The following is a 72089-nucleotide window of genomic DNA, read 5'->3' on the forward strand; positions in this document are numbered from 1 at the left end:
CTTAAGACACTCTGCACTCACTACACACACACACACACACACACACTTTCTCACACTCACAACCCCCACCCCAGACAGACAGACACACACAGACAGACAAAGACCCACATGCACACATATATTTTGTGGGGTGAATTTGTACTTGCAGAGTTACATTGCACTTTGCTGTAAAACAGCATACATTCATGTAGAACTCTGGGCTCAAAAATTGCATGAATTGATGTAAAACTCTGTTATCTCACTTTTTAGATTAGAATCAATCTAAACATCAGGGCATAGAGAGAGAACACAGGGGGCTAACACCTTCAACATATTGTCCAGCTATCACCATTGTTAACAGCTAACCCGCGAATGCAATTTTTAAAAGAAGGTTTTGTGATTTACACATGGAAGACGTGAAACTATCACTGTATTCTAACAGATGAAAGGCTTAACAGACAATCAATTTTTCAATGTATAATTTCAGTAACATCACACTGCAAAGTTTTGCTACAAATTCTGTGTTATGATCGAGCCCTCCACTATCACCTGATGAAGGAGCGTCGCTCTGAAAGCTAGTGTGCTTCCAATTAAACCTGTTGGACTATAACGTGGTGTTGTGTGATTTTGAACTTTATATCTTGGGTAATAGATCGGTCAAATCTGAATGCCTACTCTTGTATCTCTTTCTTCTTAAGTGATTTGCATTACTAGATGTGCACTTTCATGCTTATAAATTGAAGATGATTTAAAATATTTATTGTAGTACCGAGGAGGCTCCTACAGAATGAGGATTTATGAGAGGCCTGACTTTGGAGGACAGATGATGGAATTCATGGATGACTGTCCATCTGTCTACGATCGTTTCCGTTACCGTGACATCCACTCCTGCCATGTGATGGATGGTTACTGGATCTTCTATGAACATCCCAACTACAGAGGGCGACAGTACTTCATGAGACCCGGTGAATACAGGAGATACAGTGACTGGGGAGGCTACAACTCAACTGTTGGGTCTTTCAGGCGCATGAGGGATTTCTAAATGGCATTCAAAATCTGGCTATCTTGCTGAAATACTCCTCAGTGTAACTGAAATATCTTGAAGTATAAATAAAGCAAAATTGATGAGACAAATACATTGCATATGTCATTCATTAAGCTGTACAATAACAAAGATTATAAGTAGCACTTGGTTTGAATACATGTAGAACATATACCGGCATATACATTTCACCATAAATATGGTCATTACCCTTCCTGGTGTCATAACTTCAGTTAAATATGATTGATTCAAGTCATCACAATGCTTTAGCCGTCAAATTTTTGATTGAGTATTTGCAAATCGAAAACGATCAAATGCCACAATAATGACAAGCAACCAGCATACATTGAACAATCAAAAGCCCCAATTTGAAGTCACTGTTCATAAAACAATAATTTTCAAAGAAGTAAAACATTAATAATTCTAATGTTATTCCAGACCTTCAATCTCTATTTTTTTTGCAGTCAAAAATAATAGGAGAATCTATATTACATGGTAATCATATCAGAAAATTGCTGAAGAATGCTTAAATAATCAAACATCAGTATGGCTTCAAAGGCATTCTAATCCCCTTTCATCAATGCCATATTAAACAATGCCTGGCCTTTCAGATGTTTGAGACCCAATATAAGACCATAAGACATAGGAGTGGAAGTAAGGCCATTCGGCCCATCGAGTCCACTCCGCCATTCAATCATGGCTGATGGGCATTTCAACTCCACTTACCCGCATTCTCCCCCTAGCCCTTAATTCCTCGTGTCATCAAGAATTTATCAATCTCTGCCTTGAAGACATTTAGCGTCCCGGCCTCCACTGCACTCCGCGGCAATGAATTCCACAGGCCCACCACTCTCTGGCTGAAGAAATGTCTCCGCATTTCTGTTCTGAATTGACCCCCTCTAATTTTAAGGCTGTGTCCACAGGTCCTAGTCTCCTCGCCTAACGGAAAAAATTTCCTAGCGTCCACCCTTCCCAAGCCATGTATTATCTTGTAAGTTTCTATTAAGTCTCCCCTTAATCTTCTAAACTCCAATGAATACAATCCCAGGATCCTCAGCCGTTCCTCATATGTTAGACCTACCATTCCAGGGATCATCTGTGTGAATCTCCGCTGGACACGTTCCAGTGCCATGTCCTTCCTGAGGTGTGGGGACCAAAACTGGACACAGTACTCCAAATGGGGCCTAACCAGAGATTTATAAAGTCTCAGTAGCACAACGGTGCTTTTATATTCCAACCCTCTTGAGATAAGTGACAACATTGCATTCGCTTTCTTAATCACGACTCAACCTGCATGTTTACCTTTAGAGAATCCTCGACTAACACTCCCAGATCCCTTTGTACTTTGGCTTTACGAATTTTCTCACCGTTTAGAAAGTAGTCTACGCTTTTATTCTTTTTGCCAAAGTGCAAGACCTCGCATTTGCTCACGATGAATTCCATCAGCCATTTCCTGGACCACTCTCCCAAACTATCTAGATCCATCTGTAGCCTCCCCACTTCCTCAGTACTACCTGCCTGTCCACCTAACTTCATATCATCTGCAAACTTCACGAGAATGCCACCAGTCCCTTCATCCAGATCATTAATATATAATGTGAACAGCTGTGGCCCCAACATTGAACCCCGCGGGATACCACTTGTCACCAGCTGCCATTCCGAAAAAGAACCTTTTATCCCAACTCTCTGCCTTCTGTTAGACAGCCAATCCTCAATCCATCCCAGTAGCTCACCTCAAACACCATGGGCCCTCACATTGCTCAGCAGCCTCCTGTGTGGCACCTTATCAAAGGCCTTTTGGCAGTCTAGATAGACCACATCCACTGGGTTTCCCTGGTCTAACCTACTCGTCACCTCTTCAAAGAATTCCAACAGGTTTGTCAGACACGACCTCCCCTTATTAAATCCATGTTGACTTGTTCTAATCAGACTCTGCTCTTCTAAGAATTTAGAAACCTCATCCTTAATGATGGATTCTAGAATTTTACCAACAACCGAGGTTAGGCTAATTGGCCTATAGTTTTCCATCTTTTGTCTTGATCCTTTCTTGAACAAGGGGGTTACAACAGCGATCTTCCAATCATCCGGGACTTTCCCTGACTCCAGTGACTCTTGAAAGATGTCAACCAATGCCTCCGCTATTTCCTCAGCCATCTCTCTCAGAACTCTAGGATGTATCCCATCGGGGCCAGGAGATTTATCAATTTTAAGACCTTTTAGCATTTCTAGCACTATCTCTTTTCTAATGGCAACCATACTCAACTCAGCCCCCTGACTCCCTTTAATTGTTGGGATATTACTCATGTCTTCCACTGTGAAAACTGACGCAAACTGCTTGTTAAGTTCTCCTGCTATTTCCTTATCTCCCATCACTAGGCTTCCAGCATCAGTTTGAAGTGGCCCAATGTCTACTTTTGCCTGTCGTTTGTTTCTTATGTACTGGAAGAAACTTTTACTATCATTTCTAATATTACTGGCTAGCCTACCTTCATATTTGATCCTCTCATTTCTTATTACACTCTTTGTTATCCTCTGTTTGGTTTTGTATCCTTCCCAATCTTCTGATTTCCCACTGTTCTTAGCTACTTTATAGGATCTCTCTTTTTCTTTAATACATTTCCTGACTTCCTTTGTCAGCCATGGTTGTCTAATCCCTCCCCGGATAATCTTTCTTTTCTTGGAGATGAACCTCTGTACAGTGTCCTCAATTATACCCACAAACTCCTGCCATTTTTGCTCTACTGTCTTCCCCACTATGCTCTGCTTCGAGTCTATTTTTTGTCAGTTCCTCTCTCGTGCCCTCATAATTACCTTTACTTAACTGTAACACCATTACATCCGATTTTGCCTTCTCTCTTTCAAACTGCAGACTGAACTCTACCATATTATGATCACTGCATTTTCCTTGTACTTTATCATCAGATCATTTTGGGACATCTCTAATCAAACTATCTACAGAGAGAAGTCTTTCTTCTGCAGTTACCAGAACAAGTCCAAGATTCTGCAAATAATGTATATTCTGGTTACTACAACTTGCGACTACTGGCTTTTGCTCTGATTTTGGTGATTGTTCATGGTTTATAGACTTTTTCCTGGAGTTCACAGCCCCCAAAATTCTCCTGAAATCATACCCCAATGTATCAAATATTTGAAACAACAAGGCACCTCTAAGGTCAGACACCAATGCGGGCAGGAAAACAGGCCCAAAAGTTGCATTAATACCAGATCCAACATACCAATGAATTCTGACCTCAACATACCACTGATATCAGAGCCTAATGCATCCCGGATATCAAACCTGATTTCGTTATGGAACCTAGACACCATTTTTTTCATGATGTCAGACCATGATGTACCACGGTTTTCAGACCTCAAACTGTCCCCATAAGACACAGGTTCTGCAGACACTTTAAAATCCTAAAGTCGATAAGTCCTCATTCAAAAAAAGATGTTGCTAATACAAAATCGATGGAAATATGACTGACAAGGACCTCTCTGTGGAGAGAGAAACAGGTGTTGGGCAGAATTTGCACATCTGAATAACGTGGGCAAGGCCGAAAGAGTTGGGAGACTACGGCAAGAATTAGAAAGTGAAATTCACAACTTTCAAATTACATTCTAACTCTCTCCTTAAAGTTTCTACAACCAGATTAGAGTTTCAGTAGTAACTGGTGAAGTCTCTTTGTGCATGTATTAATCATAACATCACAAGGCAATAAGGCATTGGAGTAGAAACAGGCCTTTCAACCCAAAGACAGTCTGCGCCACCATTTAATGAAGTCTCAGTTGATCTGATAATCCTAAAATCCACTTTCCGGCTTCACACCCATAACCTTTTCTTCTCTTACTTAAAGAAGATCTATCTATCCCAGCTTTGAATATACTTAACAAAGCAACCTCCACAACCCTCTGCAGTAAAGAACTACATAAATTCACCACCCACTGAGAAAAGAAATCCCCCTTGTCTCTACCTGAACTGGGTGACCACTGACACTGAGATTATGTTCTCTGGCTCTGGACTCACCCATAAGGGGATATAATTTCTCAGCATCTACCCTGTACCAACCCCTTAAGACAAGCCCCTTCAGAATCTCATACATTTCAATAAGGCCACCTCCCATTCTTTTAAACTCCAATAACAGGCCCAAACTGTTCAATGTCTCCTTATGAGAAAGTTCCTCTGTATCTGTGATCAATTTTGAGAACCTCCTCTGAATTGTCTCCAATCTAAAATATCTTTCCTCAGAGAAAGGAATAAAATACATTCACAATGTTCTAGGCATGGCCTAACTAGTGCCTTTTACAGTTTTAGCAAAACCTCCCATTTTTATACTCCACTCCCCTTAAAATTAATGCCCACCGTTCATTTGCATCCCCAATTGCACTCTGAACTTGGATGCTAGCATTCAGCTCTTCATACATGAGCACCTCCAAATCCCTCTGTGTCACAACTTTCTGCCTTCTTTCCACAGTGAAGTAATATTCAGCTCCTATATTCTTCCTGACAAAGGGCAGAACCTCACATTTCACCAGACTACATTCCATCTGCCAAGCCTTTGCACACTCACATTAACCTGTCTATATCCCTCTATGGACTCTTTGTTTCATGTTCACCACTTACCCTCCAACTATTTTTTGTGTCATCCACAAACTTAGCGTTAGCACATTTATTTCCCCCATCCAAGTCATTAATACATATTGAAAGTAATTGTGGCCCCAAAACATGTGGTGCCTCTCATTGTCCCTGTTGCTGCACAGACCTCCGAGTTTAGATGATGCCAGTTCCCAAAATGAAACTCATAGGGAATACCTGTAGGCTGTAGCTCACCAGCATCTTCTCCAGGCTTCCAATTTTCCCAAGCACCTTTGGGTACTGGCCATGATCTGGGACCACTTGCACACCTTCTATTCATGGATGCTGGCACTGATAAAGTACCAGCCTCACCACAGCATCAGGACATATCTCAGACATGCTTACTATAGAGTTTGGAACTTTAACATGGCAATTTGGAACTCACTGAACTTTGCACTGCAATGCTACTGCCAGTCTGCTTTCCGCACAAGGATATACACCTACCTCATGCACTGGACTGCAGTGTATCTCAGGGCTTTTAGCTCACTTCCTTTTCACACTCACTTCGCAATAACTAGAATGCTGACAGCATCTCTGCCATGTCTTGCGTAGCCTTTTTGCACTTTGCCATTTCATTCGAAACTTACCTGCTCGCAGTAGTTCTGTCTTGCTTTGCTATTTAGCATAGACAGAAAGCCAGACAACTTATCACGTTTCTCAGCACCAACCAATCAAAGGGGACAGACCTGTCACTGTACAGTCACAGTACATGAGCTGAAAATGTGTTGCTGGTTAAAGCACAGCAGGTCAGGCAGCATCCAAGGAACAGGAAATTCGACATTTCGGGCCGGAGCCCTTCATCAGGAATGAGGAGAGGGTGCCAGGCAGGCTAAGATAAAAGGTGGGGAGGAGGGACTTGGGGGAGGGGCGATGGAGATGTTATAGGTGGAAGGAGGTCAAGGTGAGGGTGATAGGCCGGAGTGGGGTGGGGGCGGAGAGGTCAGGAAGAGGATTGCAGGTTAGGAGGGCGGTGCTGAGTTCAAGGGAATCGACTGAGACAAGATGGGGGGAGGGGAAATGAGGAAATTGGAGAAATCTGAGTTCATCCCTTGTGGTTGGAGGGTTCCCAGGCGGAAATACATGCCAGTAAACACACTCCAAACAGACAATCCTTTCTAAAAGTCTCAGGGGAGTAGTCCTCACTTCTGTCAAAGAGCCTCAGGTCAGTCAGGGATACAGCCAAGTCAGTCGTGGACCTCATCCAATCTCAGTCCAGGGGGTTGGTTTAGTTCAGTTACATGCTCAGTGCAATCAGGGTCTGGAGATCTGTGACCTAATGGTCCACAAATTAGGTCTCGATCAATCTTCAGATCAAGTTCTGGGGATTAATTCTGGCAGTAAGTTAGTTAGCGGATTGCACAGTAATCACTCAGGGGCTGGTCCATGCTCAGGACAGGCCTTCCAGGTGAGCAAGTAGGAAACACAGAGGGCAGAGAGTGTTGGTGGTTTGGAGGGATGTGGTAGGTGAGAGCCAATACTTGTGGAAGGCAGAAAGAGGCAGCAATGCAACAGCAAAGATGCAATTGCAGAGCAGCAAGAAGAGTTTCCTCGAAGCAGATCTGAGTTTCCTTTTGACAGAGATTACAGCTATAGACCGCCTTGGGCAGGATCTAATATTTATTTATCTCAGTGCAGGTTGTGCAGAGTGGTTTTGGAGGTCTAGTAAATATTCTTGTTGAATTTTATCAAGTGTACCTTATTAATTACTGACCCCACCCCTGTGTTGACCCTCCTTGTCTGATTCCAGTTCCATCTTATCACACACCATTCCCAAACAACCCTCCAGAGCTGGCTCATCCCAGAATTTGCCAGTACCCTTGGCACCCACATCAGGTGTAAAAAGCCGTTGTGCACCTGAAGGTGGAAATGTCAGTCTGGCATGGTGCCCAATGTCCCAGGGAGGTCCTTCGGAGCAAGCAGTGAGCTGAAGCCCCCACGTCCCACTCTGACTTCCATGTCAAGAATTCTCAATCTCCCACTTGCTTGGCACATTTGGGATAATTGGAATGTGATTGTTAATGATTCAAATTGTGACATTATTGACACTTCTAACAAGCAATAATCCCCCAGAATTGGCAGTTTGCTACCACTCAGTGAGAAACTCACCTGGCTGTTAGCTAGAAATGTGAAAGATATGGCAAGGCAAAGGAGCAGCTTTCCAAAAGATTGTGATTTCAAATAAACCCATTGGAACATAACCTGGTGTCGTGTGACTTCTGACCCAGGAGATAGCAGCTGCCTGATGGGCTGAAAGGCCCTGCTCTTGTTCCTTTGTTCTTACAGTTTGCCCTCATTTCTCTATCAGGTCTAATGCTGTTATAAAGCAATTGCTGAACCGATTGTCAGAAACTGATTTACAGTCACAGTTGTCCAAAGAGTATTCAAACCAGACTATCAGAGATGCATTGGATTTCATTCTTAGTTTCTCCCTAAAGCCCAAACCCACTCCACCAGAGTACAAGGGAAATGAGGAGCAAGCAAATTAAAAAAAAATCCATGACACATCATTGTCTTTCAGGTATGTATTTGTAACTCATGTCAGGTGTTTTGTTTCTGTTATCGCTGATTTTTACTCCTAAATCATTAGAATAACAAAGGTACAGTCCATTGCTGCATTTCTGTTCAGCGTATAAATACCAAGCTGTGTGGGACAGTGAGGGATTCAGTTACGAAGCTAACTGTGAGCTCAAAATGGGAAAGGCAAGATGATCTTTTTCAGTTTTTGCGTTGTATAGTCATGCATGTCATTTTTAAATCATTCATTAAATATCTGCATTTTCTAAATGAATGACTGAAATTGATGTTTCTTCCCTCACAGATCATCTTTTACGAGGACAGGAACTTCCAGGGACGGCACTATGGGTGCAGCAGTGACTGTGCCGATCTGTCCCCTTACTTCAGCCGCTGTAACTCCATCCGTGTTGAGAGTGACTGGTGGGTGCTGTATGAGAAACCCAATTACATGGGATACCAGTATGTTCTGACCAGGAGAGAGTATCCTGACTACCAGCGCTGGATGGGATTCAATGACTGTGTCAGGTCATGTCGCTCCTTCCCATGGGTAAGTTACAATTCTGCGATTATTGAATCTTGTGCCAATAATATCTGAAAAATACCCAACAGAGTCTTGCAGAAATATTTATAATATCTATAACCACAGGTGAGGTGCCTGGAGGACTGGAGGGTGGCTAATGTTATGCCTTTATTTAAGAAAGGCTGTAAAGAGAAACTTGGGAAGCTGTGAGCCTGACGTCGGTGGTGTGTAATTTATTGGAGGTGATTCTGAAAGGTAGGATTTACATAGTTTGCAGAAGCAAGGACTGATTAGGGATGTTCAGCATGGTTTTGTGTGAGGGAAATCATGTCTCACAAACTTGATAGTTTTTTTGAGGAAATCACCAAAAGATTAGAAAAGCCTTTGACAAGTTCCGCTTGGTATTCTATTTAGTTAGATCATGTAGGATTCAGGGTGAACTTGCCAATTGATTGCAAAATTGCTTGATGGTAGGAGACAGAGGGTGATGGTGGGGCTTGTTTTTTTGGGTTAATTGTCTGTGACCAATGGTGTTCCACAGGCATCAGTGCTGGGTACACTTTTGTTTGTCATTTATATAAATGATTTAGATGAGAAAAAAGGAAGCATAGCTCCTAAGTTTGCAGATGACACCAAAATTGTTGGTATAGAGTACACTGAAGAAGATTATTTAAGATTAAAAAGAGATCTTGATCAATTAGGTCAATGAGTTGTGGAGTGATGGATGGAGTTTAATTTGGATAATTAATTTGCATTTTGATATTACAAATAAGTGCAAGACTTATACAATTATGGGCAAATGTGAGGACTGCAGATGCTGGAGATCAGAGCTGAAAATGTGTTGCTGGAAAAGCGCAGCAGGTCAGGCAGCATCCAAGGAACAGAAGAATCGACGTTTCGGGCATGAGCTCTTCTTCAGGAAGGGCTCATGCCCGAAATATCAATTCTCCTGCCCCTTGGATGCTGCCTGACCTTATACAATTATGGTAGGGTAATATTATAGAACAGAGAGATCCTTAAGGTCCATGATTCTTTGAAAATTGCATCACAGGTGGACAGGGTGGTTAAGAAGGCATTAAACATGCTTGCCTTCATTGCTCAGATCTTGAGTATCAGAGTTGGGACATAATGTTGAGATTGTACAGGACATGGGTGTGGGCTCTTCTTTGCACAGTTCTGGTCATCCTGCTGTAGGAAGGAAATTATCTAATTGGAGAGGGTTCACATAAAATTTACCAGGATGTTGCTGGAGCTGGAGAGTTTCAGTTATAAAAATAGACTGGATAAGGTTGCATTTTTTCATTGGAATGTTGGAGGTTGAGGGGTGACCTTATAGAGGTTTATAAAATCATGAGGGGCATAGACAAGGTGAATAGAAAGGGTATTTTCCCTTGGGTGGGAGAGTGCAGATAAGGAGGTATATTTTTATAGTGAGAAGAGAAAGTTTTACAAAGGACATTAGGAGTAATGTTTTTACACAGAGAGTGATTCGTGTGTGGAATGAACTGCCAGAGGATGTGATGGATGCAGATACAGTTACAACATTTAAAAAACATTTGGATTAGTATGTAAGTAGAATGGGTTTGGAGGGACACAAGTAAATGGAACTAGTTTAGATTGGGAATATGGTCAGCATGAACTAGTTGGACCATTACGTCTGTTTCCATGTTGTAAGACTCTATGACTCGAACAGAGCATATACATATTCTCTTCATTGGGTGATTTGTGTATAAAAATAATTGGGTGCTTTATGTGTTCAGTATGAATAATTCACAAGGAATGAAGCACTGTAGTTAGCTATAGGGCCCATAGATAACTCCCAATAATAATAATAAAAACTTCCTGTTCTTTCTGCAAACATGTGACTGGCTGCCCATGCAGTTATAATAATGAAGGCATACAGTTAGATTTTCTGCACCACAGTGCTAAACTTTAGGAAAGAGAATAATGTGCACACCATCCATAAACCATTTGATTTAGGTTGTTGCTCGATAATTGGACAATGCATTTGGTTACATCACTACTGTATAAGGAGTGACTTATTTGTTTTGTGCTATGATGTTCCGTTACAATGTAATGATGGGCAAATAACTGTTATTTTAAATGATGTGAATCTAAGTAAGATGATCAGTTGAGAGCAAAAGGAAGGTCAGTGAGTAGATATTTTCAATCTTCAAGTGTTACTCCAAACAATAGCCTTCAGCGAGGTAACAGGGTCTCTACGCTACCAATGAAGTATAAATCGTCAAATACTTACCTGGTCACATCCAGTCTGATGTGCTCAACAGAAGGAATTCAGGACATTTACCCACAGACCCATTGTCGTGAAAATCTTCACAGCTTCTGTCTTTAGCTGTTCAGAACTAAGGAAAATCTTTCAACTTCCCACTAAGATATTTAACCCCAGATTCACTATTGTAACAAGGCTATTGAAACTCAAAAGCTATCCACAGAGTTTGTTTTAATATCAAGCTCCTTGTGGTGATGGATGGAGGGAGTGTGGAAAGGAATCTGGATGGGGGGTGTATGTAAAGGAATCTGGATGGGGGAGTGGATCTTTTGAACTTCAATCTAACAGGAGGATGATGCATACTTCCATCAATCAGTCCAGAGAATAAAAATGACGACAAATTAGTTTAGTTATGTAATGAAAGTAGATTAAATAGACCAGATTTTTTCAAAAAATTCACTATTTACAATATAATGATGGTACTGATGGTAATATGGTTGTAATTCATTGCAGTAGAACTTTTGATACAGGCATTGCTGCTCACATTGCTGCTTGATCCTTTTCATTTATAAAATAAACTGATGGTCAATTATAACTTTTCATCTTGCTTTCTTTTCTACATATAAATATTTTTATATATGTAGCATATCACCAAGTACATATATTCCTCACTGTATGATCTTATTTTTATTCTAGTACCGAGGAGGCTCCTACAGAATGAGGATTTACGAGAGGCCTGGCTTTGGAGGACAGATGATGGAATTCATGGATGACTGTCCATCTGTCTACGATCGTTTCCGTTACCGTGACATCCACTCCTGCCATGTGATGGACGGTTACTGGATCTTCTATGAACATCCCAACTACAGAGGGCGACAGTACTTCATGAGACCCGGTGAATACAGGAGATACAGTGACTGGGGAGGCTACAGCTCAACTATCGGGTCTTTCAGGCGAATGAGGGATTTCTAAATTGTTGTTAAAAAGAATAAAATTGTTCTGGTGAAATGTTCTGAAATATAATAAAATACATTTTTGTTGATGCATTTTGATATCGTTGTTCATTTTCACATCTCTTGGAAACAAAACATTTTATTTGAGGTACTGTGTCTGTCTCATGCACAGCATTTTAGCTGATGATAATGATATAATGAATGTCATTAAATTTAAAATCTACATAACTTCTGGACATGAGACAGGTAATGATATACTTGATGAGCTTCTTCTTAGCAAATAATGGAAAACAGCTCCTTTCAATTTTTGACAGAATCTCTGCACTGTTTCTTTAACACTCCGTAGTTATTCACAGTCCAAAGCTCCACATAGCATGTTTTATTGATTTAAGTAAATATAAAATCATAGTCACTATTGGTCAGACTGGTATCTAAATCTTGTGTATAAGTCTTATCCTTTCATCTTTCCCATTTAATTTTTGATCATGACAAGTCCAGTTGATGATCCTTCTCCATCTTGTTCTGTCAGTCGATCATTCTTCTCTCAATCCCACTGCATTTACATTTTTCAGGCTACAACCGTCCATCAAGTCTTTGCACTTACTCTTCTCCTTATTTCTTGCAGGTGTACCTTCTTCACTTGTCTCACCATAACTTCCTGCTCCACATCCGACGACCACAAAATCTCATTATATTCTCAGCTATTTCCTTCGGATGCTCTCACAATCTTTACAGTCTCTCTACTGTATTGGTTCTTGATCTTATCCTTCTTTATCATTCCTCACATCTCTCTCTGTATTCACCTCTCTCCTTGAGTTTTTGCATTATATAATAAATCATTTGTTTTCTAATCATTCCTTTCAATAGTACTTTCTCACTGCATCAATCTCCTCAGTACTTCTTCCAATCACTGCATCCAATGAGCTAACCCATTGCTTACTTTCCAATCCCATGCTTTTATCCGATACCAGAAACTTGAAACCAAATTTGGTTTGCAACATAATACCAAAACAGCTGTACTACTTCAAGTATGGACTTTACAAATAGTTATTATTTTCAAAGCGCCCTTGTGAGAATTTTCATTTGTCTTCATGCTAAAGCTCAATTCTATGATTTCTTTTCTGATAGAATAGTTTGGTAATTACTATTTTTCATGAAGTTTAGTAAAATGAATCTGGCCTATTTCAGACAATCAGAATTGACCCACTTTTATGCATTGGCTGTGATTGATGTGATTTATGATTCGTTTTGTATGGATCACCATCCTAGACTATTAATGCTTCTCTCAGTGGCAATCGGGACATTTCTTTAAGTGCAGACCCAGACAGCCTGAATGCCCTGGAGAATGAGCAGGTTAGGGGTCTCACCTATAATGGAATTACCCACCTAACTGGTGATCTAATCCAGGAATATCACCTCAAGTATATCTTTGATATAGACTTTGTATGAGAAGCTTATTTAATTGTTACTATATACCAACATTGCAAATGGAAATGTCAGAGTTCAACATTCCTTTAAATAAAGTAAAATACTCTTCTAATTTCCCTTCATGTACTTTCGCTGATAATCTTTAAAGGCTTCCACTTCATTATCTTTGAGTTTTCTTTGAGTTAACTTATCTAAATTTTGTATGACTGAAGATCTTTAAGAGATGTTCTTTTGTCTTCTCTGCTCCAAATAAATTAGTCCCAGGTTCTTTTGTCATTCTTCATATCGAAAACCATAATATTAAACTTTCCACTGTTTTGACATCTTTTTTAAAGTAAGACAGACAAAAGTGAATACAACTTTCTGTCTGCAAACCTACCATACAGTGAGTATTCCAGACTTATTTACCTCTTTGTTTCCATACTTTGAGCTTGGATTTATAATACCTGGAATATCGCACCATCCTTTAACCATTTGTTGACCTGATACATTCCTGCTGCTGTTCTCCTTTGAAAGCTTGAGAGGAGACAATTGCTTGTATTTTGTGGTGGTAATGACAGTGAAACTGTGAGCAACTTCTTGGGCCTGCACAGTTAAAAGTAGAAATCCAGAAGGTGCTGCAAGTGATGCTCTGCCTCCTCAGCATCTGTGTTGGTGATATCACCAAGAATGCAACCAAGTAGGAATATTGATCTGATGAGAAGGCTTACTCTGACAGTATTTGTTTAATAGTAAAAGTAAGTGAAAATGTTACAACTTGTGTCATGAGGAGTAATTGCTCTTTTTACCAACACACTGTTTTCAAAGCAACTGCTAACAATTCTCACTGGCCTGGATGAATACTTATTGATTGTCAAATTTCTACATTATGCTAGAATATCCACACATCTTTAAAATACTCTACTTCTTTAAAGTTTGTTTATAGCATTTTAATTCTACCTTATTACCATGGATAAGTCTGAATCATTCATTTTGCTCTTTGTAGACAATAAAACTAAAAGTGAAAATATTCAGTGCTTTCTTTTTACTTTCTGGTTTGCTATCTGTCAGAATACTTCAAAGTGACTGACTGGTTACCCTGTTTGATACCATCGTTGCTGATGGAGAACCCTACTGCCCCATCATTAATGTCATACTTGTTGGAAAGAAGAAATTTAGATGACCAAGATCACTAAAGTTGGGTAGCTTTCTTCGAGCTCAGCAATGAGTGGAATTGTTTTGCTGCTGGCAGTGAGTCTGATCCATTGCAACCATTAATTTAAATGTTATAATGAACCGTCACCAGTGTTCCATGGTTGCTGTGTTCCGCATTGCAATTACAGTGACTGAGATATCACCGACTGAATGAGATTCCAAATTTCACTGAATATATGCATTACCTGGAACAACACACAGTGATCATAGGAAGCATTGCTTGAACATTTAGATGTACAGCGTTGGCTACTGGTTTGGAAGTAGAAATAAAATGACAAAGACTTGTTTGTCTTTGTCACCTGCCCCAATAGCCTCCAATGCACCTATTCCCTCAGTCACCGCTGTAGACATCAGATCAGCCTTCTTGAGAGTGAACCTAAGGAAAGGGACTGCTCCAGATGGAGACTCCAGCCATGCACTCAGACCCATTGCGAACAAGCTGGTGGGAATATTTGCTTACATCTTTAACCTCTCCTTGCTACAACCTGAAGTCCTCATCTGCTTCAAGAATGCTACCATTATCCTGGTACCAAAGAAAACACGTGTCATGCGCCTCAATGATTACCATCCAGTGGTTCTGCCCTCCGTAATCGTGAAGTATCTTGAGAGGTTAGTCATGACTCACACCAACTCCAGCCTCCCTGCCTGCCTCGATTCCCTGTAATTTCCCAAATGAGACAACAAATCCACAGCAGATGCCATCTCCCTGGCCCTACACTCCTTCGTGGAACATCTGGACAATAAGGTTACCTACATCAGGCTTCTACTTATCGACTACACCTCCACCTTTAACACAATAATTGCAACCAAACTCATCTCCAAACTCTGAGACCCTGGTCTCTGCTCTGCCCTCTGCTACTGAATCCTTGACCTCCTGACCCACAGACCGTATTCAGTGAGGATAGAAACAGAACCTTCTCCACAATAATCCTCTAACACTAGCGCCCTGCAAGGATGTATACTCAGCATCCTACAATACTCCCTGTACACTCATGACTTTAAGTTCACTGATAACCCCACCATTGTAGCTGGATATCAAACAATGAGGGGATGGAATACAAGAAAGAGATAGAGTGCTTGGTGGCATGGTGTGAAGATAACAATCTCTCCCTCAACATCAGCAAAACTAAAGAACTGATCATCGACTTCAGGAAGCAAGAAGTAAGGCATGCCCTTATCTACATTAATGGTGCTGAGGTGAGGATGGTTCAGAGTGTCAAGCTCCTCGGAGTGATGATCACCAATAATTTGCCATGAACCACCCATGTAGTTATGATGGTCAAGAAGACACAACAAGGCCTCTTCCTCCTCAGGAGGCTAAGGAAATAAGGACTCTCACCAACATTTACAAATGCACCATAGAAAGCATTCTCTCTAGGTGCAATACATAGCTTAGTACAGCAACTGCTCTGCCCAGGACTATAAGAAAGTACAGACAGTTGTGAACACAGCCCAGTCTAACATGCAAGCCAACCTCCCATTGATTGACTCAATCAACACTTTTCTGTGCCTCAGAAAGGCAGCCAACATCATCAAAGACCTGTAGCATCCTGATTATAATCTCTACCAACCTCTTGTCAGGCATAAGATACACGTACAAATAGGTTCAAAAACAGTTTCTCCCCCGGCCTCTCAAATTTCAAACCAACATTGATCTTGCTTTTTGCGCACCTTCCTTGCAGCTGTAACTTTGTATTCCTCGCTCTGTTCTATCGCCTCTGATTGTTGTATGTTATGATCTACCTGTAGTACCTGCAAAACAATACTTTCACTGTACCTAGGTACATGTGACAATAATAAATCAAATCAAATTAAAAAGCATTGCTTGCAATACTGGAATTTTGGACTGAAGTTCTTTCTTACTGAAATGGAGATTCTGATTGCCAATGATAAGTAAATGATCTTAAAAGATTGGTCCCATCATACTTCCTCTCCCAAAATATTTTATCCGAGATTTTTATCTATTAAATTTTATAAAACATATATATTGCGGTGTTGAGAATTTGGTTCACATGGAAATTGTTGGTAAGTTTTTCTCAAGTTGAAAGATAGATTAAAAGTCAAACTCTGAAATGGGACTTTCAAGCAGGATGCTAGTTAAGACCATAAGACATAGGAGTGGAAGAAAGGCCATTCGGCCCATCGAGTCCATTCCACCATTCAATCATGGCTGATGGGCATTTCAACTCCACTTACCTGCTAGCTACCCTAACTAGCCTAAACTAACTAGCCTAATTAGCCAGAAACTGCCCAACAGTAGCAGTGTGGGACAATATTTGCCACCCTGCCAACCCAACCCACAATAGGCTCACAAAAGCAAAAGCAAACTGTACCAAAACAACCCAAATGCCTCAGCCAGGGACCAAGCAGGCTGACAAGTGAAACTAGACAGCACTGGCAGACAAAAGAATGCACTTCAAGCTCCTACTAACAATGATAGAGTACCACAGCTGTCCCAAAGCCCCAAGGGCAGTTTCACAACCCAGCAATCCACACAAAGAACAGGTCAGACAGAGAGGCACCAGCCAAGAGCATTGCTCCCAGGACAGGACAATGGGAGCAGCTCACCACTTCAGAATAGACATTAACACCTACCTGAGAAGAGAAATGGAAGCTCCGAACCCCTCGGTACTGTCAGGATGTTGCTTTGTGCAGAGAATTAGGACCTTCCTCCGATTACTGCTTTCCGATTAACATCATTGTCACTAGATTACTCCATTTCCAGATACATTCTTGATACATTGTATTTTACACATTTCTAATTAGCCTCATTGTACAGGATTATTCCAAAAACTGGCATCTTCCCCAGCTCTAGGAAGAGAAATTCTGATCTACCTGTACAGATTGTCAGTTCTGTGTGCTCGGTGGAGCAGGACGAGACGTGCTCACGTTTCTTCTTCCAGAAGGTGCACAAAGAGAGCTCTGTGCTCAGCAGCCTGAAGGAAGAAGACGGCTCGATAACGTCATCTCAGGCTGACGTCATGAGGATCAGTAAATCCTTCTATGCCAGTCTGTATGACGCGAAGCCGACCGACAGCGCGGCCTCCCAGTCGTTCCTGTCGTCTATCACGGAGGTCTTAGACGACAGAACACGCGAGAGGCTGGACCAGCCGCTATCTCTGGACGAGCTGACCAAGGCCCTCGAGTCCTTCGAAAAGAATAAAACTCCCGGAAGCGTCGGCTTACCGGTCGAGCTCTATTCCGCTCTGTGGGACTTGATTGGCCAGGACCTGCTGGGAGGTGTATGTCAGTATGCTTCAGGCGGGTACCATGATCGAATCCATGAGGAAAGGCATCATCCCCCTCATCTACAAGCGGAAGGGGGAGAGGGAGGAACTCAAAAATTGGAGACCGATCACACTGTTGAATGCGGACTACAAAATCCTGTCAAAGGTAATCGCCAACCGGGTCAGGTCTGCTCTGGGGTCGGTGATTCACCCCGACCAAACCTGTGCTGTGCCGGGCAGGAAGATCGCTGAGAGTCTCGCACTCCTCAGAGATACGATCGCCTACGTGCAGGACAGAGGGTTGGACGCCTGCCTGATCAGCCTGGACCAGGAGAAAGCCTTTGACAGGATATCACACATGTATATGAGAGATGTTCTCTCCAAAATGGGCTTTGGGGAGGGAATCTGCAATTGGATCAGACTGCTCTACACCAACATCGTCAGTGCAGTCTCCATCAATGGGTGGGAATCAGATAGCTTCCCAGTCAGATCTGGAGTCAGGCAGGGCTGCCCTCTCTCTCCTGCCTTGTTTGTGTGCTGCATAGAGCCATTTGCCGAGTCCATCAGGAAGGATGCGAGCCTGAGAGGGGTGACTATTCCGGGCAGCGGGGGCCTGCAGGTTAAGGCCTCCTTGTACATGGATGACGTCGCTGTTTTCTGCTCGGATCCGTTGTCCGTGCGCAGACTCATGTGCATTTGTGACCAGTTCGAACGGGCCTCGGGGGCCAAGGTAAACCGAGGCAAGAGCGAGGCCATGCTCTTCGAGAACTGGGCCGACCAATCCTCGATCCCCTTCACCGTCAGGACCGACCACCTGAAGGTGCTGGGTATTTGGTTCGGGGGGGCTGGGGCATGCGCCAAGTCTTGGGAGGAGCGTATCAGTAAAGTGAGGCAGAAACTGGGCAGATGGAGGCTACGGTCGCTCTCCATCACGGGAAAAAACCTGGTCATCAGGTGTGAGGCACTGTCATTGCTGTTGTACGTGGCACAGGTCTGGCCTATTCCCAGAACCTGCGCCGCTGCAGTCACCCGGGCCATCTTCCAGTCCATATGGAGTTCAAAGATGGACCGGGTCCGAAGGGACTCGCTATACAAAGATCTGGGCAACGGGGGAAAAAATATACCCAATGCCACCCTCACCCTGATGGCCACCTTTGTGTGTGGCTGCATCTAGCTGTGCGTGGATCCCCGGTACACAAACATCAAGTGTCACTACGTACTGAGCTTCTACCTGTCCCCGGTGTTGCGAAGGATGGGCCTGGCCTCGCTGCCGCGGAATGCTCCGAGTAGTTGGACCGCTCCGTACCACCTGTCCTTCGTGGAGAAATTTTTGAAGAAAAACACCTTTGACCACAAGTCCATCAGGAAGTGGTCAGCACGTAGCATCCTTGAGACCCTTCGGGAAAAGGAGAGGGTGGATCCTGTCGAGTGGTTCCCTGAGCAGACTGTCAAAGCAATTTGGCAGAACGCCTCATCGCCAGAACTTTCCAACAAGCACCAAGACATGGTTTGGCTGGTGGTGAGAAGGGGTCTACCGGTGAGACCATTTATGCACGCCCGGACTTTCAGCCACACCGCACGCTGCCCTCGAAGTGGCTGCGGGGGGGACGAGACTGTCACACACCTCCTTCTGGAATGTGCCTATGCAAAGGAAGTCTGGAGAGGAATGCAGTGGTATTTGTCGAGGTTCATCCCGAGCAGCGCCGTGATGTGGGACTCCATGCTCTACGGCCTGTTCCCCGGGACGCACACTGAGACAAACATCAACTGCGCCTGGAGGATCATCAACTCGGTGAAGGACGCTCTCTGGGTGGTCCGAAACCTATTGATCTTCCAGCTGAAGGAGTTGACCCCGACTGAGTGTTGCAGACTGGCACATTCCAAGGTCCAGGACTACGTGTTGAGGGACGTGCTGAAGCTCGGGGCAGCTGCCGCCAAGGCACGGTGGGGAAAGACCACCGTTTAACATCTGCCTGTCTAAAGAAGATCAGGGGGCCCCTGCAGTCATTTGGGCTCTGCTGACGCCTCAGCTCAATATGTGAGTGAGAAATGCACAGATCTGTAGTTAATAATGAAAATTCTGAGCTGTGTATGTAAATGTTGACATATGTATGGCATTACCAAATGTACAGTGTATTAAATATTTTATGAATATTTTATGAATAAAGTATATTTTTGAAATAAAAAAAAAGTTCTGTGTCAGCCTCGTCAATTTCTCTTCCAGCCATATCGCTTGTAATAAACAGCATGCCAATTTCACCCGACCTGGTTTGGGTGGTCTCTACTGGACAAATTTCTCTGATAAGCAGATATCTGTCAATTAGCTGTAAGGTAGTTGCCTTGAATAGGATTTATTTTTTGTAGCAGGGAGCAGAATTAGATTTGCATCTTGCGGGAATGAGTCATTAGTAATCTATAAAAGTTAACATTTTAAAATTGCACACAGTAAAATGACACATGGAGAGGAAGTGATCCCTGATTGTGAGAGAATTTGGTACACATAGAAATTTCTGTTAAGGTTTGCTTAAGTAAAAATTTAATTTAAGAGCAATACTCTGAAATGGAAGCTTAGAACTGCGAGCTAGTTAAGTAATCTAGTTAGACAGGAAATGCCTGGCAGTTTCAAGCAGTTCTTAAGGACCATTTCTTTAGTTGACACCAGTTTGGAAAGTTCAGCTCCACTTTGGTTACTGAACTTGCTCTGACCAATCCTTTGTCCCTTGGCTGGAATGTTTGGATTTTCACTCTCACTCTTGATACAGGGCTTCACTGCAGTTCCTTATACACCACAGCTTTAATCCACATAAGAGACAGACTCTTCCAGTTCATCTGATTCTGCCCAAATTGTCCAGAGCAGATGCAAATGAAAAGTCAACTCAGCACTAACAACCACTGCCCAGTGGAAAGGGCTAAAGATTTACTGAATTTGTTGCGCACAATGTTGAGTCTGGGAGTTGGTACAGTGCCTATATTTGAAAGCTGAGGTGACGCCTCTTAAATTTACATTGAGTTTAATTAGAACAGTGTAGGATGTCACAACAGAGAAATCAGTGTGGGAGAGGGGCAGAGAAGGAAAAACAGCAGGAGCTCATAAGTGAAATGTTCTGCGAAGTGATCAGCCAATCAGTATTTGTTCTCAAGCATACAGAAGAGAATGTCTGACAGACAGTAGATATTGACCAGTTATTAAGGAAGCATTTGCAGAACATTTGGACAATCATAATCTAATCAAGCAAAGTCCACATGGCTTAGAGTCATAGAGTCATAGAGATGTACAGCATAGAAACAGACCCTTCGGTCCAACCCGTCCATGCCGACCAGATATCTCAACCCAAACTAGTCCCACCTGGCAGCACTCGGGCCATATCCCTCCAAACCCTTCCTATTCATATACCCATACAAATGCCTCTTAAATGCTGCAATTGTACCAGCCTCCACCACATCCTCTGGCAGCTCATTCCACACATGTACCACCCTCTGCGTGAAAACGTTGTCCCTAAGGTCTCTTTTATATCTTTCCCCTCTCACCCTAAACTTAGGCCCTCTAGTTCTGGACTCCCCAACCCCAGGAAAAAGACTTTGCCTATTTATCCTATCCATGCCCCTCATAATTTGTAAACCTCTATAAGGTCACCCCTCAGCCTCTGACACTCCAGGGAAAACAGCCCCAGCCTCTCCATGTAGCTCAGATCCTCCAACCCTGGCACCATCCTTGTAAATCTTTTCTGAACCCTTTCAAGTTTCACAACATCTTTCCGACAGGAAGGAGACCAGAATTGCACGCAATATTCTGACAGTGGCCTAACCAATGTCCTGTACAGCCACAACATGACCTCCCAACTCCTGTACTCAATACTCTGACCAATAAAGGAAAGCATACCAAACGCCTTCTTCACTATCCTATCTACCTGTGACTCTACTTTCAAGGAGCTATGAACCTGGACTCCAAGGTCTCTTTGTTCAGCAACACTCCCGAGAACCTTACCATTAAGTGTATAAGTCCTGCTAAGATTTGCTTTCCCAAAATGCAGCACCTCACTGTTATCTGAATTAAACTCCATCTGCCACTTCTCAGCCCATTGGCCCATCTGGTCCAGATCCTGTTGTAATCTGAGTTAAAAATCACACAGATAGTCAACTGATGAAGGAGCATCCCTCCGTAAGCTAGTGTGCTTCCAATTAAATCTGTTGGACTATAACCTGGTGTTATGTGATTTTTAACTTTGTACACCTTCACCCTTTGTACAACCCCAGTTCAACACCGGCATCTCCAAATCGTTGTAATCTGAGGTAATCCTCTTCGGTGTCCACTACACCTCCAATTTTGATGTCATCTGCAAACTTACTAACTGTACCTCTTATGCTCGCATCCAAATCATTTATGTAAATGACAAAAAGTAGAGGGCCCAGCACCGATCCTTGTGGCACTCCAATGGTCACAGGCCTCCAGTCTGAAAAACAACCCTCCACCACCACCACTCTCTGTCTTCTACCTTTGAGGCAGTTCTGTATCCAAATGGCTAGTTCTTCCTGTATTCCATGAGATCTAACCTTGCTAATCAATCTCCCATGGGGAACCTTGTTGAATGCCTTACTGAAGTCCATATAGATCATATCTACTGCTCTCCCCTCATCAATCTTCTTTGTTACTTCATTAAAAAACTCAATCAAGTTTGTGAGACATGATTTCCCACGCACAAAGCCATGTTGACTATCCTGAATCAGTCCTTGTCTTTCGAAATATATGTACATCCTGTCCCTCAGGATTCCCTCCAACAACTTGGCCACCACCGAGGTCAGGCTCACTGGTCTATAGTTCCCTGGCTTGTCTTTACCGTCCTTCTTAAACAGTGGCACCACGTTTGCCAACCTCCAGTCTTCCGGCACCTCACCTGTGACTATCGATGATACAAATATCTCAGCAAGAGGCCCAGCAATCTCTTTTCTAGCTTCCCACAGAGTTCTCGGGTACACCTAATCAGGTCCTGGGGATTTATTCACCTTTAATCATTTCAAGACATCCAGCACTTCCTCCTCTGTAATCTGGACATTTTGCAAGATGTCACCATCTATTTCCCTACAGTCTATATCTTCCATATCCTTTTCCACAGTATGAAAGAAATTGTCTTTGAGTACTGTATTAGAGCTTTTCAAGAAAGTCTCAAGAATGGATAGATGGAAACCAGTAGATGCATCATATGTGGACATTCAGAAGATACATCACAAAAGGTTCAGTCAGAAATCAAGGTAGTTATTTAGCATGGATGGAGAATATGCAAAAAACAGAAAGTTGGGGATAAGGAGCTCTTTATCAGGCCAGTGATATGTGACCAGTAGGGTTCCACAAGGATAAGTGCTGAGACGACAACCGTTATAATATATATTAGTGTCTTGCAGGAAGAAGCAATTCCAAATCGGCCACAATTAGCTCTAACAGTTTTTCACAGATGCACAATAGAAAGTATCCTTTCCAATGCATCACAGTTTGGTACGGCAACAGCTCTGCCCAAGACCACAAGAAATTATAGGTAGGTGTGAACAGTATCATGCAAACCAGTCTTCCATCCACTGACTCTGTCTACACGTCCTGCTGCCTTGGGAAAGCAGCCAATATAATCAAAGATCCCGCCCACCCCGGTTCTACTTTATTGTACCCTCTTCTGATAAGTAGAAGACACAAAAATTTGAAAACACATACCAACAGATTCAAAAACAGTTTCTTCCCTGCTGTCTATCAAACTTTTGAATGGACCTTTCATATATTAAAGTTGTCCTCTCTGTGCACATTCTCTGCAGCTTTAACACTGTATTCTGCGTTTTGTTCTATTACTCTTTACTTTTCACTATATCTTGATACATTGTGACAATAATAAATCAAATCAAATCAAATCATCTTCACAGATGACAGGAAAATAGATGGAAAGCTGTTTTCAAGAGGGATATAAACAGTTCATTGATAGATATTGATATTTTAAGAAACTGGACTAAAAAAGTTTGCAAATGGTATATAATGCGGGAAAATGTGAAATTGTTCATCTTGGAAGGAAGAGCAAAGTAACAAGATATTGTTTAAATGGAGAAAACTTGCAGAATATTGCAAGGCAAAGGCACTTGGGGATACATGTGCATGAAACCCAGAAAGCTAGCACACAGGGGCAAGAGGTAGGCAGAAAGGCTATTAAAATGTTGGCCATTACTTCAAGGGAGTTGAAGTATAAGAATAGGGAAGTCATACTGCAGTTGTAAGACCATTTGGTGTACCGTGAGCAGTTTTGATCCCCTAATTTGAGGAAAGATATTATTATATTGTTGCAGGCAATTCAGAGAATGTAAACCAGGATAATCCATGGTGTAGAAGGATTGTCTAATGAGCAAAGGTGAAACAGGTTACAACTCTACTCTGCGGAATTTAGAAGAATGAATAGTGATCTCATTGAGACATATTGAATTCTTGAGGGGCTTGACAGGGTAAATGCTGAGAGGATCTAGGACCAGAGGGTGAAATCTCATATTGAACAGGGGTCAATTTAAGACTGAGATGAGGAAGAATTTCTTCTCTCAAAGGTGTGAGTATTTGGAATTCCTTGCCACAGAAAGCTGTGCAGCAGAGTGCTTGTGTATATTTAAGACTGAGGTAGATTCGTGATCATTAGGGGAATTAAAGGCAATGGGGAAACACAAGGAAGTTGGTGTGAGGAATGTCAGGTCAGCCATGAAGCCATTGAATGGCAGAGTAGGCAGAGAAGCAGACCAGACCACTCTCTTCGAGTAAAAAATGAGGTCTGCAGATGCTGGAGATCACAGCTGCAAATGTGTTGCTGGTCAAAGCACAGCAGGCCAGGCAGCATCTCAGGAATAGAGAATTCGACGTTTCGAGCATAAGCCCTTCATTCTTTGGCCTTATGGTCTATATTGAATGCATATTTCCACGTTAAAGAGAATTGCAGTTCAACCTGGAAGGACATTATGCGTGTGGGATGGTGGGAAAGGATAAGACACACCACAAGTTTTACATTTGATGTACTTGCACAGAAGAGTGCTATGGGAGGGAGACAGGATGTTGGGCCTGATAGAGGAATGGGGCCAGGGTGCTTTGAAGGAAATTGACCCCATAGAAAGGAGGGAAGATGTGTTTGTTGCTGGCATTACACTGGTAGAAATAATGGAGACTGCTTGGTCAAATGGGAAGGTTGGTGGGATGGAAGATAAGGGCAATGGAGTTGGGTTTCAATTTCAACCGATGGAACTAGGAAAGTGTGTGGCACTGGGATTTACAGCAGTTTGGTAACAAGAGAGGGGAAAAAAGATAATTACTTTGAATTTATGAATTTTAAAAGCATTAAGGGATATAGGGAGAAATTGGGAAGATGGCATTGAGATAGATGATCAGCCATGATCATAGTGAATATTGGAGCAGGCTTGATGGACCAAATGGTTTACTCTTGCTTCGAGCTTTTTTTTGTTCCGATGTATCCTGCAAAATGCTTTGAGCACTTCTCCATAAAACTCTTACAATTTCTGAATTCTAAACATTTCTAATATAGCTATATAACACTGATTTTCTACCATGTATCATGGAACCAGGTTTTAATGGATAGTTTAGTCCCCATTTTAGTCAGTTCAGCAGGGGGTGACGCTGTCACATTGCAAATACAACTGCTTCAGAATTGTGACTGTTCCGAAGGTTCAGCAGAACCGGGGCACAGAAAGCAGGGAATGATCTCGTTCACTGTTCTTCTTTGTAAAGTAACAATGAAATTATGTGTCGGCAAAGAGAGAGAATCAATGGCACCTCATTTGTCTTTGAAGTTGTTCTCTTTATATTGTGTATGACGTGTTTTGTTGCACTTTTGCTGAATTTCAGTTCTGAATCATTAGAATGGTAAATGTACTGCAGCATATAAATATCAACTGGCTCCCCAGGGCTACAATCAGTCAGTTCCTAAGCTAACTGTGGGCTCAAAATGAGAAAGGTAAGAATTTTGAATTTATTGCATTATAATCCATTTTTGCTACTTCCTACATTAACATTTTATTAATTGAGCATATACCTTCCCACAGATCATCTTTTACGAGGACAGAAGCTTCCAGGGACGGCACTATGAGTGCAGCAGTGACTGTGCCGACCTGTCCCCTTACTTCAGCCGCTGTAACTCCATCCGTGTTGAGAGTGACTGGTGGGTGCTGTATGAGAAACCCAATTACATGGGATACCAGTATGTTCTGACCAGGGGAGAGTATCCTGACTACCAGCGCTGGATGGGATACAATGACTGTGTCAGGTCATGTCGCTCTTACCCACAGGCAAGTTATATTTCTGTGATTGGTGAATCTTGCGCCAATAGTCGTGGAAAATACCCAATAACATCAAGAACAGGCATGTACATGTTCTCTTCATTAGGTATATCACTAAACCTATATGCAATTAATAATTGGGTGGTTTCTATGTTCAGCACTAATAATGCACCCTAGAACTCTGTGGGAAGCTGGGGAAGTGATTGTTAGGAATCTTACTGAGATATTTGTATCATCAATAGACCCAGGTGAGGTGCTGGAATATTGGAGGTTGGCTAATGTGATGCCACTATTTAAGAAAGATGGTAAGGACAAGCCAGGGAACTATAGACCAGCGAACCTGACATCAGTGGTGGGCAAGTTGTTGGAGGGAATCCTGGCTCAAAGGTAGAATACAGAGGGTGGTGGTGGAAGGTTGATTTTCAGACTGGAGGCCTCTGATCAGTGGAGTGCCACAAGGATTGGTGCTGAGTCTTCTACCTTTCATCATTTATATAAATGATTTGGATGTGAGCATAAGAGGTAGAGTTAATAAGTTTGCAGCTGACACCAAAATTGGAGGTGTAGTGGACAGCGAAGAAGGTTACCTCAGGTTACAACGGGATCTTGATCAGATGGGCCGAAGAGCTGAGAAGTGGCAGATGGAGTTTAATTCAGATAACTGCAAGGTGCTGTATTTTGGGAAAGCAAATCTTAGCAGGACTTATACACTTAATGGTAAGGTCCTAGGGAGTGTTGCTGAACAAAGAGACCTTGGAGTGAAGATTCATAGCTCTTTGAAAGTGGAATTGCAGGTAGATAGGATAGTGAAGAAGGCATTTGGTATGCTTTCCTTTATTGATCAGAGCACTGAGTACAGGAGTTGGGACGTATGTTGCGGCTGTACGATATTGGTTTGGCCACTGTTGGAATATTGTGTGCAGTTCTAGTCTCCTTCCTATCAGAAGGATGTCATGATATGTGGAAGGGTTCAGAGAGGACTTGCAAGGATGTTGCCAGGGTTGGAGGTTTTGAGCTGTAGAGAGTGGTTGAATAGGCTGGGGCTGTTTTCCCTGGAGCATTGGAGGCTGAGGGGTGACCTTATAGAGTTTTCCAAAATTATGAGGGGCATGGATAGGGTAAATAAACAAGGTCTTTTCCCTGGGGACTAGAGGGTATAGGTTTAGCGTGAGAGGGGAAAGATATAAAAGAGGCCTGAGGGGCAACTTTTTCACGCAGAGGGTGGTACGTGTATGGAATGAGCTGCCAGAGGAAATAGTAGAGGCTAGTATGATTGCAATATTTAAAAGGCATTTGGATGGTAATATGAATAGGAAGGGTTTGAAGGGATATGGGCTGGGTGCTGGCGGGTGGGACTAGAGTGGGTTGGGATATCTGGTCGGCATGGACAGGTTGGACTGAACGGTCTGATTCTGTGCTGTACATCTCTATGACTCTGTGACTCTAACAGGGCTAGAAATTGACTTCCATGCTCATTGCTGAGATTGTTAACACATTGTGAAAACATCTGTATAATTCAATTGCCTGTGTTTCTATTGTGACCTTGTCTTACTTAGCGTTATGTATTCAAGGATTTGCAATTGTTGAAATATTTCAAAATAGCTTTACTTGTAAATTGGAAGCTTAACTCTTGTAACTTTGGTTTGGGCTCTTTAGCAGCTGAAGGTGTGATATTTGTTGAGTGGTATGTGTACTTGTTGAATGGAGTTTTGTGGAAACAGAGCGTCACATCAGTTGGAAATAGTAATTGATCTGCTTCACATGCTGGGAGGGGATGCCTGTGTGAATGTCCTTCTTAACATCAAGGTGTCTCCAACATGAGCTGAAGAACATTTGGTTCTTTAGTATTGCCTTCGATGGTATTACGGATCCAAGATCCACACCCTGAAAAAGAATTATTCGATTGTATAATTTAATTGCATGTATGGATCAAACATTCAGAAGTAAGGACTGTATTATTAGATTGCAGTGTTCTAAGTAATACATTCATCTGCTGATATGTGGATGGCTTGGTTAGAATCAGTGCTCCTAATGTCATATGTATTTCATGCTATTTACAGCCTAGAAACAGGCCATTTAGCCCAAAAAGCCTCATGGTCTGTTTATAATCCTCAGGAGCCTTACTCCTGACCTTCATCATCTACCAACATCAATATATCTTTCTGTTCCAATCTCCCTCATGCATATATCTAACATCTTCTTCAATGCATCCATGCTAACACCTCAATGACTCCTTAAGGCAATGATTTCCATATTTTAACCACCCTCTCAGTAAAGGTGTCAATCCTGAATTCACTGTTGATTTTGCTAGTGGCTGGTTAGTTCAGTTGTCTCAATGGCTAGTACAGGGTTTAGTTATTACTTCAGGGGAGATAAACTTGCAAATGTCTCCACAATCTGTGTCACAGAAAGTCACACAGCTGTCTTTGGGCAGAATATATGTGAATGAATCTTATATTTGTGGTCTGTAGTTTTGTGGTTATGTTTTACATTCCCCTACGTGAATTCTGAAGGGTCACGTTCACAATGAGAAAAGCATCCAACTCCACAGATTTTAAGGAAATAACTGTCTATTAAATCCTCTAAAATTCGCCAAAAACTATTTAAAAATATTTGCATTCTCAGCTGCTCCTTGGTTGAAAGTATTTGGATCAGAATCCCTTGCTTCTAGAATTTGTTATCATTCTAGAATAGGAGTTGACTACAAATTTGAAGAAAATGGCAACCTGATCCTCTTTCTATTGCAGTACCGAGGAGGCTCCTACAGAATGAGGATTTATGAGAGGCCTGACTTTGGAGGACAGATGATGGAATTCATGGATGACTGTCCATCTGTCTACGATCGTTTCCGTTACCGTGACATCCACTCCTGCCATGTGATGGACGGTTACTGGACCTTCTATGAACATCCCAACTACAGAGGGCGACAGTACTTTATGAGACCCGGTGAATACAGGAGATACAGTGACTGGGGAGGCTACAGCTCAACTATCGGGTCTTTCAGGCGAATGAGGGATTTCTAAATTGTCACAGAAACATTTGATTTTTTCTGTTTAAATCACTTCCAAACCTCAATAAAATAGCTTCTATTTGATCATCAACAATTGTATGGGCTTTGACACTTGGATTCTGGTGAAAAGGTTACAACATTAATGGACATCTCCTCCTCTACAATGGACTTTAATGAATTATCTACAAAGCAATTCTAATTAAAAAACATTGGCAAATAATGCTTTAATTTTACAGAAGATAGTATAGACCAGTTTAATTTATGATGTTTACTCTTAAAAAAAGTTGAATGTTTCGATTCCACATCACTTCTGTAGATTAATGGAAAAGTAGAATAAAATTAGTTGAAAGGTCACGGTTGTAATGGTAAAAATGAAAATCCACACAAAACAAGATATTGTGCCAGCCAGACAATCCTTAGAAGCTAGAGATTAAGAAAAGATCAGTTATTTGCATACCCAGCCTTTCTTGTCTCTTGTCATAGGGTATTAGAAATATGAGAGAAGAATGTTTCCTGATGTAGGAGCAGGACACTATTATAGTATGATGTCTTCTGTACCTTCCACAAGCTCAGATCAGACTTCTGGGCTGCTTTATTTATCAATAAACAATAAGGTTGCAGAACTCTATTCTCTGAGCTGTATAATCCCAACCTTGTAGCACAGTCCTATCACATGACTACTGAAGTCATGGTTAGGTAACATCTTACCTCAGAGGCTCATCTACATAGATACAATTTAAGTTTCTGTTCTCCACACATAGAAATGATCAGGCAGCCATAGGATACCTTTGAAATTACAGCTTTTAAAGGTTATTTTCTAGAACAGGTTCTATCTTAAAATTACAACATTAAAAGACATCTGATTGGGTATATGAATAGGAAGGGTTTGAGGAATATGGGCCAAGTGCTGGCATACACAGGATTAGATTAATTTAGGATATCTGGTCGGCATAGATGAGTTGGACGGAAAGATCTGTTCCATGCCGTACATCTCTATGACTCTATGTCTCTCGTTAAAAAATCACGCAACACCCAGGTGATAGTCTAACAGGTTTATTTGGAAGGATGAGGCCACTCCTTCATCAGCTGGTTCTGGAGGTTAAGGTCATGCTCACTGTGCCACTGTCTATGACTCTATACACAGTTGGGTCTGCCATGACATGCATTGTTTCAACACAAATTGGCGATAGAGGAATTTTGACCACTTTCTGTAGAATACGAATTTTACTTACCTGTATTGGCTATATTGTGATTCCAGCCCCCTTAAATAAAATGGTGCTGCTATTACACGATTTTCTTATAACGCAGGGTTGCACAGTCACAGACCATCCACATTATAGCAGAAGCGACTGTAGAGCTGCAAAGTTTAAGCGTTGCATCCAGTTGAGGATATCAGACTCAGTATTGGGATTAGTTGAATTGCACTGCATTGAGCCTCAACTTTATTGTCGGCAACATCCCCAAATCCAAGGTCTCAAATAACAGAACTTTTGGTTCTATATAAAATGGCACAATCTGCTCACCTCACATTCCATCAGTTAGAAATAGATTAACAGCAATAGTACAATTATGCAGAAGTTAATTTGCAATTAATCAACAATTTTAAGTGACTGTACCTAATATTAGCAGCAGTGCTTGAAATAATACTTATGAGAAATGCCCCTTTCAGGTTCATCTTATCTTGAGACATTTGCTGAACTGATTAATTTATCATGTTCAGTGTCTCTACTAGGCAGCCTGATATTCTAGCTCCTGGACAATTATTTTGTTTACTTTCTTTCTAATGATGGCCCTCAGTTGATGTCAAACACAAAAACTCAAAACCCATTAGCTTAATCATATCTCCAAATGTATTAACGTCAGAGCTGTTTATCTAAGGAACAACACTCATTAATGATCTCTTCTGGTGTTGCTGGAAATATGAAATCAGTGCTTGTTGAAAGTTGTGAATATTGTGACAGAAGTTATCCTGATAGAATTTCAATCTGGAACTTCAGCTAGCCTACGGCCATATTAGTCTGAAAACGCCCGATCTCATCTGATCGCGGAAGCTAAGCAGACTCAGACCTGGTTAATGCTTGGATGGAAGACCGCCTGGGAATACCAGGTGCATTGGCTTGCTGCCTCACAGCGCCAGATACCCGGGTTCACTTTCCACCTCAGGCTATGTGGAGTCTGCACATTCTCCCCGTGTCTGTGTGGGTTTTCTCCAGGTGCTCCAGTTTCCTCCCACAGTCCAAAAATGTGCAGGCCAGGTGAATTGGCCATGCTAAGTTGCCCGTAGAGTAAGGGAATGGGTCTGGGTGGGTCGGTGTGGACTTGTTGGGCCGAAGGGCCTGTTTCCACACTGTAAGTAATCTAATCTAATCAAAGATCTTTGGTTACTTGTTCATCTGTAACACCCTGCAATCATAATGGCTTAGCAACTGTTGCTCAAGCTTGATATAAATGAGGAAGTTATCAAATCTGCTTAATGGAAAAGGATATTTGGCATGGAATCATTGAGTGAAAGTCCTCCAAGGCAAACTTTGGGATACACAAATACACAGACTCACCGAGCAGAGGCTGGAAGCCAAGTTCAGTACCCATGAGGATGGCCTCAACTGGGACCTTAGGTTCATGTCACACTGCAGGTGACCTCACTACACTACAGACTTTCTCACACACATACACACTCTTACACTTGATTGCACTCTCTCAGACACACACACTCACACTCATGCTCTCACAGGCGTATGCTCCACGTTCACACACTCTATCAAGCACACATACACACACACGTACTCACACACTCTCTCCCACACACATGCACTCACCCTCACATGCATATACTACATTACACACACATATTCATGGGGTGAATTTGCATTCACAGATATATTCTATTTTGTTCAAAAAGCATACAGTCTGTACGCAATCAGTCCATGTGACTTTTTAGAAATTCCTACTTTGGAAATAGAACCAATCTGAGTCAAGGCTGGGATACAGTCCGACTCTAGCCTCACAACTTAAATAGAGTCAAAAAGTCATAGAGATGTACAGCACGGAAACTGACCCTTCAATCCAACTCATCCACGCTGACTAGATATCCCAACCCATACTAGGCCCACCTGCCAGCACCCGGCCCATAACCCTCCAAACCCTTCTTATTCACATACTGTCGAAGAAATTTGCCCAGTAGGTTAGAGATTACAAAACACAGCTCAAAGTGAAATTGACAGCTTATTGCAAGCAATATCGCTGGAGGAGAAAACAGACCAACTGACTTTTTTTTTAATTTCAAAAATATAGCTTATTCATAAAATATTTTGATGGTCTGTACAGTTGGTCATGCCATACATACATTAACATTCAAATTCTTTACATACAGAGATCAGAAGTTATCATTTGTATATACGTACGTTTATCAATCATATATCCATATATTTAGCTGAGACTGCGTGGGTCCCCTATTCTCCTTAGGCAGGCAGATGTTACACAATGGTCTTTCCCCACCAGGCCTTGGCGGCAGCTGCCCCAAGCTTCAGCGCATCCCTCAACACGTAGTCCCGGACCTTAGAATGTGCCAGTCTGCAACACTCAGTCAGGGTCAACTCCTTCAGCTGTAAGATCATCGGGTTTCGGACCACCCAGAGAGCGTCCTTCGCTGAGTTGATGATCCTCCAGGCGCAGTTGATGTCCATCTCCCGGGGAACAGGCTGTAGAGCACGGAGTCCCACGTCACAGCGCTGCTCAGGACGAAACTCGACAAACATCACTGCATTCCTCTCCAGACTTCTTCTGCATGGGCACATTCCAGAAGGAGGTGTGTGACAGTCTCGTCCCCTCCGCAGCTGCTTTGAGGGCAGCGTGCGGTGCAGCTGAGAGTCCGGGTGTGCATAAAGGGTCTCACAGGCAGAGCCCTTCTCACCACCAGCCAAGCCATGTCTTGGTGCTTGTTACAAAGTTCTGGCGATGAGGCATTCTGCCAAATGACTTTGACAGTCTGCTAAGGGAACTGCTCGATAGGATCCGCCCTCTCCTTTTCCCAAAGAGTCTCAAGGATGCTACGTGCTGAACACTTCCTGATGGACTTGTGGTCAAAGGTGAAAAATGTGTTGCTGGAAAAGCGCAGTAGGTCAGGCAGCATCCAAGGAGCAGGAGAATCGACATTTAAGGCATAAGCCCTTCTTCGGGCTTATGCCCGAAACATCGATTCTCCTGCTCCTTGGATGCTGCCTGACTGCTGCGCTTTTCCAGCAACACATTTTTCAGCTCTGATCTCCAGCATCTGCAGTCCTCACTTTCTCCTCGTTGTGGTCAAAGATGTTTTTCTTCATAAACTTCTCCATGAAGGACACGTGATACAGAATGGTCCAACTAATCGGAGCGTTCCGCAGCAGCGAGGCCAGGCTCATCCTTCGCAACACTGGGGACAGGTAGAACCTCAGTATGTAGTGACACTTGGTGTTTGCGTACCGGGGATCCACGCACAGCTTGTTTCAGCCACACACAAAGGTGGCCATCAGGGTGAGGGTGGCATTGGGTGCATTTCTTTCCCCCATTGCCCAGATCTTTATACATTGAGTCCCTTCGGACCCGGTCCATCTTTGATCTCCATATAAATTGGAAGATGGCCCTGGTGACTGCAGTGGCACAAGTTCTGGGAATAGGCCAGACCTGTGCCATGTATAACAGCAGTGACAGTGCCTCACACCTGATTACCAGGTTTTTTCTTGCGATGGAGAGCGACCGTAGCTTCCATCTGCCCAGTTTCTGCCTCACTTTGCTGATATGCTCCTCCCAAGACTTGGCGCACACCCCAGCCCACCCCAGCACCTTCAGGTGGCCGGTCCTGACAGTGAAGGGGATCGAGGATTGGTCGGCTCAGTTCCCGAAGAGCATGGCCTCGCTCTTGCCTCAGTTTGCCTTGGCCCCCGAGGCCCGTTCGAACTGGTCACATATGCACATGAGTCTGTGCACAGACAGCGGATCCGAGCAGAAAATGGTGACGCCATCCATGTACAGGGAGGCCTTAACCTGCAGGCCCCCGCTGCCAGGAATAGTCACCCCTCTCAGGCTCGCATCCTTCCTGATGGACTCGGCAAATGGCTCTATGCAGCACACAAACAAGGCAGGAGAGAGAGGGCAGCCCTGCCTGACTCCAGATCTGACTGGGATGCTATCTGATTCCCCCCCATTGATTGAGACTGCACTGAATGTTGGTGTAGAGCAGTCTGATCCAATTGCAGATTCCCTCCCCAAAGCCCATTTTGGAGAGGACATCTCTCATATACCTGTGTGATGTCCTGTCAAAGGCTTTCTCCTGGTCCGCTGATCAAGCAGGTGTCCAACCCTCTGTCCTGCATGTATTCGATCGTATCCCTGAGGAGTGTGGGACTCTCAGCGATCATCCTGCCCAGTACAGCACAGGTTTGGTCAAAACAGACCAACTGACTTTTTTTATTTCAAAAATATACTTTATTCATAAAATATGCATAGAATAATTTGATACACTGTACATTAAGTAATGCCATTCATTTTCCACATTTACATACACAGCTCCGAATTATCATTATTACATACAGATCAGTGCATTTCTCACTCATATATTGAGCTAAGGCGTCAGCAAAGCCCAAATGACTGCATGGGCCCCCTGCTTTTCTTTCGACAGGCAGATGTTAAACGGTGGTCTTTCCCCACCGCGCCTTGACGGCAGCTGCCCCAAGCTTCAGCGAGTCCCTCAACACGTAGTCCAGGACCTTGGAATGTGCCAGTCTGCAACACTCAGTCGGGGTCAACTCCTTCAGCTGGAAGATCAACAGGTTTCGGACCACCCAGAGAGCGTCCTTCACCGAGTTGATGATCCTCCAGGCGCAGTTGATGTTCGTCTCGGTGTGCGTCCCGGGGAACAGGCCGTAGAGCACTGAGTCCCGCGTCACGGCGCTGCTCGGGACGAACCTCGACAAATACCACTGCATTCCTCTCCAGACTTCCTCTGCATAGGCACATTCAGAAGGAGGTGTGTGACAGTCTCGTCCCCCCCGCAGCCGCTTCGAGGGCAGCGTGCGGTGCGGCTGAGAGTCCGGGCGTGCATAAATGATCTCACAGGTAGAGCCCTTCTCACCACCAGCCAAGCCATGTCTTGGTGCTTGTTGGAAAGTTCTGGCGATGAGGCATTCTGCCAAATTGCTTTGACAGTCTGCTCAGGGAACCACTCAATAGGATCCGCCCTCTCCTTTTCCCGAAGGGTCTCGAGGACGCTACGTGCTGACCACTTCCTGATGGACTTGTGGTCAAAGGTGTTTTTCTTCAAAAATTTCTCCACGAAGGACAGGTGGTACGGAACGGTCCAACTACTCGGAGCGTTCCGCGGCAGCGAGGCCAGGCCCATCCTTCGCAACACCGGGGACAGGTAGAACCTCAGTACGTAGTGACACTTGGTGTTTGCGTACCGGGGATCCACGCACAGCTTGATGCAGCCACACACAAAGGTGGCCATCAGGGTGAGGGTGGCATTGGGTGTGTTTTTTCCCCCGTTGCCCAGATCTTTGTATAGTGAGTCCCTTCGGACCCGGTCCATCTTTGAACTCCATATGAACTGGAAGATGGCCCGGGTGACTGCAGCGGCGCAGGTTCTGGGAATAGGCCAGACCTGTGCCACGTACAACAGCAATGACAGTGCCTCACACCTGATGACCAGGTTTTTTCCCGCGATGGAGAGCGACCGTAGCCTCCATCTGCCCAGTTTCTGCCTTACTTTACTGATACGCTCCTCCCAAGTCTTGGCGCACGCCCCAGACCCCCCGAACCAAATACCCAGCACCTTCAGGTGGTCGGTCCTGACGGTGAAGGGGATCGAGGATTGGTCGGCCCAGTTCCCGAAGAGCATGGCCTCGCTCTTGCCTCGGTTTACCTTGGCCCCCGAGGCCCGTTCGAACTGGTCACAAATGCACATGAGTCTGTGCACGGACAGCGGATCCGAGCAGAAGACGGCGACGTCATCCATGTACAGGGAGGCCTTAACCTGCAGGCCCCCGCTGCCCGGAATAGTCACCCCTCTCAGGCTCGCATCCTTCCTGATGGACTCGGCAAATGGCTCTATGCAGCACACAAACAAGGCAGGAGAGAGAGGGCAGCCCTGTCTGACTCCAGATCTGACTGGGAAGCTATCTGATTCCCACCCATTGATTGAGACTGCACTGACGATGTTGGTGTAGAGCAGTCTGATCCAATTGCAGATTCCCTCCCCAAAGCCCATTTTGGAGAGAACATCTCTCATATACCTGTGTGATATCCTGTCAAAGGCTTTCTCCTGGTCCAGGCTGATCAGGCAGGCGTCCAACCCTCTGTCCTGCACGTAGGCGATCGTATCTCTGAGGAGTGCGAGACTCTCAGCGACCAACTGACTTTTTTTTATTTCAAAATATACTTTATTCGTAAATATTCATAAATAATTTGATACACTGTACATTGGGTAATGCCATACATATGTTCACATTAACATACACAGTTTAGAATTTTCCTTTTTACATGCAAGTCTGTGCATTTCTCACTCCTATGCCCTTATATTGGGCTGAGGCGTCAGCAGAGCCCAAATGACTGCATGGGCCCCCTGATCTTCTTTAGACAGGCAGATGTTAAACGGTGGTCTTTCCCCACCGCGCCTTGGCGGCAGCTGCCCCAAGCTTCAGCGCGTCCCTCAACACGTAGTCTTGGACCTTGGAATGTGCCAGTCTGCAACACTCAGTCGGGGTCAACTCCTTCAGCTGGAAGATCAACAGGTTTCGGACCACCCAGAGAGCGTCCTTCACCGAGTTGATGATCCTCCAGGCGCAGTTGATATTCGTCTCGGTGTGCGTCCCGGGGAACAGGCCGTAGAGCACGGAGTCCCGTGTCACGGCGCTGCTCGGGACGAACCTCGACAAATACCACTGCATCCCTCTCCAGACTTCCTCTGCATAGGCACATTCCAGAAGGAGGTGTGTGACAGTCTCGTCCCCCCCGCAGCCACTTCGAGGGCAGCGTGCGGTGCGGCAGAGAGTCCGGGCGTGCATAAACGATCTCACAGGTAGAGCCCTTCTCACCACCAGCCAAGCCATGTCTTGGTGCTTGTTAGAAAGTTCTGGCGATGAGGCATTCTGCCAAATTGCTTTGACAGTCTGCTCGGGGAACCACTCAACAGGATCCGCCCTCTCCTTTTCCCGAAGGGTCTCGAGGACGCTACGTGCTGACCACTTTCTGAAGAAAAAAACACCTCAGCGACCAACTGACACAGAACTGACAGTCTGCACAGAGATCAGATTTCCCCTCTCAGAGTTGAGGATGAGACCAGTTTTATAGTAATGCTGCACAATGACACTGATTAAGAAATGGGAAACTACAATGTTTCTGGAAATGGAGTAATTTTGTTGCAAGGATGTTAATTGGAAAATAGTTTATGGGATGAATGTCCTGTTCTTTCACACAATGCAACATCCTGACAGAATCATGGTTCCATTCATCTTCACAGGTAGGTGTTAAAGTCTTTTCTGAAGTGGTGAGGTGCTTCCATTGTCCTGCGGTGCCTGTCTGTCTGTCTTGCTCTTTGTGTGGCCTTTGTGTTGCTGGGTTATGAAACTGCCCTGAGGGCTTTGAGCGTGCCCATGAGAGCTTGAAAGTGTATTCCATTGTCTGCGTGCCGTCTGACCCAGTTCGTGAGCTGCTCGGGAATTCTGGGTGCCTTGGTACAATTTGGCCAATTTGCTTTTGTGGGCCTATTGTGGGTTAGCAAATCTTTTCCCACATATACCCATCCAGATGCCTTTTAAATATTGCAATTGTGCTAGCCTTCACCACTTCCTCTAGCTGCCCATTCCACGCACACACCACCCTCTGCATGAAAAAGATGCGCCCTAGGTCTCTTTTATATCTTTCCCCTTTCATGCTAAACCTCTGGTTCTGGACTCTCCCACACCAGAGAAAAGGCGGTGTCTATTTACCCTATCCATGTCCCACATGATTTTATAAACCTCTATAAGGTAATCTGAGGTAACCTCCTTTGCTGTCCACTACACCTCCAATTTTGGTGTCAACTGAAAACCTATTAGCTATACCTCTTAAGGTCACATCCAAATCATCTATATAATGATGAAAAGTAGTGGATCCAGCACTGATCCTTGTGACACTCCACTAATCACAGTCCTCTAGTCTGAAAATAGCCCTCCATCACCACCCTCTGTCTTCTATCTTTAAGCCAGTTCTATATCCAAATGGCTAGTTCTCCCTGTATTCCACATGATCTATGGATTGTCTGAGCTGAGATGTCAACTTTCTTTTATACTGATAAAACCTTAGGTTGTCTCGGGACTGTGACTTGAAAGAAGTTCTGGGATTTGCACATTAATCAATCAAAGCCTCCATCCCCATTCCAAGTGAATAAAGACTTAACAGCAATCAAGGTTGTTCAATACATCACGCCAGTTGTATGACACTTTGATCTTTTACATAAATTCTGTGTCTCATGATCCTGCCCCACTAGCTGCCTGACGAAGAAGCAGTGCTCCGAAAGCTTGTACTTTCAAATAAAGCTGTTAGACTATAACTTGGTGTTGTGTGATTTTTAACTTTGTCCACCCTAGCCCAACACCAGCACAACAACCACATCATATTTAATGGATGATCAACTGAAACCAAATCTGTGATTTGTAAGTTGGACATGGCTCACCTCATTCTATCTTCATAAAGTTGGGGATGTACACATTGAAAAGGCATGAATATCTGATCGTGATCAGACTAGAGTATTATTACATTAAAAGCAAAATACTGCAGATGCTGGAAATCTGAGATAATTACAAAAAATGATGAAAAAACTCAGCAGGTCTGGCAGTATCTGCAGAGAGAGAAATAGGGTTAATGTTTTCTTGCATGACGTTTCAGAGCTGAACGTTATGAATTTGGAGTATTTGAGAATGGTTAACAATGTATTTTTGCAAGTTCTGTATTTTTGGAGGGATGAGGTTTGGCCAGGTGCTAGTGTAAACAGAAACATTTATCATCTATAGACAACAACACAGGGACATGATCGAGCCTTCATCCAGCAACTCCTCCTCCCATGTCATCTGACATCATTGATAATGCAGTCCAACTATTAACAGACAGTTTTAAACCCAATATTTCAAGGCACAACATCCTTCCCCATAGTCTAACTGTCTCAGACTATGTTTAGCATGTCCTATTTCTCATCTACATGATGCCCCTTGGTGAAATCATCTCTCAGCAGAACATTGGTTCATTACAGGTATGTTGACAATAGCCAGCTCTGTGCATTACCACTTCCCTTGACTTCTCCATCATTTATAAATTATCAGACTGTTAATCTGACATCCAGGAACAGATGAGCAGAAATGTCCTTCAATGAGTAATCAGTGAAATTGACACCATTGGCTTTGGTCCCCACTGCACACTTCCTAGTTACCAACTTTATACTTCTCTCTAGCAACTGGCTCCAGTTCAAACAACTTCTCATTGTTGTTTTCAAGTTCACCTGTGGCCTTGCCCCTCCACAGTTCTCACATCACCTCCAGCTCTAAAACATTTCAGGAAATCTGAGTTCAATTAATTCTGGTCACATCCGATTTCAACAGCTCCAACAATAATATCCCCAACTAATATCATATTGGTAATGTGGGACACAACACTTCAGAAATCACTGTCTTTGAAATGTGGTTGACTGAAGTTTATTGGGTGTGGTATTACATAATTCCTCTTGTGAATCACCGCAATTCACATCAGGATATTCAACAGCCACTGAATTTATCCTCCCCCAGCCATCTTTTGGTTTGTATGACTGTTTAAAAAAAAACACCTGTTGTACTTGACATCAAGCATATCCATAAGTAATTAAGGATTATGACCTGATGTCGTGATGCAGTATAGCAATAAATATATCCTATATTGAGTGATATATGGTTCTGAAGTACACTATTTTCCAATGTTCATATCGGTAGCATTTTGCTAATGATTTTATGTCTAGACCTGTTAGTTGAAAAGATAGTTGCTACTACAATCAACAATACAGCCTTCTATCTACATTGATGATTACCTATTCAATAACAGTTCTGAGGACAAGTGTTAAGAGTATGTGGATGTAACTGTTGGGAGGTGACATAATCCAAAAGATTGCAATTGATGTCGATTGATTTCTTGACATTATACAATATGTCATTGTATACATTGTTAGGAGAATTTTCTTGTGACATGCAACAACACATCACTGGGAGCAACACCCCGAACTCTATCACTAACTATACTGAAATGATTGAATTAACTTTTTTGTCACATGCATTCGAATGAGCGCAGTGACATGCTTGCAATGTCACCTTTTATGGCGCCATCTTAGGTACAAGATGCCTAGGTACAGATATTTAAGCGATTAGTATTAAACAGAAAAAGATAAATAGTGCAGCATAAGAATAAAAAGGAAAATAAAAAAAGCATCAATTTACAGTCGTCGCACCCCAGTCTGAGCCAACACGAAGCATCCAGACCACACCGGGCCAAGTGTCCAGATGTGTGTGTCAGCCTGTACCAAGTGGATTGTGCTGCTTCACGATGGCAGCTCCCATCACTTTCTGAAGGGCAACTATGGTTAGGCAATAAATGCTGACTCAGCCAGGAAAGCACACATCTCCTGAATGGACAAAGGCAATGTGAAAGCACTGATAATTCTACGACAATTAATATCCACATAATAATCCCAGTCAATTGGCAGCAAATGACTAGAAATACCTTAAAGGAACCTTTTCAGATAAATAAAATTCTGATTCAAGTAGAAATGATCCACATAATTAGATTAAACAATTTTAGATGCATTTTATGTTCAAGATAATAATGCACTGACTTTAATTTGTAATTGTCAGAGGACCCTGTGGGTGTGATGTTTCTCTCATAGTCAAACTAAAAGCAAAACAAATCACCCACAGCTGTGAAATTATTTTTGGATATATTTGTGTGGCTTCATTTCTGTTATTATATATTTAATTGTATTTGATGTTTGTGTCTGGGATGGTGTACCTTTCCTGAATGTCTCTGTGGAATTCGCAAGGTAATGCAGTCGAGGTGTTTGAATCTGGCCTGGAAAGCACTGGCCAATGTTCAAAGTTAAAAATCACACAACACCAGGTTATAGTCCAACAGTTTCATTTGGAAACACTAGCTTTAGGAGCGCTGCTCCTTCATCAGGTGGTGATATGATTTTTAACTTTCTATGGCCCAGTCCAACGCCAGTGTCTCCAAATCATGACTGGCCAATGTTGCTTGTAATATAGTGTAATAGGAGAGAAAACAAATGGGCTAGATACATTTTAAAGGATGGGGATAGTTAAACACAATATCACAAAGAGGAGGATCTGGAGAACAGTTGTGTCTAAACTCATTTAAAGACATTTCCAGCAGCCCGGGAGCAAGGGATTAATAAATTGCAGACCAACATGAAGAGAAATGGATCATTAGATGCAGTAAAGATTCCACAGACAAATTACTGTGCAGCTCAACACCAGCCTTGCCCATAATGACTGCTGACTTTGAGGTGACTCCATACTTGATGTTTGCAACATAGGTTTTACTCCTTGTTACTTTGCAGCATTATTTTATGGATTAACACTGCAAGGATCCAGTGAAAAGTATAAACAGATTTCAAACTACAGCCGACTCTTACTGTCCCTATGTGTCCCTGCATTATACCTCATTGTGAACACAAACTGCTTCAGCAGCAAGCAGTATGGGTCACCATCTATGCCTCTATTGATTGAGATGCTGAGAATTTAGGGGTGGTGGTGGTGGTGAGGGTTCCTTGTTCTGTAAATAGGGTTTGTGGTAAGATGGTAGGTGAGGGGTTATAAGGAATATTGTCTGGTGATGTTTCTGACAAACCTTCATTTGTGTTGGACCAATCAAAACATGATCTGCAGTTTCATTAGAGCTTCTAAATAACCTTTGAGTCAAACATCTAGCGAGGTCTTAAAATTCCTTTGCAATATCACCCTGGAGGGGCTAGTGCTGTCCCCATCAGGAAGAGAACTTCACCAGTATCTGCCGATATGAAACATGTTATCTCTCCATGCAGTTGGTGGGATGATGGTGGGTGACAGCAGGTGGGACAGAGATTCTCCCTATTTCTCAAACCCTGCCTCCAAACATCAAAACTTAACGATGTCTAGAAGCATCTCCTCTGATGTCAATGAAGGGACCTCAGTAGGGAAAAATAAATAAATATTTATAACAACCCACCGAGAAAATAGAAAATAAATGACAGGTGCTGTATAAGGTAATGTTTCAGAAGGAGTTAATGTCCATGTTACATTGGGCTCCTCCTGATCTGATTAAGTCACACAGTTTTTAGGTGGAGACAATTACATTCTGCACAATGAGAAACAGTACATCTTTACATTGACGCAGCTTCCTTCAGAATTATTTGCAGTAAGTTAATGTAAACTGTAAGTAATACTATCATGCAATTAATTACCTCATTGTGTTAGACGAGTGCCTCCAGTTCTGATTTCCCAGAGGTGTATCCTCTACCACCACTCAACACAGAAGAGTGAGGATTGGGGGCAGCAAACTATTCACTCAGAGTACCACACATTGGCAATGGTGATGTCTGAGAATAGGACAAGGCCTTTAAAAAGGCCCAATCCAGACATTATTAAAATCTGAAGGCTTTTTAGAGGGAAATCTTTTTTCCAGTCAGTGCAAGACCTCCTACTTACTGCTTTCTACCCACAGCGTCAGGCATCATAGCCTTAGCCTGAATGAGAACCCTTGCGCTAAGACCTCCCAGCCACCAAATGTCTTAGTACATAATTGGGACTTAACATCCAGCCAGTATTTGGCGTTCTGCCCTTCTGTGTGCCATTTTATATTTGGTAATGATTTGCCTATTTCAACTGAACACTTTAGTCTCTCACCCAGTTCCCAAGTGCATTGTGCAGTGAGTCCCAAAACTAGTGACTGTTGCAGGAAATTGTTCCTGTTACATTTCCCAAACATCTAATTTGGGACGTCAAGATGAGCAATATTGATTTCTTCTGTCTGTGTTTAGCACTGATATACATTAGCATGAAGATGTTTTGTTCCATTGTTGTGTCAGGACTAGATCAAGTAACTTTAAAAATTAACTCCGTAGAACCATGTATTTCAAATATCAAGTTAATTACAGGGATCAACAGCTATCTCTGAAAAACCGAACTACCAATGCCTCAGTTATTAGGCAGATTGACAGAAGATAGCAGAACAGAGCAAAGCAGTGACTTATAATTTTGGCTTTATCTGTAAACTCTAAAATTGCATTTGTGTCTGGAGTCTGACTATAAGGTGCAGGATGAGGTAAGCAATCACACTGTCACGTCCATCTAATGTACATTAAAATAAATGAAGATGAATAAAAATGTTGATCTTATTGGTTTTCCCAGTAAGGCTCATTTCCAATGACAGAAGATAACTTTGTCCTAGAGGGCATTCACTGTCGAACTTACATCCTCCATATAGTCAGACGCAAAACGTTCTTCACAGATCAATTTACAAAGCTGCACAGCAAGATATCAGCAAAAATAGAATGATTCAAATGCATCAGTTCCTTTTCACACAGAAAGCAGCAATTAGTGTACAATGTATGCTCTAATTCTGCTTCACTTTAATTACTAAGATGCAGATATGTGACAATATTCAAACAGTTCTTTAGTGGAAGTAGCAACACCATAAAATAAAACCATATATTTAATTAAAAAGCCAAAAGAAATAAACTTTTTCACACCTTAAATGTCTACTTCTGGCCACTATGATGACAGACAACTTGGCTCATTAGAGTATTTTTTCTTATTCATTCAAAGGCTGGCAGCATCACTAATTAAACCAGCATTTATTGCCCATCCCAGAGGGTAGTTAAGAGTCAACCATGTTGCTGTGGTTCTGGAGTCACATGTAGGCCAGACCAGGTAAGGAGGGAAGTTTCCTTTCCTTCATTAATGAATCAGATGGCCTTTTCCCCCAACAATGGATTCATGACTATCATTCAATACTTAATTACAGAGTTTTATTGAATTCAGGTTCCACCATACGTCATGGTGGGATTTGAGCCCAGGTCCCCAGAACATTACTCCAGGGTCTATCAGTTAATAGCCCAGTGACAATACCACTAGGCTATTGCCTCCCCTTGGGTTTAGATACTTTATAAAAATAATTCTTACGTCTACAATGCCTTGAGACTGCAAATTAAGCAAAATGATATCCTCACACTTTGTGTCTTTCACAACCATCAGATATTTCAAAGTACTTCGCAGTCATTGAAAGTTTTTTTGTGGTGTGGTAATGTAGGAAATGTGACAGCCAATTTACACTCAGTGAGCTCCCATAAATGGCAATATGATCATGACAAGGAGATTTTTTTCGTGATATTGGTTGCTGCATAGGTTTTGGTAAACATGCTGCAAACTGTGGGAAATATATCAATGATTTTTTTCATGCGATATGAGGTGAGTTTTGGTTTCTGTTTTTTGATTTAGTAACTGATGGGTTTCAGCATGCCTGAAGATAACAATAAATTTGTAAGTATTTCTGTAACCTTAGTGATTCCTTTTTAAAGCAGCTTTTGAGGGCTGGCTTTAGAGTGAATAAGTTTTGTATGTTTTTGTGAAATGGTTAGGGTGAAGGTGGGGGGGAGGGGGGGTGGGGTGGGGGGAGGTGATGTTGGTTTCACCCCTGCTCCCAGCTGGATCTCAGTGTCCATCAACTCAGTCCTGTGGAGCAGCACGTGGCTGAGGGGAAGGAGCAGCTGATGTTGCTGCTGGGTTTGCTCCTGCTGCTACTGCTGGTGCTATTGGTGTTAGAGTTCCAGCTCCTTCAGTTCCTCATCAGAGGATCAAGGTGGAGACACTTAAATTGCTCACATGCTGCAGGGAAATGCAGAACAAGAGGCTGGAGATTAAAATTGGAAATCCCTGTCCCGCCGTGAATAAATCTTTCAGAAGGATCATTATGAACAGCAATGTCTCACAATTTCACAGCTGCAGCTCTGCTGCATTCAGACTGGCTGGAAGGAACAAGTCTGTATCTTGTCCCTGACATGTATTGGTTCAATTTGTCTCAGAAAGCCTGCTGAGACATAATCTGTTACAACTCTTTTCTCCCCCGAAGATGGTTTGCAGGGGCCAGGGTATGCAGGGTATGGAGGAGCATGTCGCCAAGGTGAGGCAGATCCTGGGCACATATGACCACTGGTCCCTCTGCATTGCAGGTAAAAACCTGGTCATCAGGTGTGAGGTGCTTGTGGTGTTGTTGTGTACAATGCAAGTCTAGCCCATTCCCTGAACCCGCACCTCACCCATCTACCAACTCATCTGGAGGTCAAAGATGGATTGTGTCCGTAGGGACACTAGGTACAAAGCTTGGATAAGTGATGGGGAAAGACAGACCCATCATCCTGATGGCCAACTTTGTCTGTGGCTGTATCAAGCTGAGCGTAGACCTTCAGTATGCAAACGCCAAGTGTCACAACGTACTGAGGTTCCACCTGTTCCTGGTGTTGTGAAGGATAGGTCTGGCCTTGATGTTGCAGAATACTCCATAAAATTGGACCATTCCATAAATCATGGAAAAATACACAAAAGAAAAGCTTTGTGCATAAGTCCACCAGGCAGCAGTCAGGGCGCAGCATCCTCGAGACCCTATGGGATAAGGATGGGGTGGATTCTGTTGGGTAGTTCAGACTGTCAATGCTTCATCACCAGACCTTTCCAATAAGCACCAAGACATAATTTTGCTGACCTTCATGCACACCCGGTCTCTGTTTCTACCATATTCTACACTCAAAATGGTTTTTGGAGTTGTGTGTGTGGGGAGGGGGTAGGTGTGTATGTGTGGCGGAGGGGGGGGGGGATGTGGTGTGGGGGGCATAGGAAGATGGGGTTCTGGATTAGTGGTGCTCCTCGGATGCTGCCTGAATTGCTGTGCTTTTCCAGCACCACTAATCTAGAATCTGGTTTCCAGCATCTGCAGTCATTGTTTTTACCATAGGAAAATGGGGGACAGACTGTCACATTCATTTCTAGAATGTGCCTTTGCAAAGCAGGTCTGGAGAGAGATGCAATAGTTTTTTGTTAACGTTCATTCCGAGCAGCTCTGTGACGCAAGAAATTGTACTCTTGCAGTCTGTTCTCTGAGATGCACACTGAGACAAGCATTGACTGCATCTGGATCACTATTTATTCAGTGGAAGATGTTCTTTGGTCTGCCTGAAACTTGGTGATCTTCCAATGTACAGAGTCTACCTCAACCGAGTGTCCCAACTGACACATTCCAAAGTCAAGGGAAGCACTAAAGTGAGGGCAACTGCTGCCATTTGAGGCCCAGCTAGACAGAAACAAGAGCTCCAGAGTGCCTGAAACCATAACAGGTGTCCAGGACCCCAGTGCACACACTCACTTACCTTCCAGAATAGCAGACCTCCCTCCCTGACTCCCAGGCCCAACCAGAGACTGACACTTATCCAGGAAATGTGGGGGATGCGCTGGCCTGCACGTGAGACTGAAACAATATGGTTTCAAAGCACCTCTCCTCCCACACAGCATATGCCTGGTAAATGCCCAAGCCATTGAAAACAAACTTGACAAACTTAAAGCTAGATTCACCCATCAAAGAAAGTCTGCTGTGTGCTCTGTTTGACAGAGACATGGCTCACTCCTGCTACACCTGACTGTGCCTTACAACCTGAGTGTTTTTTAATCCGCCTGATGCACTGCACAGAGTCTTTAGGCAACGAAAAGTGTGGGGGTGGGGGTCTGCCTCCTAATCAACACCTCCTGGTGTTTGGATGTGGTGACCCTGGTGAGTTACTGCTCCCAGGACCTAGAATATCTAATGATGAAGTGCCATCCCTATTACCTGCCATGGGAGTTTACCTCCACTATCCTGACAGCAGTTTATATCCCGCCCCAAGCAGAAGTGAAGAGGGCAGTTGATGAAGTGTACACGGCTACTGATAACCTTGAGGCAGAATAGTCCGAGGCCCAGTTCTGAAGAAAGGTCAGTGGACTGAAACATTAGCTCTGATTTTCCTCCACAGATACTGCCAGACTTGCTGATCTTTTCCAGCAATTTCTGCTTTTGTTACTTTGAGTCCTTGTTCATCGTCGCCATTGATTTCAATCAGGCCAACCTCAAGATTGTGCTACCAAGATATCAACATGTCTCCTGTCCCACTGAAGACTCAAACACCACTGATCATCGCTACACAACCATCAAAGGTTTCTACCACTCCTTACTCTGCCATGTTTTGGAAACTCCTTCTCCTGGCTTACAAACAGAAACTGAAGTGTGAGGATCTGGTACAGAAAGTCATTCAGTGCCAGTCTAGTGTAACAGATAGCTCCTATGTGACAGCTTTGAATCGATGAAATGGTCCATATTCAAGAATTCAGCAGCCAACCTAAATGAGTATGCCATTACTGTCCCAAACTTTATCAGACGTGTAGATAATGCATCCCAAAGAAGTTAATCCAAGTGCTCCTCCAATGGAAACCATGCATTAACCAAGAGATCCACTCCCTACTAAAGTCCAGGTCTGAGGTGTTCAAGTCTGGTGACCCACACTTATACAAGAAATCTAGGGTACAACCTTCGCAAGGCCATTAGGGATGACAAGAGACAATAGCAGGCAAAACTAGAGTCCCAGACTAACTACACGAACATACATCGACTGTGGCAAGGCTTACATGATATAATGGGCTGCAAAGTGAAATCGAGTAGAATCACTAACAATGCATCCCTCCCCGATGAGCTTGATGCATTTTACACTCGTTTTGAACAGAAAGCTAGTGAAATGATGTCACCTGCCTCAGGTGCACCTGTACCCATAGTCACCTCCGCAGATGTCAAATTGGCCAACTTTCCATTTGCCTTCCCTATTATCTGTTGAGCTTGTTTGTTAGCGTTTTGTGATGCAAGCACAATGATTCCTGAATTCTTCTGCTTTTTGCTGTCATTTTCCATGTACATAATTTCTAGCTCCTTTATTCTTACTGCCAAAATGCACAACCTGATATTTTCCCAGAGTATATTTGATCTGCCAAGTTTTTACCCATTCACTTCACCCTTGTATCATTCCCAACTGTTTTTGCGTCATCTTCAAACTAGGCAATAGTACTTCACTTATCAAAGTGATTAATATATATATGGTATGTAATTGTGGTTCCCACACACGTGGACCCTCTGATTTTACCTACTGCTGCCCAAGCCTCCAAGGTTCATGCACAGCAGTGAAGTTAATGCATCCCCATGCCAACCAGGGAGTGAGGACCCTCCAAGCAGTAACACCAACTCACATATTAGAGCAGACATTGTTCAGCAATGATGCTGTGGTATTTCGCTCGTTACAGGTTGCCATCTTGAACAGGCTCCCTTTATCCCAACTATCTGTCTTTAATTAGTTAACCGATCCTCTACCTAGGCTAAGATATTAAAATCAATAACATGGGTTCTTACATTATTAAATAGCTTTACTTGTGGTATCTTATCAAATGCCTTCTGAAAATCCAAATAGATTACATCTGCTGGTTCCCCTTTATCTGTCATGTTGTTCTGTGTCTTTTAGGTCGCAATTACAGATTTTTTTAAAAAAAGCTGTCTTATGAAGTCCAATATGTTACTGGCTTAGCTGATTAGCCACAACCCAGATTACGTGCAGACAATCACTCTTAGTGTCTGAGACAATCACCACCTTTATTTCTGGAAAAGATCCATTCAGCCAAGAAATCTCTTCTGATGGTCTCAGGGTATGGGCTTTACAATTTGTAGTCTGTAAGGTCTCCTTTCAACACAGTGTATATTTTAATCCACATTTCAAGTCTGGTGACTCTCAACAGCCCTCTTTTGCAGTTCACTTTTTAAAGAAAAAATACATCAGTTCCAGAATACGCCATGCTGATTGCTGTCCATGTTTTAAAATTTTGGGCAAGTTCACAATTATGAAAGATTCAATCTTTTTTTCATTTGCTGCATTTTTCAAATAAGGCTATGTAAATAAATATCATGCATTTCTCAAATAATTGCAGCTGTAATACAGTATTCTCTGCAGGTTAGTTCAATATCGGAAAACATTTAAAATTAAACCATGATATTGCAAATTATATTTGATTCACTTTTACTTTACAACCTGAAATTCTCTCCCTCTCCCTCTCCATTCCCACTGTGCTAAAATAAAAACTTAACACACATATTGTATTCTAATTTATTCTGTTCCAGTATCTCAAAACTGGATCTTTCACCTCCTCAATGTATCCACCCTGGAACTATAGTAGTGCCTCGACTTACAAACTTAATCCGTTCTGGGACCCGGTTCGCGAACTGAAAAATTCGCGAACTGAATCAATTTTTCCCATTGTTCGGATAGCATAAGAATGCTTGGATGGCTGTTCACAGCGCACGTGCCAAAGACGAACTGAATGAGATCACATGGGGCCTGAGGGCTTTTGCGTGCAACAAGCGCATAGCAAAGCAGAACAATGAAACCATATGGTCGCACACGGGCTTTTTGCGTTCGTACCTTCGTTTGTACCTTAAATTTCGTACGTACATTGAAGCAAACTTTTACATACAATCCTGTTCGTAAACCGATTTGTACGTGAATGGGGTTGTTCATATGTCGAGGCGCTATTGTATTATGAAAATGTGTATATAGATAGTAATTGGGTATGCACATTAAGCTTTCACATTTGTAGTTATTTTTAAATCAGCGCTTCCATTACCAACTGTGGCATATTGCCCTATATATTGAGTTGGAAATGTTCTCAACTCTGTTGCTATTTATTAATATCACGTTAACCACTTTTGCTCTGCCAAACATGTTGTTCCTGCCAATGCCAAAAATTGTGTCAATAGCATCAAACATTGCTCTGTTGATAAAATCATGACCTTGACCTTTTTTCTGTTTGGCCTGAGCCAATAATGAAAATTTTGGCCTCGAATAGCTCTCCCTATCACATTCTCTGGATTATTTGCAGATTCACTGCTAAGCATATGGACTATGCTTTCATTGACTGATTATGAATTAAATTATTGTTGCCAATAGTGGCAACCTGCCAGCCCCACTACTGTTTAAACATCATTGCTACGTCAATAGATGCCCTTATGTCAACTAGATTTTTTAAAACGTATATACAATAACTCTAAATTCCTATCTAATGAATCCTGCTACCCAATCATATGCTTGCAAACTACACAATCCTTTTTACTATGACAAGCATAATATTCTGCAAATAACTCACAGTTCTTTTAAAAGGCTTGATGATCAGCCAACAATGTATGTTGTTATGATTGTAATAAGGTCAGCTAGCTGGAAAATGAGTTGCCTGAGTGGGGCTATTAATCTGGTCCAATCAGGAAGCCCTGACTGGCATATTTAAAAGTATGTATCAAAGAAACTGACAATCTTTCTTTCATTCATTCATGGGATGTGAGCATTATTGGCCAGCTTTTATTGCCTAGCCCAAATTGCCCAGAGTGCAATTAAGAATCAACCGCATGGCTATAGGTCTGGAGTCACAGGTAGGCCAGCAGTTTCCTTCCCAAAATGACATTAGTGAACAAGAAGGGTTTTTTTCCATGACAATTCGTAGTTATAATTAGACTCTTAATTCCAGATTTTTATTGAATTCAAATTGAACCATGACAGGATTTGAACAATGTCTTCAGAATATTACTAGAGTCTCTGGTTTAACAGCCTAATAATGATCCCACTAGGCCATCACCTCCACTGTACTAATGTCAAAGACTGTTCATGTTAAATAAGTGGTGCTTTGGTAATGGATACAGGCCTCTGTGGAGTTATTTCATGTGTAATTCAAATAGACGTTCATAGGCTAATTTGTTTCACCCAGAATGCACTTCAATTGGTGCCATGAAGAATTTGGTGCCTAAGAATTAATGGCTTCACATTTATCATCTAGTACAGAGGGTTGAAACTGCATTGAACTAGTTGGCAATTGTTTACCTTTTAGATTAGATTCCCTACAGCCTTTGGCCCAACAAGTCCACACCGACCCTCCAAAGAGTAACCCACCCAGACCCATTTCCCTCTAACTAATGCACCTAACACTATGGACAACTTAGCATGGTCAATTCACCTGACCTGCACATCTTTGGACTTTGTTGTCCAAAGTTGTCTAATTGGGAACTAAGGGATTTTCTGACAACAATGCTAGATAATTTACTTGTTATAGCTAATGCAACTTGTGTGTCTCTCCTTACCCTTTTCCTTCTCACACATTCCAATTACAAATATGATATAATCCTCAATTTGCCAACTTCTTGTTTACCAACTTTAGAACTGAAAATCCTAATTCAATTTCAGTGAGTATCTTACCCATTTACCTGCACAGAAGTTAATTTTTCATTGTTGTTACTGAAGCAATTTTACTAGCTATAGCAAAAATTAAGGAAGATTTATTTTTATTAAACATACTGCAGTTTTATCTGCTTTAAAATGTTAGTGGCTCCAGTTGAAAGTAACCATCTAACAAAGAATAGAAATTGTTCATGCGATTAGAGTAAATTAGAATTGAGATGCAAATGCAATGAAACATTTTCCTATAGCATAAACTTAAGAATATCCTACCTTGTCTTTAATAAAATAACATTCTCTTCATCAGTAGGCTATTGGTAGTTTACATGCTGGCCAGATGAATAAAAAAAAGATAAACAGAGGTGATAAAACAAAAACATCAGTCTCACTGTTGATAATAAAAGCTATTTTCATAGACCTGGGTAAGTAATGTCTCATTTTCATATCACCCATTTAATATGCCATAGCTGGAGCTACACAAAGGGAAAATTCAGTCACCAATTATCAGTAGAAGATGAAATGTGGAAGACTTAGATTTTAAGAAGGTTGGAGAAAGTGGGTAGAGATGCGAACAACATAGAATGAGTACTCTAAAGAATCATTTCAAGACTCTGTCAACCTAGAGAAGTGGAAAATGCAACCCACAGGAAGCCACAGGTGTAACCAGAATACAAATTATAGTTGGTAGAGTTTTCAGGTAATTTTAAAGGAATGTGTTGGATTATGAGGACACAATAATGCGTTAAGAATAGGGTATGGCAAGACCAAGTACAGCCAAACATGGGACAGAAGGTTATTAAGATAGTTTTAATGAAGTTGTCATTGATAGAAGGAGGAGCGAAGGAGGCCTATAAGGAAGGTCTAAAGATAATGAAAGAATGGATTATGTTTCAAGTTTGATGAGATTAAGATAAGGATATATTTATGTGATGAAAAGTTTATTTATGCCATTTTATTGAGATAGAACGTGAATTTAAAAAGGGAAGATGCAGAATACAAAGTGGAAATTATAACCAGGAGAAGTGTATAACCAGTGAATTCTCATTACTCATTTTACATTGTCACCCAAGTCAAAATTAACGCCCATTCTTCCATTGACTTTTTCACTCAGTTCCAGCCATTTGTATGTAGATCTGCTCATACTGAAACATCTAGGATCTTGTATATAATTAAGTCAAATCCAGAAAGATTGAATAATTGTATATCTCAATACTAGACTTGATCATTGAATTCATATATAAAAGAAATCCCATCTGTCAACTAATTGATGAGTTTTAACCTTAGTTCAATTCACAGATTTTAGAGCACCAACATTTTAATTTGATTGAATTAGTTTTGCAAACTGATATAGCTCCATGCCACACAAATAAAATCATTTTGAATATAGCACAGTATAATGCCATGCCTCTACCCTTATCATCTGTGCACTCTAGAAAAGTGGCATTTTCAGCAATTCCTGATGAACTCAGAGAAAAGGTAGAGTTAACACAAATAACCAAACTGCTCTATAACAATACTGTGAACATAACAGGATCTTTTACAGTTTGACAACTCATTCCACATCAGTGGCTAAAGCTAGACACACCCAGGCTTGACATGTTGAATGGATTAAAATTTTATGTAAGTAAATCCTAAATAGACTTGAGGCATTCTTTGTTTGTGCTGTATTCGGCTATTATTCAAAACCAGACAAAATAAAATGGGTTTACACAATTAAACATATAAATGATCAAGTCCCTGTCTGGCCTGTCTGGCTGCAATTATTCAAAGTCACACAAGGTATAATATCTTTTATTTAATGAGCAGATTTGGCCTTTTTAAAATCATTAAAAATTATTAATTTCTAAGGATAAATTGGGGAATCCTTGCCAAAACTAAACTAGCCTTCCTGTAATTATGTCAACATTGTATAATAGTGTACGCTCAATTGTAAAACCATATAACCCCATTGATGATGAGCTTGACATAGACAAGTTGTGAACGTGGTGCTGGAAAAGCGCAGCAGGCCAGGCAGCATCTGAGGAGCAGGAGAATCAACATTTCAGGCATAAGCCCTGCATCACAAAGGTCTCACTTTCTCCCAGAGACAGGATGTCTTTGTAAGCTCTTATTTAAGTTTCATCAGTTCATCGTAATAATTTAGATACTTTAAATGTTCCTACCAATTGATTTTAAAGTTTGCTTATACAATTATCATAAATGTTAAAAAGAAATGCTAGTTCATGATTTCATGGTGTGACTTTTTATTTAACGATTTTGGATTTTTTGTCATTAAGTGGCTTAGCAAGTTTGCTCACAGGCAATTTATCATGTAAGTATGAGTGCAATTTGTACTACCTCATGCAAGATGGGACCATTGGCCAACTAGTCGCTATCGAAATATAAATGGTGCATAATGGTTTTTGAATTGGTTCCCTTGCAAAGTCTATTGGTACTACAATCATAGTGTTTTCAAAATACAACTCTGCAGCACCTTCACAAAAATACGCCTTAAATGTTATTGAATATTATCATTTTTATTAGCTAATTCCTGAGTAATTTTCGACAATACAAATCTTTAATTAACAACTCAGAAATGGCAGAAAGATCCAATTGTAAAACAGGTTGCTCCCCAGTCATTGTATCTCCTGTATTCACCGGGCCTCATGAAGTACTGTCGCCCTCTGTAGTTGGGATGTTCATAGAAGATCCAGTAACCGTCCATCACATGGCAGGAGTGGATGTCACGGTAACAGAAACGATCGGAGACAGATGGACAGTCATCCATGAATTCCATCATCTGCCCTCCAAAGTCAGGCCTCTCGTAAATCCTCATTCTGTAAAACCCATCGCTAGACTAAAAGACATTTTTCAAAATTGTAAATTTCTTGAAAAAAATGCCATTGCATATCTTAACAAAAATTTAGAGATTTTCCTTCAAAATCTGCTGAATGTCAAAGTCTTTCCCGAGGATAACAGACAATAAATATCAGCAATGACAAAGCATAATATTGATCCTTGAAATTGCTATAAATAGGTAAAAATTTATGTAGGAGAGAAATAAATTGATTATTCCTGTAATTATTTATAAGTTATATTTATGGGCAACGCCACATTTAGGTGGAGCATATTATCATGAGGTTTTCTGACAATTAAACAACTGTCATCTTACTAAAGTGAGCAATTCTCCTTAGGAATTCATATTTGAACAAACAATTATCTTACTTCCTTTACTACTTATTGAAAATAGACTAGGTGTGTGACTTTGGCGTACCCTCATCTGCTGCTAATAATAGTCACGACATGTTTTCATTTAAGAATTTGGATTGTCACAAGTACAGAAAAGCCAAAATATATCACATTAGCTCTTGCTTCTGAGTAAGGTAAATTTGTAGTGTCTCATTGAACAAAAAAAGGCTGAAAAGAACTGCAGATGCTGGAAATCAGGAACAAAAACAACAGAAATGAGGAAGGGTCACTGGACCCGAAACATTAACTCTGATTTCTCTCCATGGATGCTGCAAGATCAGCTGAGTTTTTCCAGCAGTTTCTGTTTTTGTTTTTGTAAAAGCTCCGTCCAGTTAAACTGCCTTAGACAAAGTGAAGTATAAAATTATAACTCAGACCATAAAAACATCAATTGCTTATAATGCACTAGACTAATAGCATGTGTGGAACTGCATATGCACAGCTGGATCATGGTGGCCATATTTGCAATGGAAAAATATTCAGCACTATCAATAAACTTTTGTTATATTTACAGATAATTCTGCAATGCAACTTCGCATATTTCTAAGCTAAGAAAATCATGAGTTAACATCTCCTCCAATCTGTTTATATTACATATCTTTTGAATTCTGCTGTTTCTGATTTCTGTTTCTAACAGAGATAGATAGACACAGGCCCAATCAGCGCTTCACTTTGACCTCTCTGTACTTACTTTGAGAACTATAATCAATGTTGCGAGCAGATCCTTACACTGTCACCTGCAATGTTTGTTATTGTGATATCTCATAGCATACTTCATATTTATTTATAAATTTCTATGCAATTAAATTTTGGTTAGATGGTTTAGCTTCTCCGCCAACTTAATTGATTAATTCAATATAATTAGTTTAGGAGCAAAATAATTGTTCATAGCAATATTATATTAATTCTGAAAGCTATAAGTAATAAAGTATCAATTCCAATTTATTAGCTACTGTTGCATCTGAATGGAATGATAAATTTTCAATTAATTTAATACTGTAAAAATTAAATTCTGTGTGTGTCTAAGTATGATTCAGGACAAGTATTATCAAAAGACACACTGTTTACAGAAATTAGAGAGTAAGGTGCAGCAAGCTTGACACTTACATATGGATAGGTACGACACGACCAGATATTGTCATTGAATCCCATCCAGCGCTGGCAGTCATGATACTCTCCCCTGGTCAGAACATACTGGTATCCCATGTAATTGGGTTTCTCAAACAGTACCTACCAGTGTCTCTCAACACGGATGGAGTTGTACCTGCTGAAGTAAGGGGATAGGTCACCACAGTCACTGCTGCACTCATAGTGCCACCCCTGGAAGTTCCTGTCTTCGATCTGTATTGTCATAGAAGAATACAAAAGAAGAGCAATTGTAATTCATTGTTCCCAAGCCTATCAAGTTGTTGAGTAAAGCTATCAGTTCAATACTCATATGGGCATCGAAATTAAAACAAAGGAGGGTAGTGACCGGCTTTAAGCAAATACAGAGGCAGGAAGTATGGGAGGAAAGGAAAGGAAAGCCCAAATTCGAAGGTCTGTCAAAGGTCGAGGCAACAAATCAAAAGGTGAATCTAGACAGACTTCCACCTGGAAAATGACAACATGCTCGTGTTACTGTTGACCAGTCATTCAGTGGCATTTATTACAGTAATGTACTAAGCTGTTCATTCAAACGATCCCATTCTCCTGACTAGACAAACTGCATTTTAATGACTATAGAATCATAGAATCCCTACAGTGTGGAAACAGCCCAAGAAATCCACACTCACCCTCCAAAGAGTAACCCACCCGATTTCTCTACATTTACCCCTGACCTACACATCTGTGAACTCTATGGGCAATTTAGTACAATCAATTCACCTAACCTGTGCATCTTTGAATTGTGGGAGGAAATTGGAGTACCCGGAGGTAATCCATGCAGACATGGGGAGAATGTGCAAACTCCACACAGACAGTCACTCAAGGCTGGTATTGAACCCAGATCCCTGGCACTGTGAGGCAGCAGTGCTCGCCAGTGAGCCACTGTGCTGCCCAAACAAAATAAACCAAACATGTTGAGTAAATAATAATAGTGAATATGCATAATTGTAAATCAACATTTTATGAAGTATTTTTGACCTTTCCTATGCTGAATTCCCTGTTGAAATTCTCAGTCAATTGTAGAGCCAGAGAGTTGCCTATTTTTATACTTGCCATCGTCCATTCAGTCTATAAAGAGCATTAACGTTTGAATTAACTTTAAGCCAACTCAGCAAAAATGCTCCTGTGTGGCACGCTCTATTTACAAATAAAAAACCTGATTCAAGTGGACAGTTTGTTTTGTTCTCGTTGCTGCCAGCTCTAATTTTTCTGAATAAGAGTCTTCACAAAGAGGGGCCTGAATGAAAGTCTGGCAATCCCCATATAAAGGCAAGCAAAGTAGGGCCACACATTAGCTAATGTTACAAAGATGGGGAATGTGTAGAAAAAGTTACTGTGCAGAAAACACATGCAGCAATTGGTTTTACACATTGGGGGTTTATCGCGGATATAAACTCATGAAAACATTAAAACTGATTGTCCAGATCCTTAAGATCTGGGAACCAGCAGCCTGGACACACCCTGGAACTAAACAGCAGCACCAATGCCAAAGAAAGTAAAACCAAATTGAAAAAAAATCAATGCAGGTCATTCCGAAAAATGTTTAATTTCAAATCATTTAAATTCTGTGTCTCTCTCCTTCCTGGCAATATGTCTCCCTCGAGACTGTTTTCAATAATGGTAGCGGATCCAGAAAGCATGGTGGTATGAGCATGTGCATTTGTGTGAAAGGCGAGAGAGAAAATGAAAGAGCTGGATTTTTTTAGCACAGTAGTGAGAGTCAGAAGTTGAGTTTCTCTTTTGGTCTCGAAGCCACTTTAGCTGAGCCTCATTAAAATGAAGATTTTTCAGTATTCCCTTAATGTGGTAGTGACAGTTTTTGTCCAATTAAGAGTGATGACCATCTTCAGAGCTGGAGGTTTAATCAGCCACCTTTCAGCTTCAGAGAACTTCAAGCACTTTTCATAAATCTTCAATAAAGGTCAAAAATGCAGCCTGGCCACCACGACTGATGATAGGGGTATGGGACAGGAAGGTGACAGTCATTCTGCAGAACAGTCTTTGATTGCACCTGAACCCAGGCAGGAAGGGAGGGTCTATAAGCCTGTCCAGAGGGCTGACACACCTATCGGCAGAGGGAATGGATACTAGACAGATCATGGGTTGGAGCAGGAGTGAGAAGAGCGTCCTTGGTAAGCTCAGAAAGGAGAGTGGAGGAATAGAGGTCTTTGGTGTTGGCATCACCTTAGAGAATATAGATATTGCAAAGACTTATCCAGAATGCTCCTGGACTGTGAGGACACGAAGATTCCTGGTGTGGTTCTGGGAGAGAGAGGTATATGAGATTCAAAATGTGGGACACTGTCAAGGCCCTGCAATCACAAAAGAAACCAGAAGGTATAGCAGATGCATTGGTATGGTGAGAATAGACCTGACAAAGAAAGTAAGGAAATGAAATGGAGTCCTCAGAGAAAGCTGGGTGGGTGAATGTTTAGTTAAGGCAACTGCCAATGAGCTTTGAGTCTTTTTGAATCTACTGCCCCCTTGACCATGACTCCACCTCCACCACCAAACCATCATCTCCCAGACCATCCATAACCTCATCACCTCAGGAGATCTCCCATCCACCGCCTCCAACCTCATCGCCCCACAACCCAGCACCGCCTGTTTCTACCTCCTGCCCAAAATCCACAAACCCAACTGCCCCAGCCAACCCATTGTCTCAGCCTGCTCCTGCCCCACTGAACTCATCTCTGCATACCTTGACACTGTCCTGACCCCCTTAGTCCAAGACCTCCCCACCTACGTTCGGGACACCATCCACGCCCTCCACCTCCTCCATGATTTTCGCTTCCCCAACCTCCAACACTTTATCTTCACGACGGACATCCAGTCCCTACACACTTCCATCCCCCATCACGAAGGCCTCCAAGCCTTCCGCTTCTTCCTCTCCTGCCAACCCAACCAGTACCCTTCCACTGACACCCTTCTTTGACTGACTGAACTGGTCCTCACTCTTAACAACTTCTCCTTCCAATCCTCCCACTATTGATCCTATCCATGCCCCTCATAATTTTGTAAATCTCTATAAAGTCACCCCTCATCCTCCGACGCTCCAGAGAAAACAGCCCCAGCCTGTTCAGCCTCTCCCTGTAGCTCAGATCCTCCAACCCTGGCAACATCCTTGTAAACCTTTTCTGAATCCTTTCAAATTTCACAACATCTTTCCAATAGGAAGGAGACCAGAATTGCACGCAGCATTCCAACAGTAGCCTAACCAATGTCCTGTACAGCCGCAACATGATCTCCAACTCCTGTACTCAATACTCTGACCAATAAAAGAAAGCATACCAAACACCTTCTTCACTATCCTATCTATCTGCAACTCCACTTTCAAAGAGCTATGTACCTCTACTCCAAGGTCTCTTTGTTCAGCAACACTCCCTAGGACCTTACCATTAAGTGTATATGTCCTGCTAAGATTTGCTTTCCCCAAATGCAGCACCTCACATTTATCTGAATTAAACTCCATCTGCCACTTCTCAGCCCATTGGCCCATCTGGTCAAGATCCTGTTGTAATCTGAGGTAACCCTCTTCGCTGTCCACTACACCTTCAATTTTGGTGTTATCTGCAAACGTATTAACTGTACCTCTTATGCTCGCATCTAAATCATTTATGTAAATGACCAAAAGGAGAGGGCCCAGCACTGATCCTTGTGGCAATCCACTGGTCACAAGCCTCCAGTCTGAAAAACAACCCTCCACCACCACCCTCTGTTTTCTACCTTTGAGCCAGTTCTGCATCCAAATGGCTAGTTCTCCCTGTATTCCATGAGATCTAACCTTGCTAATCAGTCTCCCATGGGGAACCTTGTCGAATGCCTTACTGAAGTCCATATAGATCACATCTACTGCTCTGCCCTCATCAATCTTCTTTGTTTCTTCTTCAAAAAACTCAATCAAGTTTGTGAGACATGATTTCCCACGCACAAAGCCATGTTGAGTATCCCTAATCAGTTCTTGCCTTTACAAATACATGTGCATCCTGTCCCTCAGGATTCCCTCCAACAACTTGCCCACCACCGAGGTCAGGCTCACCGGTCTATAGTTCCCTGGCTTGTCTTTACCGTCCTTCTTAAACAGTGGCACCACGTTTGCCAACCTCCAGTCTTCCGGCATCTCACCTGTGACTATCGATGATGCAAATATCTCAGCAAGAGCCCCCAGCAATCACTTCTCTAGCTTCCCACAGAGTTCTCGGGTACACCTGATCCTGGGGATTTATCCACTTTTATGCGTTTCAAGACATCCTCCTCTGCAATGTGGACATTTTGCAAGATGTCACCATTTATTTCCCTACAGTTTATATCTTCCATATCCTTTTCCACAGTAAATACTGATGTAAAATATTCAATTATTATCTCCCCCATTTTCTGCGGCTCCACACAAAGGCCGCCTTGCTGATCTTTGAGGGACCCTATTCTCTCCCGAGTTACCCTTTTGTCCTTAATATATTTGTAAAAACCTTTTGCATTTTTCTTAATTCTATTTGCCAAAGCTATCTCATGTCCCCTTTTGCCCTCCTGATTTCCATCTTAAGTATACTCCTACTTTCTTTATACTTTCCTAAGGATTCACTCGATCTATCCTGTCTATACCTGACATATGCTTCCTTCTTTTTCTTAACCAAACCCTCAATTTCTTTAGTCATCCAGGGAACTATACCTACCAGCCTTCCCTTTCACCCTGACAGGGATATACTTTCTCTGGATTCTTGTTATCTCATTTCTGAAGGCTTCCCATTTTCCAGCTGTCCCTTGACCTGCGAACATCTGCCTCCAATCAGCTTTCGAAAGTTCTTGCCTAATACCGTCAAAATTGGCCTTTCTCCAATTTAGAACTTCAACTTTTAGATCTGTTCTGTCTTTTTCCATCACTATTTTAAAGCGAATAGAATTATGGTCCCCCACTGACACCTCAGTCACCTGCCCTGCATTATTTCCCAAGAGTAAGTCTAGTTTTGCAACTTCTCTAGTAGGTACATCCACATCCTGAATCAAAAAATTGTCTTGTACACACATAAGAAATTCCTCTCCATCTAAACCTTTAACACTATGGCAGTCCCAGTCTATGTTTGGAAAGTTAAAATCCCCTACCATGACTACCCTATTATTCTTACACTTAGCTGAGATCTCCTTACAAGTTTGTTTCTCAATTTCCCTCTGACTATTTGGAGGTCTGTAATACAAGCCCAATAAGGTGATCATCCCTTTCTTATTTCTCAGTTCCACCCAAATAACTTCCCTGGATGTATTTCCAGTAATATCTTCCCTCAGCACAGCGGTAATGTTATCCCTTCTCAAAAATGCCACTCCCTCTCCTCTCTTGCCTCCCTTTCTATCCTTCCTGTAGCATTTGTATCCTGGAACATTAAGCTGCCATTCCTCCCCTTCCCTGAGCCATGTTTCTGTAATTGCTATGATATCCCAGTCCCATGTTCCTAACTATGCCCTGAGTTCATCTGCCTTCCCTGTTTGACCCTTTACATTTGAATGAATGATTTCCCTATGAGTCCTAATGAGTTTTCTCATAGTATCTACATAAGAGCATCTCATTACTTATTTACCACACCCCTACGGTGCCCCCTTGTAACATTTTCCTCTCTCTGTCAGTGGATGCAATGGCCACTGCCATTATCTCCCATATCAATTAGACAAGTTGGCATAATAATGAGGATTTCAATGCAGATATGAATTTCACCTCACTGATTATCACCTGGTTGGAAAATGGGATGCTTGCTGTCAACATTGGGGAGCTCTATGTTGCTAACCTCATTCAATTCTCCCAACTTTCCTGCCATTGTCCGTGTCATTCAGGGACTGGGATGATTCCATCCCTTGTGATTCATGTATAAGGACACCCAGATCACTCTGATCTGCAGCAGTCTGCAGTGTTTCCTCATTTAAACAAATATTCTACTTCCCTATTCTTCTCATCAATGTGACAACTGTGCATTTCTCCACCTTGTACACTATGTGCCAATTGTTTTGTTCAGTCACTTAAACTGTCTGTATGCCTCTGCAGATTCCATGGGTCAGGTTTTCAAATTTGGATGGGGAGCTGGACTGACACAGCAGTCCTGACCCTGACACTGACATGACAACATTTTCAAATCCAGAAATGACTGGCCCAAGAATGAGTTTAGTGACCAAATGGCACCACTGGATTGTGGGATAAAAGACTAAAGAAGCATTTGCAAACGTGAGTGTCAGGCATGTCTAGTCCTGGCCACTTATTGGGGAAATATCTGCATAGCAAGCCATTCAGCATTGGGCCAGAGCTGGAGGGGTTAGAGAGGCACATGCAAGTTCAGGAGTTATAAATCCTTCCATGGACATCCTCGCCAAGTCTGTCACTGAAAAAAGACAAGTTTCTTCCTGACTTCAAAAAAAAAACAGGACCCCCCTAAGAGCCGAGAGTGTACATTCTGAGGAAGCCAACAATCATAATGTGACCAAGAGACATGGCTCCTCTAAGTCTGCACACAGCAGGGTGTGCACAAACCCTGCTCCATACAGTGCTCTAACATTTCCAGAATAGCTGCCAGACCCATTATGAGATGTTACTCAATGCTTGTTTTGGGGATGACAATGAGAAGGGATGCAAATGGATGAGCACAGCAGCTCAGAGTGAGAGTTGAGGGAGGGCAATCTACTTGTGCATCAAAGAACTTTAGGATATTATTTTTCTTACCTCTATTTCCTTCAGTGACTTATTCATGATAAACGTTGTCCCTTCCTGTTCCATCCTGCTTTTTACTATACTGTTCTGTTGCCATGGCACACAATAATCAAGAGATGGTGTGGGCAGCAGTCATGTACTATGTACTGGTAGTCATTCCACAAACCTTTGGTGATGTTGGGGCTGGAAGCTAATAAGAATGGGCTGGTGTGCGTAACATTTGGAAATCTGTTGAATGTACTACAGTCCTCAACAGCTGTATTTGCAAAAGGTATCTGTGGCTGGTGCAACACTGGCACAACTCAGAATAAGGAGTCACACACCTCAGGCAGAGATGAGGAGAAATTTCTTCTCTTAGAGAGTTGTGAATGTGTGTAATTCTTTACCACAGAATGAGGCTAGGGTTAAGCAAGCATAGGGCAACAGTAAGTACTAACGGAGAGGACTCTATCCCTGGCTTTATCTCATGGATGCTTGGAACCTATGTGGATGAGTCTAGGACCAGAGGAACAATGAGCAATGCAGGATGTCACTCAAGTGTATAAGAGGAAAACGAATGTGGTGCAGACAAGAGACAGTATATTTCGGGGACAGCTATTGTTTTCTACAGCCACACTTGGGAGCTCCATAGGTTGCATTGCCTGCCTAGGATTGGATTAAGGGCAGTTCCCTAGGGCTGGAGAGGGACATGGTGTTGAAAGGATTGCTTCAATTGTCATGGCCAGTATCAAAACCAAAGACATAGTTGGAACCAGGAGTGAAGTTCAAATGAGAGAGTTTGTGGAGCTAATAACCAAATTAAAATGCAGAATATTAAAGGCAATCGTGCCTGGGCTTTGGAAAAAGCATGGGCCAATTGGTATAGGGTCAAGCAGGTTACAGAATTAAATACATAGCTCAAAGAGTGGTATGAGAGGAAGGAATTTCAATTGAAGGGAGACTTATAAATCAACAAAGAAATGCCACAGCAACAGAACAATATAGTAAAAAGCAGGATGGAACACAATGAGGCAACATGGTTGGCACAGTGGCTCAGTGGTTAGTACTGTTACCTCACAGCACCAGGGACCTGGGTTCATTTCCAGCCTTGGGCAGCTCTGTGTGGAGTTTACTCATTCTCCCAGGGGCTGTGTGGATTTCCTGGGGGTGGTCTGGTTTCCTCCCATAGTCCAAAGATGTGCAGGTTAGGTGAATTCACCATGGTAAATTGTCCTGTAGTGTGCAGGTTAGGGGAATGGGTACTGTAAGCTTAATGTGGAACTCAACAGTATCATGATCACTACTTTTAAGTTGATATTTTGCTATGACATTACTTTGCAAAATTTAATACCAAATTTAAGATAATTTTATCCCTAGTTAGTTTCACAATGTATCACTGCAGCAAACTTTCACAAAAGCATTCTGCAAACCCATCCTCCAAAGCACTGTTGTCAATTTGATTGTCTCAGTCAATATGATTGGTTTCATAACCTTTTGAAGATTTAAGTCCCCAACAAATATTATCATTTTAGAGGCTCTGATACTTTCTTATTTATTGATCTGCCCACCAACACGATTACTGTGCCTATAAGCTACTCCCATAAGTGTTTTCTGACTCCTGCTATTCTTGATTTTCAACCAATTTTCTTTAGATTCAATTATAATTTACATCATGATCTTCTAAGGCCAGTTTCTTTCTCATAAATCCAGTATGTCATCCTTTATGATCATACTTCTTTGTCATCCTGTCTGTCTTTTGGAAAGATTGCGTACCCTGAAATAGTTATTTCCTAGCTTTGATCACTTTGCAGCCATGCCTATATAATGACACTTAAACAAAACTATTTAACTCTATTAATGCCATTACCTCATCTATCTTCTTGGAGATGTTTCTTGAAATCAGATAAAGAACCTTAGGATACTTTTTTCCTTATGTCTATTTCCTTCAATGACCTTATTCACTGATGTACACTTAATGTTAAATGCTCATAGAAATCCCTACAGTATGGGAACAGGCCATTTGGCCTAACAAGTCCACACTAACCCTCTGAATTTGGCCAAGCTCTGCAAGGCACAGGTACTGACTCTCATTGGTGTCACAGGCAAGACGTGTCTTTGTGGAGTAGCATTGGCAGATGGGATGCTGATTCTTGCAGATCCTTAATGCACTATGGAGCTATGGCAGGCAATGGAAGAGCCTGGCACCATGTATGCCTTGTCATGGTTTGTAGGTCTGAGTGCATGAGCCCTTCCATTCAGGGTGGCCATCCTCCTGCAATATCTTGTGTTGTTGCACCTCTCTGAATGGATGCAGAAGCCTAATGCTGACATATACAGAGGGAAAATGAGGCTTCCACATGGAATGCTCAGCATTACTGATGGCACATTGATGCAAAGAGTAGATGTCATGTGTGTTTTGACGGTTACATTGGTATGATCAATGACTCAATGACACTGGGAGAATTCATCAGTGGTGGATTGTGCACCTCGTACAACCTAACCTGCATAAACGATGCTACAGCATAATGTCTATCTCAAAAACTCCTCATTAATGAGAAAGGTGACATTTTTGATAACAGCAAAGCCACTCTATGCCACTGGTTCAGCAGCTGAAAATTGGTTGGCCATTTTTGAAATGAATTATTGAGTGCCTCCATTAGGCCTGATACTCTCCGCTCTCTGGGAATCAGGTTCACTCTGATGTGCTTATTACACTATTCCCTCTCCCTGCCAACTGAAAATCCAAAACAGCCTCAATGACACTTTTTTAATTACCTCTCCAACTAGCTGAACATGCAATTAATTAAAGACAAGTTTTGTTCTGGACAATCCACTGTTGCTTACTTGTTGAAAACTGCATCACATTCTGGATACATTGGGATCTTGTGCCATCCTGTGCAAAAGCAATTTTCAAATCATGCCCACAGCTACTTTTGGGATTGCCAGCAATTAGAAATCCTAAGTATTTGTATTCTCCTTTGGAGACAAGTTTAAGTGTGAAATTGGACGACAGGGACAAGTTGGGCCAAAGGGCCTCTATCTATGCTGGTTTTATGTAGTACAGGTTATCATCAAATAGTGCTAGACTCACACAAACTTGGACCTCCTGCTGAGGGGTGTAGCAATTTAGCACTAAAATCCTTGCTATAATCATTGTAACTAGTAAGCATCACGAGAAAGTTTGTGCACTGCCAGACTTACTTTAAACATGCACATAACATCATCCTGGAGTCTGGTTTCAGGGCTTTCCATTGACTCCATGTGTATCTTCCATCTGAAGACACAGCAGCATGTTATATACAGCACTGAGGCTGCATTTCTACAAACTGGACTAGGCAAATAGCAAGGATAGGTCAGTTAAGGTTCTTTAAAGGCCTATTCAGACCAATTTTCAGGGGCTAACTGGAATTTCCAAAAGGCATCAAGAGCTGCCTAGCTGTCTGGAGGCCGTCAAATGCCATACTGATTTAACAAACTAAACGTAATCTACAGGACTGCCATCCGGTCATGATTCAATGTTGTAGAAATGGGATACTGTCTAAATACAGAGTTTAAAGTTTAAAATATTGAGAAATATTTGCATTACTTGGATAAAGATGAATGGAAGACTCATAATTGTAGCAGTCAAAACTGTGTTTATTTCTGAACCAGCATTGAGCTTTTCAAAATATTTAGAAATCCATTACACGGCGGAAAGATCCAATTGTTGGGCAAGTTGCTCCCCAGTCACTAAACTTCTTGTATTCACCGGGTCTCAGGAAGTACTGTCGCCCTCTGTAATCAGGATGTTCATAGAAGATCCAGTAACCATCCATCACGTGGCAGGAGTGGATGTCACGGTAACGGAAACGATCGTAGACAGATGGACAGTCATCCATGAATTCCATCATCTGCCCTCCAAAGTCAGGCCTCTCGTAAATTTTCATTCTGTAGGAGCCATCACTGGACTATAGAATTTAGAAAACCATTAAACCAAAAACACTAATGTAAATAAAACAACATGCAAATAAGAGAGAGACAAAACTTGCCAAAAACAATGTGTTGAATTTTACTTTGAAAATAAGATTTTGTTAATGGCACACGCCATTATTAATGCACAAAGTAACCAGCAACTTCAAGAGATTAAGAGTTAGATCATTAGCTGTGAACCTTTAGAAGGCACTGGTGCATTTATTTTACTCAGTTACTTAATTTTTCATTAAACTCCCTGCATAACGTGAGAACTGGAACTCATCCACAATGAATTTAACAATCTCTGATCATTGTTAATGCAATGCCTCAGGGCACACACTGAACTAGAAAGGGATCAGTTTAATTGGTCCAACTTAATTCCTGAAGATAATAAATTGTAGGAGATTTTCAAAATGTCAAGTTCAAAATAAATATTTTCTTCATACTTACCCTGTTTCTCTTTATCTACTCTTTCCCTCCATGAAAGTGGCAGACTTGGAGGTGGGAAGTGAACTTTAATTAATGGGTTTTAAGCAGACTAGTGTACCCTTTGCCTAAATTAAGTTCTGGGTGGGAAGGGTCTAACGTCAGTTTCCCAGCTCACCTCCAACTGAGGCTCTTCAGTGATCAACTAATGCTGAAACCCACAAATGCTTTAAATATTTCAGCTCCAGGTAAGACAAGAAAAAGTCAACATTAAATTAAAAATGGATATTACTAAATTAAACACTGGCAAATCGATTTCAATGTCAAGAAAATTTTGGACTAAACAAGGATAAATTTGAGTACTTTCTGAGTGTCAAAATGCTAAAGAGCGTGGAAACCAAAAGAGACTCATAAGTCCAAGAACAAAGATCCATATCATGTGATCAACAGGCACAAATTACATTGAGAATACATGCAGGTTGAAGTTATGCTTCAGCTATGCTGGTTGGACCATACCTGAGGTATTTGGAACAGTTCTGGCTGCTATCCACTTTAGAAGGATATTGGTGGGAGTATTTACCAAAATTTACCAAACTGACACCTGGACTCTAAGATTATACAAATAAGATTTTTTTTTAATTCCCTGCAAGTAAAAGGGTTAAGGAGTGATTTAATCAAAGTTTTCCAGCTATTAAGCATAGACGCAAAGAAATTATTTCCACTGATTAAGGACGCCAGTACTGGGGGAAACAAGCCAAAAATTTGAATCAAATGTTTCATGGATGAAATTCCGAAAGATTTCCATTAACAAAGTGCAACAGAAGTTGACAACTCTTTCCAACAAACATCAATTGATGGATCAATTTTTAGTTTTAATTCTGAGCTTCATAGACTTTTGTTATCCAACCATATTTAAGGATACTCGTCCAAGGGATATGGAGTTAGATTGCAGGTCAGACATTAACTTATTGAATGATAGAACGTTCTTAAGAGTTAAATGGTTCTGGCAGCTATGCTCTGAATGCAATTCCTTCAGTGTTTTGTAACCATCCATCACATTACAGGGCCCGCTACATCTGATATAATAACAGATCAAGAGAAAAAAATGGAAATTCAGAAATGCAGAAAGTTCTAAAATTCATTCGAGAAATTGAAACTTACATATGAGTAAGTGCGACATGACCTAATGTTGTCATTGAATCCCATCCAGCGCTGGTAGTCAGGGTATTCTCCCTTGGTCAGAACATACTGGTATCCCATGTAATTGGGTCTCTCATACACCACCCAGCAGCCACCCTCAACACGGATGGAGTTACAGCGGCTGAAGTAAGGGGACAGGTCGGCACAGTCACTGCTGCACTCATAGTGCCGTCCCTGGAAGTTCCTGTCCTCGTAAAAGATAACCTGAAAAAAACATGTCTTAGCTAAGGCTGCACATGTTCAAAGACATTAATTTAAAATAAATCAAATGTAAATTAATTTCACCTTTCCCATTCTGTCCAATTCGTGTCGATCTCAAAATTTCTGTTCCAGAGATTCCATTTGCAGTAATGTACTGTTTCCTTTTATACAATTCAATTAAAATGAGATGTAATGATGGTCCATTGTTAGCATAAAACCTTTCTTTTGTACGATCAATGCAATCTGTTCTCAGAACAAGAAAATAATTCCTGATTCAACATTACAGAAAATCCATTATCACAATTTTGTGCTGCATTGTTTTATCAATTCTGTCAAAATAAGCTTTTTTGTTTTGGCTTACATACAGCTGTACATTAATCTCTTAGACAAAAGGACTTCTGAATCAACAACGTGTGACAACTGAGAGCTGATCTTGCCTAGTCTGAATGAAGGCATTCAATCATACTCTAATTTGTTTCGAAAGGGTAGTGCCCTTATGCAATAAATGCTTGGCAAGCTTTTTTCACATTTCTTACAAAAATATTGCAACGTACAAGGCTAACGCTTTTCAGTTCTCATCGCATGTCGAGTGCCCACAAACATTGTGCAAATCAAGCTGTAATTAAAACAACACATCAGGCTCATGGTGTTTGATTGCAGTAGAAGACCCTGGATTGTGGAATGGCACCATGGTTAGCACTGTTGCCTCACAATGCCAGGGATCTGGGTTTGATTCCAGCCTTGGGTGACCGTAGAGATTGCATATTCTCTCTGTCTCTGTGGGAGTTCCCTCCGGGTGCTCTGGTGTCCTCCCACAGTTCAAAGATTTAGGTTAGGTGGATTGGTCGTGCTAAATTGCCTGTAGCTTTCAAGGATATGCAGGCTATGCGGATTGGCTCTGGTAAATGGGGAGTTACAGGATGGAATGGGAATGCTGGGTCTGGTTAGGATGCTCTTCAGTGGTCGGAGCAGACTCGATGGGCTGAAGGCCTTTTGCCCCACTGTAGCAATTCTATGATTATGAAGTCACGTCCTGCTGGACCTGGGCACTTACCATTGATCACTGCATGGCTCTGTAATCTTGCTTTTACTATGCATTCAGAGTTACGTGGAGAAAAGTTGGCAACTTAAAAATGTTACTGAGGAAAGAACCATTTCATGAACTATTTAGAATACTTGAGTAGTTGGCAGTTATTTTTAAAATAAGCTTTCTCATTTTACACTCAACCTTCCTTTGTGACATTGAATAACCTGGAAATGCAAAAGTCTTTTGAGCTTTGATAGTAATTCTCTGGGTTGGAAAAGGGTAATTTTGGAAGATAATCAAAACACTCCCACTATTCTATGTCATTGAATGTACGATTTGGGTCTTATATTGGCCTTCTCATCATATGGACATTCATTTCTTGAATCTTCATCTCAATTCATTTACATTATGGCTGATCTTAAAACCAACTTTACATGAGGATAGACTCAAGATTTGACACAACAAAAATAAAACATCAGAACTATAGTGATAGAAACTATGGGATAATGAAACTGATTTAATTTGTTCAGAGATACTTTTCTCCTACACAGGAGTTCATTAGTGTCTAAAATTGTATGCCATCAAATTATTAACATTCTAAACAAACTTCAGCTCCTGGTAGTTTTTGATCTTCAGCAGGTATTTCTTTTCATGTGAGAAATGTTACTCAGGAAGACAACTGCTGACTGGAACATCCTCGCAAAATGTCATGAGTGGAAAGTAAGAATAATCAATGTGAAGCCAGACTGAAGCAAGAAAAAGGAAAATAAAATACTACAGAAGGTGGAAATCTGAAATACAAACAGAAAATGCTGTAAATGCTCAGCTAGTCTGGCAGCACCCGCGGAGAGGGGGTAAAACTTAACATTGGAAGGACATAGTGTCAAATTAAAGGGGAGAATTTTAGTGGATCTTGGCATGGAGTTGAAGGAGAGGAGCTGGTAAAATTAAGGGGAGCCACATCTGGATATTTCCCCCACGCAGTCCTGTTGCCAGGGCAAGACCAGATGTGGGGGAAATCAGATGCAGTGCACTGTTTCTTCCAAGGTGATGAACAGCCAGTTAATATAATTCAGAGCCAAGTAGGGAGATGGATCCCAAATCCGTATGATGGAATTTGGTCAAGAGTGGAACAGCTATCCACTGTGTGCACTGTGGATGCTAAGGGAACCAGAAGTTTTGGGGGAATAAGGCTGTCTTGCTATTCTTACAGTGGGATGAATTTTGGGGCTATGTTGCAGGCCCCACCATTGATATCAGAAACAGGAGTGTCTTTGAATCAATGAGCTGTAAGCAATAACTCAAAAGGCTTGGGAGTCACTTACAGAGGGAGCAGATGAAAACAAACAAACATTGACGGGCATGGGAAACAAGTCAAAACATGACAGAAACTAACATTATACTTAAAGAATTGCCAGTGATCTATATATTGGAGACTGACTGTACATCTTTAGAAAAGAAGGAAAGCGGCAGAAACAATGGTGGAAGAAAGACCTTGAGGGATGCTCAGTGATGCCTCTCCTCAGGCTCTCCCCCAGACTTCAAAACCAAGGGATGAGGTTCTTGTTTTCAGGGATGAAAAGATAGAAGGACACAGCAAGTAACCAAGCAATCCTGGAGAAAGATTGCAGGGAAGATTAGCTGCAACATTCCTTCTCTTTTCCACCATCGATGTGCTGACTAATTTTGTTATGTGCATGAACACTAGTCAAGAAAGTGACTCATCATGACCTTCTCGCGAACAATTAAGGATGGGCCACAAATCCTGGCCTTGTCAGTGACATGATGACCTTTGGGGAATTTGGCCTAGAATTGGCCAACCAAACTGAATAATAGGATTTAAGAAGGCTAAGAATCTTTCAAGTACATTCTCTGCAGATCCCAGAAAGGATGCAGAGTTGATTGGGCCATAACTTAATTCTAACACAAGAGCATCCTAACTCAAGCGAGTGCTCGTGGACGCAATTGATCCATGGTATCAATGGAGACAAAGGGCACATTTGAATCCTTCTGCAGGATAGAACAGCACCGATACCATGAACAAAGGAAGGAGTGCAAATGATTGAAGGCACCATTATTACCCCCAGAATGGAATATCAAAACTATCGCTGATAATTTTCCACTGTTCTTTGTTTATTTTAGTGTTTAACTCACTGCCACAGGTCTTCCAGGTATGTCCACTTTGAAGTGGTTCTGCTCCTCTCTCCAACAAGATTTGCACTCTAACTTTTCTTCTTGTTCTCCATCATTAATTGTGAGCTTCTCCAGCTCAGCCAAGCTTAAGTATACGTGGGAAGTATATCTGGGGAGTCTTGGACAATGTTATAATTAAATGTAATGTGGTTTGCTTATTTTAATCATTCATTCAATAAAAGTTGCAACTGTTTTATCTGTTATTCAATTTGTGCTTATTTGTTGACCTAGATACTATAAGATAGCTGGATAAACTTGTTAAAGTGGTGTATCAGTTGAAGTGTTTGGACAAGTTGATGTATAAGACAGGGGCCTAGAAGGGATGAAGAGTGAGGTTGATATGGGATGAAGATCCACCCCACATTGTACTTGTTACCTTGATAGAAGGAATATTATTTTCAGCAAAAGAAATTATATGAAATAGATGACATTGCCATGCTGTGGAATAACAGACTGCCAGAGCTCTCCAGCACTGTCAATTTTCATGCAGGGGCAGTTACTGCATAGAACAGACCATCTCTTTGAGTCAATGGAAGAAAGAAAAGTCTTTTTTGCAACTTTGTATAAAGATAAGGAAGTAGTAGTTTTGGGGTGTTCAAACTCTACAGTTAAACCCACCCAAATCTTGGATATTGTAAGAACTTATATAAACAATTTGAATGAGAATATAGAAGGCATGG

General features: G+C 42.0%; 4 protein-coding genes and 1 pseudogene across 8 annotated transcripts in view; 4 read left to right on the forward strand and 1 right to left on the reverse strand.

Moving 5' to 3' along the window:
• The window catches only part of LOC132817542 (gamma-crystallin S-1-like), a 7062-nt gene extending 6041 nt beyond the window's left edge, over positions 1-1021 (forward strand). The window contains exon 3 of one of the 3 annotated variants that reach the window (XM_060828042.1): positions 753-1021. In XM_060828042.1, coding sequence (XP_060684025.1) covers positions 753-1021 — 269 coding nt within the window. Of the gene's footprint in view, positions 1-745 lie in introns of all 3 variants that reach the window. The other 2 variants (XM_060828043.1, XM_060828041.1) reach the window with 2 other exon arrangements.
• Positions 1022-8451: 7430 nt separating this feature from the next.
• On the forward strand, positions 8452-11890 carry LOC132817201 (gamma-crystallin S-1-like; the record flags this gene model as incomplete). Its single annotated transcript, XM_060827483.1, has 2 exons — positions 8452-8715; positions 11615-11890. Coding segments are annotated over 2 exons (540 nt in total), but the record flags the coding sequence as incomplete, so codon positions are not given.
• A 7988-nt stretch (positions 11891-19878) lies between these two features.
• On the forward strand, positions 19879-29038 carry LOC132817200 (gamma-crystallin S-1-like). Its single transcript, XM_060827482.1, has 3 exons — positions 19879-19887; positions 25782-26028; positions 28770-29038. The coding sequence occupies exons 1-3, from the start codon at positions 19879-19881 to the stop codon at positions 29036-29038; spliced, it is 525 nt and encodes a 174-aa protein (XP_060683465.1).
• A 1987-nt stretch (positions 29039-31025) lies between these two features.
• Positions 31026-31143, forward strand: LOC132817736 (5S ribosomal RNA; annotated as a pseudogene).
• Positions 31144-66082: 34939 nt separating this feature from the next.
• LOC132817543 (gamma-crystallin M2) lies at positions 66083-68285 on the reverse strand. Of its 3 annotated transcripts, none has more exons than XM_060828045.1 (4): positions 68274-68282; positions 67961-68192; positions 66708-66720; positions 66083-66353 (listed from the first exon to the last, which is right to left on the reverse strand). In XM_060828045.1, the coding sequence occupies exons 1-4, from the start codon at positions 68280-68282 to the stop codon at positions 66083-66085; spliced, it is 525 nt and encodes a 174-aa protein (XP_060684028.1). The 3 variants fall into 3 exon arrangements, with proteins under 3 accessions (XP_060684028.1, XP_060684027.1, XP_060684029.1); XM_060828044.1 differs by lacking the exon at positions 66708-66720 and adding an exon at positions 66974-66980 and having other exon boundaries at positions 67946-68192; XM_060828046.1 differs by lacking the exon at positions 66708-66720 and having other exon boundaries at positions 66083-66358; positions 67950-68192; positions 68274-68285.
• Between the last annotated feature and the right edge of the window lie 3804 nt (positions 68286-72089).

Source organism: Hemiscyllium ocellatum, chromosome 7 (genome assembly GCF_020745735.1).
Source record: "Hemiscyllium ocellatum isolate sHemOce1 chromosome 7, sHemOce1.pat.X.cur, whole genome shotgun sequence".
In the NCBI taxonomy this organism is placed as follows: Eukaryota; Metazoa; Chordata; class Chondrichthyes; order Orectolobiformes; family Hemiscylliidae; genus Hemiscyllium; species Hemiscyllium ocellatum.

Coding starts and splice junctions, on each gene's coding strand:
- LOC132817200 (XM_060827482.1), top strand. Junction 26,029..28,769: donor TCGCTCTTACCCACAGGCAA/GTTATATTTCTG, acceptor TGCAGTACCGAG/GAGGCTCCTACAGAATGAGG.